Source organism: Gymnoscopelus braueri, assembly GCF_963280865.1.
Source record: "Gymnoscopelus braueri genome assembly, chromosome: 22".
Classification (NCBI taxonomy): Eukaryota; Metazoa; Chordata; class Actinopteri; order Myctophiformes; family Myctophidae; genus Gymnoscopelus; species Gymnoscopelus braueri.
In genome coordinates, this window is record NC_137624.1 from 1,306,244 (window position 1) to 1,378,332 (window position 72,089).

The 72,089-nt window shown below is 41.7% G+C and overlaps 3 protein-coding genes across 3 annotated transcripts in view; all 3 read right to left on the minus strand.

Annotated features, from left to right (window-relative positions):
* Positions 1–6,966, minus strand: part of LOC308077835 (homeobox protein orthopedia B-like) — a gene marked incomplete at both ends in the record, with an annotated part of 8,105 nt that extends 1,139 nt beyond the window's left edge. The window contains 2 exons of the mRNA XM_080418803.1: positions 5,779–6,233; positions 6,891–6,966. Of these exons, the coding sequence (XP_080274929.1) occupies positions 5,779–6,233; positions 6,891–6,966 (531 nt within the window). The remainder of the gene's footprint in view (positions 1–5,778; positions 6,234–6,890) is intronic.
* An 11,166-nt stretch (positions 6,967–18,132) lies between these two features.
* tbca (tubulin cofactor a) lies at positions 18,133–37,105 on the minus strand. Its single transcript, XM_080418994.1, has 4 exons — positions 36,913–37,105; positions 24,919–25,024; positions 20,669–20,755; positions 18,133–18,909 (listed from the first exon to the last, which is right to left on the minus strand). Exons 1-4 carry the CDS (start codon positions 36,966–36,968, stop codon positions 18,829–18,831), a joined length of 330 nt encoding a protein of 109 aa, XP_080275120.1. The 5' UTR covers positions 36,969–37,105; the 3' UTR covers positions 18,133–18,828.
* Positions 37,106–39,173: 2,068 nt separating this feature from the next.
* Positions 39,174–39,665, minus strand: LOC308078282 (mitochondrial fission 1 protein-like; the record flags this gene model as incomplete). The annotated part of the gene is made up of 1 exon (XM_080419403.1): positions 39,174–39,665. The coding sequence occupies one exon, from the start codon at positions 39,663–39,665 to the stop codon at positions 39,174–39,176; it is 492 nt and encodes a 163-aa protein (XP_080275529.1).
* Positions 39,666–72,089: the final 32,424 nt, after the last annotated feature.

Consider the following 72,089-nt stretch of genomic DNA (forward strand, 5'->3'; position numbering starts at 1 on the left):
GGACCAATGATATGCACTATAGTGGCAGCTTTTGTAGCTTGGTAAAAGGTGAATGGGGGTGGGGCAGCCAATGTATCTATTGTTGTTGGAGGAGCTGAGTTCTTTTTTTTCTCGCCATTTTACAGCAGCTATAGCCTGCAAGAGCTCCATTGACTGGGGCCAAGGCCCGAGTGGCCCAACGGACACTACGCTTCTGGGCCCGTTGACAGCTTCAACATTCTATATGGCCCAGTGGTTCTCAACCTTTTCAGGCCGTGACCCCCCCAAATAATCATATTTGAACTGGGGACCCCCCCATTTTGTTTGACTCCGTTCCACAGATAAATATTGTGAAAATAGCAGATCTACAATACAAGCTCACAACGCCTTTGTGAGCTTGTAGATCGGCTATTTTCTTAAGTTATTTGACAATTTGGCCAATGTTTTATAGTATAGTTTGTTGATTACTTTTGTAATTGTCTTTTTATTAAAAAGGTCTTAAAAGTCCCCCCCCCCCAAAAAAAAAATTCATGTGGGGAGCGCCACTGGTAAGTACCCAAATGACTACTTTACAGTGGCGGTGAGCGTGCACGTGCACGTGACGTCATTAAAATGTCGTTCCCCTGAAAATAAAATCACCATATGCCACTGCCTATAGGCTATATGTTGCAATGTTTACAAACAATTGCGCAAAGGTTGCACATGTGTTCAGGACAGCTGTGGTATTCTATTTTATTTTTTACATGGAATGATTGTTTTATTTTATTTTATTTTATTTTATTTTATTTTATTTTATTTTATTTTATTTTATTTTATTTTATTTTATTTTATTTTATTTTATTTTATTTTATTTTATTTTATTTTATTTTATTTTATTTTATTTTATTTTTATTACTAGGCTACTCTCGAAATATTTCACCAGCAAATTCGGCCGCTATATTGTTACTATTGGCCTAAAAATGTATATTCGTGTAGGCCTATACTGTATTCAATATGCAACCATAATAATGTTACGCTATAGCCTACCATTATATTGTACATCTGATTTTAGTGAGCACACTATAGTAAATATGCAACCATAATAATGTTACGCTATAGCCTACCATTATATTGTACATCTGATTTTAGTGAGCACACTATAGTACATTCCTTGAGAATTCTATAATTCATATAACCTAGAATGCTCCTTTTAGTCGATTAGAATGTGTTTGAGATAACTGTTTTTTTTTTTTTTTTTCCTGCTATAGACCTAATGCCAGCCTGAAATCTTATCCAACCAAAAAATAATGCAAACTGTAACGGCGATGAAATATGTCTTGTTTTCCTATAAAAGACCTGAGAGCTGCAGCAGTTCAAAGCGTCCGACATTAAGACATAATCGTCGCTGGCAGGTGGAAACCTCGTATGTCCAAAAAATTGCCTTTTTTTAAATAACATTTTAAAAACAAAAGGTGAAAATATTGGAAATAGCTTATAGATATGCTATTTTCACTACTTTTGCACGACAGCCTTGTATGATGAAGTAGGGCAGTGGTTCTCAACCAGTGGTCCGGCGACCACCAGTGGTCCTTGGGGGGGTACCAGGGGTACTCGGTGCGGCACTTTGAGCTTGTATTGTAGATCTGCTATTTTGGGGGGGGGAAACTTGAAAATGTGTGCAAATCTTTGAATATATTAAAGCGAACATTAACACAAATCTTTGCTTCTGGGGGTCCCTGGAACAAAACATTTTCAGATGGGGGTCCACGGCCGGAAAAAGATTGAAAACCACTGAAGTAGGGCATTTACGAAAAAAAAACATAAGAATTTGAAACATGGAGATACGAGATTTCTGCCCGACAGCCACATGTATCATTTTTGCAGATCTGCTATTTTCACTACTTTTGTGTGACACTCTTGCATGATGAAGTATAGGGCATTCATTTACGAATAAAACACTTGAAACATGGAGATATGAGGTTTCTGCCCAACACAGCCACACACATACCTGCATGCATTGATTCTCAGCCTCTCTCCTCTGGCAGCCTTATCATCATCATTATGGATGAGCATCATTCCACTATAATTCTAATTTTATGTAAATAGTAGGAGCTATAACAATGATTATGGCGACCATTATTTCACGACCGAGCGACTCCAATGTCTTTCCCATTGCGGCTTTAATAAGGCATAGAGGTGATAACTGTGAATATGGCTGATATCATCTCCTCATACATAGGCTTAGAACAACACCCCTGTGCATACATCATTATAAAACCCATTATAATACCAGCCGCCTAAAACATCTCTATATATATATACATTTATAAATGTAGACCAGTGGTTTTCAACCTTTTTCATGCCAAGGACCCCTAAATTGATATACATTTGGCCGCGGATCCCCATCTGAAAATGTTTTGTGTTAAAAATGTTGGCTTTAAAAATATATATATATATATTCAAAGATGTGCTGTGCCGTGCTATGAGCTTGTAGATCTGCTATTTTTGAATAGCCAAAGCTAAGTGGTCCTTGGGTAGTCCCCCCAAGGACCGCTGGTGGTCCCCGGACCACTGGTTGAGAACCACTGCTTTAGACTAGGCCTACTGACTAGGCCTACTGTACTTTTTTTTTCGTCGGTTATCATTAAGGTTGCACATGTTTTCAGGACAGCTGCGGTATTTTTCATTTCATTTTGACATGGAATGATTTTATTTTATTGTGTTTTATTTTATTTTAATTTAAATAAAATAAAAAAGCCTAAAATACGTATAGGCGTATATACATCTAATGGATCTAGACATTTGTAGGTGTATGTACAGTTTTATGTCTGTACATTTGTAGATCTGTAGAATGTATATATTTGGGCCAAATAATTTGGCCCATAAAGAACAGCCTATAATACCCGTTCACCGTTGATTCGAGGCTTTTAGAGCAAGGTGCAATTTTTTTCGATGTTCATAATGAAGCCATATAAAGGACATGATTGCACGCGGGATAATAAAGATCCAATCATAATAATAATTCCATATAGCATGTGGAGATGGTATAGGCTGCTATATCCATTACGCACAGGGAACGCCCGACGCAGCATAGCCGCATAATAGACTTGACCCCCATCACACCAAAACATAGCCGATCTACAAGCTCACAACGCATCGTTGCTATGCGTTGTGAGCTTGTACATTGGCTATTTTTTGGCGAAGAGATTTGGTGTGGACTGGGGAAAAACTGATCCAAGTATTAGAGCCAATTCAGGTCCACAATGGAATTGAATTGAATTTGAAAAGCTTCCTATATCGTCCAAAACTCGAACAGTCCCCTTGAGCAAGGCACAGAAGTGAACCCCCGACTGGTCCAGGGCAGGGTGGATGTTAGTTTATAGAAGACCCCCCCCCCCATCCGACATCCACACTCCCACAGGTCCTTATATCTGTAAATACGAATGTGTTCTTTGAGTCTTAACTTCGTCTACGAATTGAATACCAAGGACCCCAATGGAAACAAGACCGCAAGGACTTCTTTTGGACGGACCTTTTAGACAAAGTATTATAAATGTAATTGTGCTGTTTACATGTTTTGCCTAATAAGATATTCAATCAATGATTCAAACTCTTGAGCTGCCTTGATTAGACTTGAGCCCTATAAAAATAGTGAATACATTATTAGTAATAATAATAATAATAGGCTAATAATAAATAAATAAATTGTAATGTATTTGATATAGGCCTACCATTCCTATGCTGCATATAGTATAGTATATGGTATTATAGCAAATACATTACAATAATATAATCATAATAATCATAATAATCATAATTACTATGTTTGAACATTTGAAAACATGCCCCAAATTTGGTGATGCCATTCAGATCTAATTTAGCCCTCAATATTATCTGTAAATTATTCATGGCCAACTCGAGATATATGGCTATAATACAAATATATTCCTTGCGTAGTGTATGTAGTCTACATGTATTGAGAGTTGATCATTTAGAGTTTGTATTAAAGCAGGTAGACGGAATGAATGTTAATGTTAATTAGCATATAGTGATACGTTTTGTAATTGTATTGATGCACGCATTGCAGTTGGATTTCTATTAAAATTCCAGAACAATTAAGCTACGATTTTCGTTGTATAATTGTTACATTAATAGTGAAAAGGGATTCAGACCACTGGATCGTTCAATCGCGCTCTCTAGAATCGCCGACGTTATTTAAATCTGCAATTCTGCAGATCAAAACAGGATTTGATCACCTAGAATTTAAATATTACAAATAATACAGTAAGAGCTATGGGTTAAATAAATAAAATAAGAAGACACGTAATCATAGTTCCATTTTTATCAAGCTACAAATATACTACTCATATATATGATGTTTTGCATATTATTGTAGTATATTATTGTTTGTCTTTAAAACGTAAAGAGATTAATGTCTCGATGAATTTAATACACAGGAACTCAATGGAATGGAATGGCCCTTTTTTCGGGTTATCCTTTTGGCATCCTTTTGTATAAATCTGTAGGCCTACCACTGTAGCGTTTTAGCAAACTGTTAATACAGTATTTGTTCAATCAATCAATCAATCAATCAATCAATAAACCAATCAATCAAAAATCGAAGTTTAGGCAAATAGAATGTCTTTTCCCCAGGCTAGGTCCGCGGCCACATGTATATCAATTTAGGGGTCCTTGGCATGAAAAAGGTTGAAGACCACTGGTTTAGAATAGCAGAGTTTTGAGGAAATCTCAACCCAAACCCTGGTTCAAGCTATAGCCCTTCAACGTGCCATTATGACGCAAGAAAATTAGGCATCAACCTCATCAAACAATAGGCCTCTATAGGCTGATAAATCAATTCAAAGCACTAAACTATCATTTATTTTACGCTCCAATTGTTTTGACAAATCCTATTAAAAATAAATCAACGGCAATAAAAAATAAAATATTAACCCATTAAGGCCCTTCATTTAAGGGAGAGCATCAGTGGAACAGTGTCATGTTAGATGTCTGCGTTGCCTATTCAAAAATAGCAGATATACAAGCTTCGTGCTAGATCTGCTATTTTTAACATTTTTTTTATTCATCTTGAACGTGTGATACTGATTTAGAAGGCATTTGTAGAATTGGCCTCAAGTCTTAAAGGAGCAGTTCACCTAAAACATGACTTATTTTCTATCAATTACACACCATGCAAGCTTTGAATTCATGGCGATTTTCCTGTTTTTGTTGCATTCCTGAGACAATAATCTGATGGCTGGCAGAGTCGACTCGATCTTCTATTGACCGATGACCTGGTGGTCATCAAATTATTGAGGAATGCGACAGAAACAAAACAATCTCCACGAATTCAAGGCTTCATGATGTAATTGATAGAAAATAAGTACATTTTTGGGGGAACTACTCCTTTAATAACTCACCCGGCGTTTGACTTCTTTGGTGAGAATGCGTTGCTTAATGGTATAAAACAGTGGTTCTCAACCAGTGGTCCGGAGACCACCAGTTAACATAGCGTCACAATAATGTTTACCTCTTCGCTTTGGCTATTTTTTAGAAAAATCTGGAAAATGTGTGCAAATCTTATATATTTTAAAGCGAAATGTTCGCTTTAAAAGCACAAATCTTTGCTTTAACACAAATCTTTGCTTCTGGGGGGTCCCAGGAACAAAAAAAAAATCAGATGGGGGTCCGCGGCCAAATGTGTGTCAATTTAGGGGTCCTTGGCATGGAAAAAGGTTGAAAACCCACTGGTATAAAACAAACAAAACAATGAAAAACCAAGTTCAAATCCAGCTTGTCACCAATCATCCATAACCATACCTGCACTCTGGACTCGGTCAGGCCGACCCGCAGCGCCAGCTCCTCCCGCATGAAGATGTCAGGATAGTGGGTCTTAGCGAAGCTGCGCTCCAGCTCGTTGAGCTGCGCGGGCGTGAAGCGCGTCCTGTGCCGCTTCTGTTTGGACGTCTGCTGCCCTCCTCCACCACCTCCAGTCTGGTTGTTAGGGTTGTTATTATTATTGTTGTTATGATTATTATTATTGTTGTTGTTGGTGTTATTCTGCTGTTTCTCCTGATCCTTGCTGTTGTTGGCTCCAGGGTTGTTGGCTCCAGTGTTCAGATCGTCCACCATGGTGGCTCCCTCCACCGCCCCGACCCCGTCGGGCCCCCCGCCCCCCGGGCCCAGCTCCGCACCGTGGCCGGAGTCCGGTGCTCCCAGACGGCATTTTAAAACCTCCCGGTGGCCTAGAAGCTCCGCGGCCGCATCTTTCATCCCTGCAGCCAGAGATAAGCAAAAACGGGTCTGTGAGATGTGAAATCGGATAATCGTTCCTGTATTTAATATGCCTTTTGGATTGGGATGGGGGTTAGGGGGGGGGGGATAAAAACAATTAATAGCATTGTTACAACAGTTATGCTTCTTCTCACTTCTTTGCGAATATGCATTTTTTATTTTACTGTTATTCTGAATTATTTGCTTTCATTTGTCATTGTTTTTTAAATTTGCCTTATTCAAAACAAACATTTCAAATCAAATCAAATCAAATCAATGTTTGATTGCAGTGGAAAATAGTTTCATGACTTTTGTCATAAATTACAAATAGCCTGTCTAGCTATATGATCCAAATGAACATGCGTAAAATTAAACAAGTATGTGAATTTAAATTACACTGTAGATGAATGCCGTTATTACAAGTAAAAAAATACAAACACAGCATGCAGTTGTGTAATCTGCCCCCTTAAACATACTTAATTCAATTCGATCACATCGACATTTCAAAGAAACGTGCTAAATCAAATTACTGCACTAATATAATAATAATAATTACTTTTCCAATGAATTAGTTTCATTTCGGCCACATTAAAGATAATCTAAGCAACAAATTGTCAATTCTCTGTGCTTGATTTAAGGATTTAAATGCCTTGGCTTACAGTAGAGTTGAAGAGCGGAGTTTGGTGACGAGAACTCACCGAGCCGAGCGTCCAGGAGGTCGGCGTGCGAGAGCATAGCGCACCGCTCCTCCAGGGCAGAAAGAAAACCCCAGAAAATAAATAATAAAATAAATAAAAAATCTCTATAACTTTTTAACCTATTTAAGAAATATATATAGATCCTAAATGAAAGCAAATTCGGTTTGTGGTTAAAAAAGGAGGTTCCCTTGCATTATAATGTACTTTACAGGGACGGTGGGAGGTGCTTGTGGGGAAGCCAAACGATGCCTCTTCAAACGAGAGCCAATCAGAGCTGGACGCTGGGAGGAGAGGTGACCCAGCCAATCAACTGTCACGTCCCCACAAAAAAAGCCTTTTCATTCCTCCTCGTTCACATTAATTGGCTTTGATTTCTTCTCTAAATTACAGCCGATAAAATAACACGATTTAATGTGTGTGGAAAAAGCTTCGACACATTGAAAAGGAGGAGAGAGAGAGAGAGAGAGAGAAATATTTGTTTAATTGCGCGTTTTGTGCCCCTTTGTAGCTTTGATGAGTTTTTAAGCAGAGGTTAGGGCTGCTCACATCAACAGCTAATAAAGTGAGTGAGTGTCTGTGTGTCAATGATAAAATACACTGACTCGTAGAGAGGCAAAGCTTTGGTGAAAAAAAGGATCCTTATAGTTCATTGGACCAGCACTTTGTAATTTCATAGCAATTGTTGGTGTCAATATGCTGTCGGGCAGAAACCTCGTATCTCCATATTTCAACTTTGTTATGTTTTTTTGTTGCACAACAGTGTCAAACATCTAGCAGCCGATCTATAAGGTCACAACGCGTCAAAATGCAGTGCTTTGTGAGCTTGTAGATCTGCAATTGTTTGTGCTATTTTCCCATTTTGTTTAAATGAAATTGAAAGTGGTCTGAGGATTTTTATAAATATTGAACCAATGAAAAGTATAAACAAGAAATTGTGACTAAATAATAACTAGTTAACTACATTGGATCCATTGGATCAAATGCTTATTTTTTTCCTTTTTTTTCAATTCCTGAAAAGTAACAGTTTTGGACATACAAGGTTTCCACCCGTGATATTTCAGTGCCACTGTGTGTCGACCTCTGTCCAGCATGTCCACTGACTGAAGTCAACCTCCTCTAACATCACTAATTTCCCACTCAGCCAAATAATAAAGTTTATATATTTCTGTACTAGAGTAATTTTCAACACCATTAGGCTTTTTATGTAATTAGTGCCAAATCTATACGCTTCTTATTGCGATTATTAGAGTCAAATCAGTATAAATTAGAGGTGATTTAATAGCATTTAAACCCGACTGTCGGGAAGGGCGGGACTTGTTGTAAATGATATGTGATAAATTAAGTGGATAATTTGGCGCGGAAAGTGGAAAAGCGCGCACTGTGTTGAACATGAACACAATATGATGGAGTCTAAGGGTGCGTTCGGATATTGCACACCGGAGCGCACTCGCCTATTAGTTTGTATTGGCCAGTGCGCTCAGTGCTGTATTTCCGAACGCACCCAGTAGGTCCTTGCACACTGGTGCGTCTTTTCGTTGCGTTTTATTTTTTTTCATTGTTTTTTCAATTTTTTTCATTGTTGTAAAAAAAACGCAACGAAAAGACGCACCAGTGTGCAAGGACCTTTACTGCGGGAAAAAAACAGCCGGGAAAAACACTATTAAACACTTTGATCTGATCAATTCTTCCATAATATAAGGGCCTACTGTTCTTTTTTTTTCTTTCATAATCTTTCCTAATTAAGTGAATTCATCTCCACTCAAAGCCGGTTATAATAAACGCAGCCCTGTTGCCATCAAATAAACCACAATCACACTCAATTATAGACATTTTATTGTAATTGTCACGCAAACCATGGATCCCTCCAAAACCCAGTCTTACATAACAAGTAGAAGAAAGGAAAAGAGACAGATGTGGGACATTATGAGAAAGCAGAACAAGTAGAAGAAAGGAAAAAGACAGATGTGGGACATTATGAGAAAGCAGACAGTGTTGATCAGACAGTGAATAGTGTCTTTGGAGACACATAAAGGATCCGTCCAGGCGTGAACAACATGGATCCAGTTTGGGGGTCCAAGGGGGGGTCTTTCGTTCTTTCTTTCTTTCTCTCTGACCGGTGGGCTTTTATCTGCTGGTAATGAGACAGGCCACGGGGCTGGACGGGACGGTGGGACGGCCTGACGGGGCTGGACGGTGTGACGGTGCTGGACAGTGTGATGATACGATACGAGGACAGAAGAACATGATGGTATCCTGGGCACTGGGACAGTGTTGCCATGTCGGCTTATTATAAGCGACTTGTTTTTCTGTAAAGTTGCTTGTAAATATTGGTAGTTGCGTTTTTTTGGGGGGCTTGTTTCTAAAGTGTATTGTTTATTTGGGCTTGTTTCTAAAGTGTAGTTGCTTATTTGGGCTTGTTTCCTAATGTTGTTTAAACCAGTGGTTCTCAAACAAGGAAACCCTGACAAATTAATATGTATTTGTCTGCAGACCCCCCCCCCCCCCATCTGAAAATATTGTATGCCTTGGACCCCCATACAAGATTTAAAATGTTTCAAAAATATATATTTATTATAATATATATTTTTCAAAATGTCTTCAAGATTTGTTTTGAAAATAGCCGATCTACAAGCTCACAACGTGTCGCATTGTGACACATTGTGAGATTGTAGATCGGCTATTTTCAAATAGCCGATGTAGTATAGGTTTTAAAGTGCTCATGTAGCCTACTCGCTTCTTTTTGGGCTTGTTTTCATAGACCTGGCTGATTATTTCTCTCACAAAACCTGGCAACAGTGACAGTGACATTGTGATGGGACCAGAGCACACCAGGCAGTGATCGAGGCTAGGACCAGGGGTGTCATTTGGGGTAACTTCCAAGGGGTGACCCCCCTATAGCTTTCACATTTAACCTCAAACTTTATTTTTTTTAATTCATATTTCCCCCACTTCTTGTTGATTTTTTTTTTGCAGATTAAACTCATTTTAAATCAACATTATTTATTGTATTCTTGTCTGCAAACATACATTCATGAATCAATTTGAAAACAGCATGGCCCCCTTATTTTGGGCATGGCGAAATTTAGTTTAAAGAATATTATATTTATATATATATTTATATGTAATATTTTGTTTTGAAAAATATATTTTTCTAAAAGTTCTTCACCCCTCTTTCCCCCCTAAAAACTATCCGATCTACAAGCTCACAACGCATTGCGTCGTGATGCATGCATTGTGAGCTTGTAGATCAGCTATTTTTTTCGCCCCAAAAAAAAGAAAAGGAGAAAAAAAGGGGGGGGGAAGACGCCTCTATGTACGTTGGTACCAGACAGCGGGGCTCGGAAAGACTTCACGCCGCTTTCCAGGCACTCGGATTCGGATCAGATCCAGCTCGTCTCCACGGTGAGAAGAAGCGTCAATGAAGCGGACTTGGAAATAATTGCTTTCCTCTCTCTGTCACTTCCTAAATCTCTCTCTTTTTTTTACTTCCTAAATCTCAAAGAAGCTGGACTTTTATTTTTTTAAACACACACTGGATCCCAGTGAAGGATTAATTGAAGAGGTTAGTATTTCTTTCCTCTATATATAATTGAGAAAGTTACAACCTACGTAGGCTGATTAAACATAAAGACGCCCATACTGACTGTTATAGAGTAGCCTATCTAATGTGAGTTCTTTTATCAGTGTCATTTAAACCACTATTTCTCAAACAGTGTGGGTCGGGACCCATTTGTGCGTCACGGTCACTTTTTTTGTGGGTTACGAGTAAATAAATATCCCTTTCTTTTGTTCCTATGCATTATTTTTATTTCAAAATATTTTCAAAAACAATTCGTTGTTTTTTTAAACTTAAAAATCTAAGAAATTCCATAAATTAGAAAAACAAATGTTTAGAGAAGTAGTGAAAATAGCCGATGATTGCCGATCAATCATCAACAAACCATACTATAAAAAATGGTCAAACATTGGCCAAATTGTCAAATTATATAAGAAAGAGGCAAACATTTTGAAAATAGACGATCTACAAGCTCCCAATGCCTAGCTTTGCTTGTAGATCTGCTATTTTCCTCCTGCGGGGAGACATCAAATGTCTCTTTTGGGACTCGAGCTAAAACGATTGCTTATAGTAAACCATAACGGTCGTTTAAAAATGAGCATTGTTAGTTTTTCCACTCTCCACATTTAAAGGGATGATTGATGTGAAGCTTCGTTTTACGATCTGTTCAGAGCCCCGATGCTTTTCTAGCTGAACAAACACCCAGCAGAGGGTCATGATTTAACCCCAACGACCACCAGATATCATCCGTATTATCTTTTCAGAGATCAGTGCTTTTATAGCATGAACAAACACACTGTGAATAACTACCCCGCTCTCCCCGCTACAGCCGAGGGTCATCATTTTGGTGGTACTCAAGTTGAGAACCACCTGGGGGTCCCGACCCACAGGTTGAGAATCTCAACCTGTGGGTCGGGACCCCCAGGGGGGTCAAATGATATGAGATAGAGGCAAAAAGTTTGAAAATAACAGGTCTACAAGCTCACAATGCCTCCCTTTGCGAGGCGTTGTGATCTGCTAGATCTGCTATTTTCACAATATTCATCTGTGGAACCGGGGGGTTCCAGTTCAAATATGATTATGTTGGGGGTTCAGGGCCTGAAAAGGGCCTGAAAAGGTTGAGAACCACTGATTTAACCCAAAACAACCACCAGATATCATAATGTCATAAAAAATTTTTTGATTTATAACTAAAGGCTGTTAGATCTCCATGTAATATTTGCATAGCATATGCAACATTTATAGCATATTAAATATGTACATAGCATATGAATGAGAAAACATAGATGATTTATTTTTTCATGGTATAGCCTATAGTGGTTCTCAACCTTTTCAGGCCGCGACCCCCCCAAAAAAAGAATCATATTTGAACTGGGACCCCCCCCCCCTCTACAAGATCTGCTCACGTTGTGAGGCGTTGCCAATGTTTGCCAATGTTTGACCAGTTTTTATAGTATAGTTTGCTGATTACTTTTGATGCAGTAATGGTCTTTTTCTTTTCTTACTTTTTTGGGGGGTTTGTCTTAAAAGTCATTAAATTGACACTTCACTGTCATCTACTATCTACCCCCCAAAAATCATGTAGGGATCCCATACATGATTGAGAACCCCTGGCCTATTACAGGCCACTACATCTTAAATAGTTCCAGTGAAGATCATTTATTTACCTTTAGTTGGTTCTTATTTGAACCTAAACGACCATTTCTGACACATTTCTGCATGAAGGCTCCTTCTTCATTTTGTAGACAAAAACTTTAGGTCTATTTTATACAATTACAACCTATTAGAAATATAGCAAAATACACACACGTTCAATTTGTGCCTATAGTTCTTAATAATAATAATAATAATAATAATAATAATAATAATAATAATAATAATAATAATAATAATAATAATAACAATAATATATGCTATTACATGACAGGGTTTGTTAACTCATAATACATCCCTACTGTAGCTATTATTACTTGAAGACACTTTTATATTATTATGTATTTAATTCTGAAGCACATCTCATAAATACATAGTCTGCAAATACTTTGTATTTGATGTGTGTGTTTGGTGTTGACTTGTTGTAATTAGAGTATAACATTAAATTAATGCTCTCCTGTGATTCCCTCACACACACGCACGCACGCACGCACCTCAACCTGATCCAGGAATAAAATAAAATAGACAAAATAGACAACGTGCTTAATGCTGTGCAACTTACTGTAAAGTAGACATTTGAATGCAGAGTGACTTTTCATAAAACACAAATACATAAATAATAATTTACTAATGCCATTGTGGGTGATATGGGAGACACACACACTTCCAGCAGGCCATTTAAGGTCATACTGTATGTTTTAATTCTGCACACAGCTAGAATCATCAGTGTTAATTGATCCATTTACACCCTAAAAGGACCACAATGGAAATAGACTCTCGAGCTTTAAAAAAATATATTTTGTTATCCTTGTATCAGATATGTACAGATATATGGCCATTAACCAAACCCTATAGCATCTGTATTGTGGGGAAAGCTTTCGCTGAAAATAGCAGATCGACAAGCTCACAATGCGATGCAACGTGTCGCATTGTGAGCTTGTCGATCGGCTATTTTCAGCGAAAGCTTTCCCAACAATAACAGAAAACTGAAAAGACACTAGTATTGAGCCCTGAGGGACTCCGGTTACCCATATGGGGCTTAAGTAGTTAATTGTGCATCTTTGTCAAATAAAAACACCAATCAATCATTTGTATCCCTACACTCCCACTCTTCTTCTTCTTCTTCTTCTTCTTCTTCTTCTTCTTCTTCTTCTTCTTCTTCTTTCATTCCCATCAGGGTCACCACAGTGCTGCTTCTGTTTACTCCCAGAGTTATAGAGTAAGGTGATATTTTTTGTTCTATACAGTGGTTGCATGACATTCAGATTTACAAAACATTAAAGTCTTTATCATGGTCCTTCAAACGTGCATTAAAAGCTGAAAAATCCACTCCAGTGAGCCATGGCAGGTTTCTTTTCTCTCTGTGTCCCCCCCCCCCCCAAAGGAGAAAGAGGGGAGGGGCAGTGCGGGTGCGGGGAGGAGAGGGGATTAATGGACTGTGACATCAAAGTCCAGGGGCCAATCCCAGCACCTAATTATTCAGAAAACCCCAGACCACAGAAAATCCACTGAATGTTCAAAGTTCCGGTTTTTTGGGGTGTAATTGAGGTCATAAAACAAAAACAAACAGAAAAAATGAAAATGAATGTCGTGAAATCTTTACAACAAAAAATGTTTTGTCAAAAGGTTAAAGCTCTACATTCTGATCGTAATCATTGTTCAGTAACAGAGGTCTTGCCGTCTCTCCAGTTCTATAATAAACAGAGAATACATTTTCAGGTAAATATGAAATAAATGCCTAAACATGTAGCTAAGATATAAGGTTAGGGCTAGCAACCGCTAATTCAAGTGGTGTTTTCTCTACTTCAGTTTTAACTTGACTTCAGTTCTACAAGGTGTAGTTTCAAAACTATTCACTCAATCTTTTTTTTTTTTTTTTTCTTTAAATTTTTATCCCATGATTTTGTAACCCTATTTTTTACACCCAGTGCCAATTGTCTATGTAATCCTGGGCACTACCTTCCCTCTGCCAACCTAGGGAGGCCAGGGCCGAGCTCATGCCTCCTTCAATGCATGAGAGCCAACTGACCTTCTTGTCACCTGACAGGGGTATTCACTCAATCTTATTAACCAAGATATCATTATTTTGCGAAAATAAAAAGTCATCTAGCAAGAGACAAATTTTGTCACATTTTGTAGAATCGGCCTCAGGCCTGAATGGGTTAAATGTGAGTGCACGTTGCCATTCACTGTCCATCAAACAGGATGTATTTTTTTGCTGACCTTGCAGCCAGGGTCCATTTTTTTTACTCCCAAACCCAGCAGAACAGAACTGAGCCTGTTTGCATTTTCATTCAAATAGAGAATTGTAAAGCGGAGAGAGAGAAGACAAATCGATCTCCCATCTGCACAAAGGTTTAGTTCAATAAATTACATTCTCTCTCTTTTTCCCCCTGCAGGTGATGGAGACGGTGGGAGGATTCGTCGCTGTCGCGCGGAAACCTTGAACCACGCGTGAACCAGCATACCAAGTTTGCAAGAATAGCTCCATTAAGAACCTCTCACTCCGCTATACAGCTCCGACCGAGATGAGGTTCTATGTCGAGGTCTCCCAGAATCGGTTGAACGGCTGCAAAGGCTCCGCTGTTTACCCTTTTATCTACATCGTATCCAAAAACTAATGGTAGATTCCAAAGCGCACAGATGTTTAAGGTTTGGTTGGGCACAAAATATTTTAGGTTCAACCAAATGTATGGAGTGTCTTTGTCAACTTATCTTCTTGTTTTCTTAATAGTTGATGTGTTTCACATTTAATTTGCCACTTTAATGGATTACCCATAATGTTAACACAGCAGAGGGTAGACGGCAGACAGACAAGTTGTCGCATTTCAGTGACATCACTGTCTTTACGAGCACCGAGTGCCGACTATGAATTCTCATCCAAATCCCAACTGACTTTGTTCATGTCTATATTTTGAACATCTCATAGGCTTATATACATTTTCTACCTACCGTGGAGCTCCAACGGTACATGAAAAATTAAAACGTGTGGGTTTACTGCTGTTGTATTAACTTGCCTGAATGTAAGTTGGGGAAATAACCCAACTAAATGGAGGAGTGACATATCCCGACATTTTCAACTACTTAGTGAATTCTCCAGGATAGTATTAATATACAAATAGTCTTGCAAGATGCTGTTTGGATAATCGTCCAAAATAAATAGCCTATAAAAATGATACATGAGAGACACAAACGTATCTGGGTATTGAAAACCTCAAGGGATGCATCCGTGACGTATATACCATGCGACCACTTAAACTTTATATTTCAGATGCTAGAACTTTTGACACTCTGATGGAGTAAATTATAGTATATTGTGGGTAGTATATAGAGATGACAGATATGGGACATTAAAAAGGATAAATTAAACAAATGGGACAGTTTCTCAGAACACAAAAAAATCGCTACAGCCTCAGTAGTTAACCAGTGAAATTACGGTATTTTACAATGCCTCTCATAGAGATTGCATTGAGAGCTGCAGTTCATCGTTCTAACGGACCTCGAGTAGCGGCGCTGTCTCAAAAGTGGCTGTGAAATTTGTAGTCCCCGTGTCAGCCCGTGTGTCTCTATAGGCTACTCAATTAAAGAGTAAAATGTAGGCTAATGTCCACCAGGGGTGATGTGCGTGACAGCAGTGCTGTGCGTGTCGCCTGGTGTCCGGCAGGTTGAAGTCACGTCCCCACATCTCACACCTCAATTATCATCACAATCCCTCTGTGTGTGTGTGTGTGTGTGTGTGTGTGTGTGTGTGTGTGTGTGTGTGTGTGTGTGTGTGTGTGTGTGTGTGTGTGTGTGTGTGTGTGTGTGTGTGCATGCATGCGTGTGCTTGTATCCCACAAGTATAGTAGAATTAGAGAAGTAGACATTGTGAGGAAGAGAAATGCTTGTTTTATGGTTAAGAGAGATTTTTAGAGTTAGGTTTACAATTAGAAAAAGATTCAGGTTAGGGTTAGGATTAAACATTCAGAGGCTATAGGTTTAGGCCGGTCGGGGTTAGAGATTCCCCTATTTTAAACTTAGTTGTGCGGTGATGTCACACACGAAAAATAGCTGATGTACAAGCTCACAACACGTCGCAGCGCGACGCGTTGTGAGCTTAGATCTGCTATTTTTTGACTATTCTCAGCAATTTTCAATGCTGTCCTGAAATGTTGATATCCTCACAAGTATAGTAATACAAACCTGTGTGTGTGTGTGTGTGTGTATGGACTCCATTTAGTTCATGATTTATCCCAAAGAAATATCAGTTTGTAAAAAAACATTGTGTGTCACACCTCAATTATCACCTCTACATGCCCTGTGTGGTGTGTGTGTGTGTGTGTGTGTGTGTGTGTGTGTGTGTGCTTGTATCCCATTCAATGCATTGAAAGCATCCGAATCAGGTGGAAGTAGACATTTTGAGGAAGAGAAATGCTTGTTTTATGGTAAAGAGAGATTTTTAGAGTTTAGGTTTACAACTAGAAAAAGATTCAGCCGTTTCCAATGCTGTCCTAAAACGTTGATGTCCTCAAACGTATAGTAATGCAAACCTGTGTGTGTGTGTGTGTGTGTGTGTGTGTGTGTGTGTGTGTGTGTGTGTGTGGGTGTACGTGTGGACTCCGTTTAGTTCATGATTTATCCCAAAGAAATATCATGTTTGTAAAAAAAATCAAATCATCAGCGTTGTGTGTCAACTAGACAGAGCAGGCTGGGTGTCACACCGCTAACTAACGCCTCATTAAGGCGCTAATGGGACTTTTAGACAGAACCCCATAATTACCCAAATGTGTCAAATAAAGACCCGGGCTCTAATGGAAGCTTAATGTGTCTCCATGGTTAAATAAAGACCATGCAGAGGCCTTAATGTAGAAGCTTATGTGTCTGTAGCCGATGTGTCTGTAGCCGAACTACAAGCTCACAACGTGTCGCGATGCGACTCGTTGTGAGCTTGTAGATCGGCTATTTTCAAATAGCCTAGGTATAAAATAGGGCTTAAGTGGTTCATGTATGTTTTATAATGTAATAATGTATATCTGCAAAGTAACTAGTGAGTTTTCTAATAATTGTAGTGGAGTAAAAGTACAATATTTGCCTCCGAGATGTAGTGGAGTAAAAGTATAGACAATTGGAAATTCTCCAGTGAAGTAAAAGTACCTCAAAATTGTACTTAAGGTAGGGTAAGTGATTTTCTTTGGTTAAAATAAGTGTTAAATAGCTCTATATTCTGATAGTACTCATTGCTATAGAGTGTCTGATCAGTAACAGGAGTCTCCATGTCTCTCCTGCTCTTTATAAAACAGAAAATGCATTTTCGTTTCAGTTTCATTTCCAATTTTATCCAATAAGGATAGAGAACTCAGTCAGGATACAGATTAAACAAGTGAAATAGGAAGTGATGACACTAAGAAATGAGCAGGCAAAATGGGAACTGGAACACTATAACAAATAAGCTGATAAATGGGTACTCTCTTCTAATTGGCTGAAATATTGACACCTACCAAAAAAAATATTTTCTGTTTATTAAAGAGCTGGAGAGACGGGGAGACTCCTGTTACTGAACAAACACTCTATAGCAATGATTACTATCAGAATATAGTGCTTTAACCTTTTAACAAAATACTTTTTGTTTTAACCAAAAAATATCACTTACCCTACCTTTAAGTACAGTACTTGAGTAAATGTACTTAGTTACATTAAACCACTGGCAACACAGATACAAAGCGACTGACAAACAGACAGACAAATATGCTGATGAAAAAACTATAAAATCGTTGGTCACAATTATTTGTGTGACAATTAATCATCAAGTAGAGTGTCATCATAATGGCGACAGCACTACCTATGAATGCAGTTCAGTTGGTTTGCGTATTCAAACCGGGAACGCATCTGTGTAACCACTTAAACCATTATTTTATACTTTGGCAAATACAAATACATATCATTTTGGGTGGTTCACATTAAAAAGATTGAGCATCACTGACATAGAAACATAGGTATTTCAGAAAAACGTTTTTTTAGATGACATTTTTAGAATCGGCTTCAGGTCTTAATGGGTTAAACAAACAAAAAAAGGTCTTCCTGTAAGAAACAATGTTTATTGTTTATTGTGACACATACAGTACACTGGTTCTCAAAGTGGGGTCCGGGGACCCCCAGGGATCCTTGAGGGGGTTAAAGGGGGTCCCCAGCTAAATAAGTTAATATATCATAAAAATCTATTTAACCACTTTAATCCTATATATACTTCGGATATTTGAAAATAGCCATTTAAAAAACAAAGAACAAACGTGAAATAATTCGATACATTTAGAATATCTTAATAAATCTTGCATGGGGGGGTCCCTGGCACAAAATATGTTCAGATGGGGGGTCCGCGGCCAAACACATTAATTTGGTGGTCCGTGACATGAAAGCATTTTGAGAAGCACTGAAACTAGTGTCCATCTATGAACAGAATTCATTTGCTTTGCATATCAACCCAACACAAAACCATTTTACTGTAAGAAACAATATCTATTGTGACGCTTGTAAGACATACGGTAGAGAGAAAGCATGTTAAGCCCCGGGTGCAGGTAGTAAAATATGGAAATAAATACATGAGAAGGAGCTTGTCTGTGTCTGTGTGTGTGTGTGTGTGTGTGTGTGTGTGTGTGTGTCTGCTGACTGAAGGAATGGACATTTGAAAAGCACATTTCACAGCCAGGCTGACGCTCAGCCTTCAAGCTTCACCGAGTCCAATACTCCCCGAGCCTCCTTGTACTCTCCTGCTTCAGCCAAATCCTCCTCCGTTTCCTGGATGACACACACACACACACACACACACACACACACACACACACACACACACACACACACACACACACACACACACACACACACACACACACACACACAGGTTTGTATTACTAAACCTGTGAGGATACCAACATTTTAGAGCGCCGATTTTATCAGCGGCATTTTTAATGGTAAGCCGAAAGCAAAAAAATAGCAGATCTACAAGCTCACGACGCGTCGCGCTGCGACGGCTATTTTACCGTGCGCGACACAAGCGCGCAATTAAGTATGAATCAGGCATGACTTTTTTTTTTTACTTACATTTTTATCCCACGATTTTGCAACCCCATGTTTTTCACCCAGTGCCAATTGTCTAAGTATTCCTGGGCGCTACACTCCCTCTGCCAGCCTAGGGAGAGCCCAGAACCGAGCTCATGCCTCCTTCAATGCATGAGAGCTAACAAGCCTCCCCCCTGTCGTAGTGCGTGGAAGGAACACGTTATTCCAACCAGTTCCTTTACCCTCCATCAGGCGCCCCGGCTGACCAGGCCACCATGCCCCTCAAGCATGACTCTTATCTCTAATCCCTAAATCTAACTTCTAAATGCCTTATCCTAACACTAACCCCCAACACATACAGGTTTGTATTACATCAACATTTTAAGATAGATATATATATATTTTTTAATTCTTTGCCATTTTTTTACCCCCAGCGTTAAGCCCAATAATACTGTAGCTGATCTACAAGCCCACACCGCGTTCTGTGACCGGAGCTCTTACGACTGTTCAGAGTATGGGAAGGAATTGCGGACTCCCCATTGGCTTAAAAGGAGGAGGAAGTCCAAAGGATCCTATGCAGTTATTATTTAGTCACAAGCCTCTTGTTAATACTTTTTATTGGTTCAATATTTAAAGAAACCCCACAGATCGAATTACCCACTTTCAACCTGGGGTCAGTATTTTGGATATGTCATAAAAAATAGCGAAACTAGTCGATCTAATAGCATACAGTGCATGACATCCCGATGCCTTGTGAGCTTGTAGATCAGCAATTTTTTTGCTATGTTTTACTTTGGAGTATAATATCGTTGCTGTCGGTTCTGCTGTCAAAAGGACTGAAAATATATCAAAACCACTATTTAGAACCAATAGAAGCAGTTGAATAATCAAGTAGCAATGTTTTGGGGGGATTTATTTTTCTTATCTATATCAACAAATTGACATTGACAAACATTCTAATAGAATTTAGAAACCACTTAATCCTGTATTATACTTTGTTGTACAATGGTGGTATACAAAAATAGCTAATATAGACAATCTACAAGCTCACATCACAACGCACCATGATGCACAGCGGTGTGATCTTGTGTTGTGGATCTGCTATTTTCACTAAAGTTTAAAATAATCGCAATATTGATTCAATGTCATATCACACAGCCCTACCTTTAACCATGCATAAATAACCATGTTATCTATACCATTAAACCTGCAAGGTGACAATACATGTATTTACACCTGTAAACCAGTGATGTGTCCATAAAGTTATTTTACACCTGTACACCTGTGATGTGTCAATAAAGTTACTTACACCTGTAAACCTGTGATGTGTCAATAAAGTTATTTACACCTGTAAACCAGTGATGTGTCCATAAAGTTATTTTACACCTGTACACCTGTGATGTGTCAGTAAAGTTACTTACACCTGTAAACCTGTGATGTGTCAATAAAGTTATTTACACCTGTAAACCTGTGATGTGTCAATAAAGTCCGATCTTACCAGTATCTGCAGCAGTTCTGTGTGAGCCGTCACCAGCCTGCGATGACAGTCTGGGACCATCATCCTGCACTCCTGTAGTACCTCAATCTGAAAAATACATCATCAGAACTGTCAATACTAGGGATGGGACCATGTGAAAATTATGTCACGACAAATGTGGCCAAAACAATTGCGATTATCAATATTATCACGATAAAACTCCAACCACTTGCACCCAAGCATCCATATTCTAGGAGAAACGTTAGTCAAAACAAAAATGGAGAGGTTTGGGATAGAGTGAAAAAAAGGGCGTACCAAGTACACTCTTTACAGGTCTGTTTAACTAAGTATAGAGGGTTTAAGTGGTACCGGTTATGCAGCTCAACAATTGATCCACGGGTATGCTGGAGGACATTTTCCACAATTAATAAAAAATGGCTGTGATACGATTACTGTGAGCGTTTTTTAAACACAATAAACGATTACCATCCCTAATCATTACTTTTATGAATATTATCAATACTATCAATACCATCATCCTGCACTCCCTGTAAGAGGAGACAGGGGGGTGACTGAGCAGCAGGGGTTCAGGCAAATTCATCTTCCACCAGCAAAACTACCATAGACCTCTTCTGTGCTTTATGCCTGTAGCCCTGCTGTACACATCTCGACACCGCTCGACCTCTGGGGGTCCCGGGACCCCCAGAGGTCCTTGTCCCCCAAGGGGTAGCATCACAATAATTCTAACCACTTTAACCATATTTTATACTTTGGCTATTCATAAATAGCAGATATACAAGCTCGTAGCTTGTAGATCTGCTATTTTTTTTAAAAATCATGATTTTTATTTAGTAAATCTTTGTATATAGATTATTTTTTTTATTCAAATCTTTGCTTCTGGAGGCCCCTGGCACAAAAACGTTTGAGAACCACTGCTATAGCCTACGAACTCTGGAGTTGTTTATGTTTTGCTCTTGCTCTAAATGAAGGTTGTATGCAAGAAGGTGTACAGGGTACAAACAACAGCCGATCTACAAGCTCATGGCGCGTCATGAGCTTGCAGATCGGCTGTTTTCTGTGCAGAGCAGATTATAATTCAGGCTTCGGTGCTCCTGGAGTGAAAATGCTACAGCCTGGGAATGTTTGACTGCCACGGCCGTCTAAAGAGCATGAGGAGTCAACTAGAATGCTGACACAGACTTCCTAACCTACAGCACACCTTTACTGAGCTGAACACTACAGCATGGACATACGGTACCTGTATCATCTGTATTACGCACACACGCACGCACACACACACACACACACACACACACACACACACACACACACACACACACACACACACACACACACACACACACACACACACACACACACAACGTTTGTATTACTGTACTTGTGAGGTCATCAACATTTTAGGAGGTCATTGAAAATGTCTGAAAATTGTCCCCAATTTTTTTTTGAACATCATCTACAAGTTCACAACGTAAACTTGCAGATCATCATTTTTTTGTGTGTGCGTGTGTATGTATTTTAACCATAAAAACAACCATATCTCTTGTGAAGAACAGGGAGAAAGTCCTCACAATGCCTATCCTACATATAAATTACCAAACCTCTGTGGACAGGATCTGTCTATTCTTTGTCCTGCCTGGTTCTCCTCAATGGCTGGAACAATTGATCTGAAGTTGCACACTCCCATTGACCATTAGCATATGCACCAAACAGCGACGCCCGTTTTAAACTTTCCCAAAATGTACACTGTTTATTAGCGTTTTTATGTTAAGATTCCGTCACCATGGTTACAGCCCCGCAAGCTATGGGATGACTGCTGCACAACACTACGACTGCGCATGTGCTCAGTTTACTGCTGCTGGCCACAGACTGGGCAGGGACTACACTGGCCGTGTGTGTGTGTGTTCGCGACGGGTCGCCGCACGCGTGTGTGTGTGTGTTCGCGATGGGTGGGTCGCGCGCGCACACGGCGGCCATGTGTGTGTGTCTGTGTGTGTTCGAGACGGGTGGGTCGCGCGTGTGTGAGTGTTCGCGAGCGTGTGTGTGTGTTGGAACTGTTATGGGTGTTCTCTGTGGCTCCGCGCCACGGTGACGCGCGTGCGTGTGTGTTGGAAGTGTTGCAGGTACCAAGTACAAAGTCACTTTCCATCCCTGATATACTGTCTGTGCACAGCGCATAACTCAAACTGCACATACTTTGGGTGCTCATATCCCCCGACGGGTATGGTCTAGTTTCTCTAATTCTACAATATTTGTGGGGACATTAGGCCCTCACAAGTATAGTACTGCACACACACACACACACACACACACACACACGCAGGTTGTCATGTCAGACTACAGCAGGCACCTATAGCAGGGTGTCGGTTGGTGTCCCTCAGCGTGTGACATTGTGTGACAAGGTGAAGCAGACCCCGGAGCAGCGGAGCAAGTCCAAACGCACAGATGTGACGGTGAACTCCACAGTGTGCTGGATATGATCCCATCACAGCTGGATAAAGATGACACTTAGGAGTCTATTGATTCCATTACAGTTCAAATGAAAGCATCTAATGCGTCCTAATCCGCACCGCCTCACACCCCTCGTCTCCAACCATAATCCCTCTGGCCTCCTAATCCCCCAGCCCTAATCCCACACTTTAACCCATTGAGACCGGGAACGCATCTGTGTCGTTTTATAGATTGCTTTGGGGCTATTCAAAAAATAGCAGATCTACAAGCTCATAGCGCTGCACCGAGTGCCGCGCTACAAGCTTGTAGATCTGCATTTTTTTTTTACATTTGTGCAAATATTTGAATATAAATATATGTTTTAAACGTAATTTGACTCAAATCTTTGCTTCACGGGGGTCCCTGGAACTAAATATTTTGAGATGGGGGTCCGTGGCCAAATACATATAATTCTGGGGGTCCTTGACATGAAAAAGTTTGAGAACCACTGATATTATAGCAACATTTAGAAGACATTTGTAGAATCCCCAGAAGCAAAGATTTGAGTTACAAATGTTTGCTTTAAAATATATATATTCAAAGATTTGCACAAACTTTCATGATTTTTCAAAAATAGCAGATCTACAAGCTCGTAGCGCAGCCGCTCTATGAGCTTGTAGATCTGCTATTTTTTAATAGCCGCAGAAATCTAAAAGTGATTCTTTCCCCGGCCTAAATGGGTTAACAGCCACCAATCCCACCGTAGCCCCAGGCTGAGCCTTTCCTCTGGGAATCAACAAACAAAACCAAGCTTTGACTCTGAAGTCTGATCAACGCCATCAAAATGGCGTCCGTGTGTGTGCGCCGTATACTGTAGGGCTACTGCTGTCCGTCACTTATCCCAGTGGTTCTCAAAGTGGGTACTTGAAGGGTGTTCCAGGGGGTCCCCAGCAAAATGACTTAATATAGAATCAACATCAGTTTAACCTCATTAACCTCAGCGTCCTAATGCTGACCATGTCATAATAGGCCAACATTCTACGAAAACAGGCAAACACTTGGTGAAAATAGTACAATAATTGTGGCTATTTAGCATAGAGGGGGGAAAAGGAGCGGACCAAGCACAGAGCCCTGGGGGAACCTAGTCAACAAAGAATATACTGTATAGCTTAAAGCTGGGCACTGCGTCAGGCACCCGGAACTGGTGGCAAGCAAAGTGTCACTTTACGTGCCAACCCAGGGGCACCAGCCAGGAAAGGAAAGAGGTACACCACCTACGTAGACACACTGTGGTGCGACAGCGGAGCTAAAAACAGGGGGTACTTGAATTCAGAAATAACATAAAAAGGGTAATGAAGCTAAAGAAAAGTCAGAGCACCAGTCCTGTAAATTAGAGCGTTGGTTCTCAAAGTGGGGTCCGGGGGCCCCCAGGGGTCCTTTCCAGGGGGTCCCCAGCTAAATGATGGATAGTTAGGAACCAAATGGACCCTTATGGGTCTGTAACTCTGAGAGTGTACAAATGGAACCAACTGGACCCTAACGGGTCCATTTGGTTCCATTTATACACTCTCAGAGTTAAATTAACATTGATTTTACAATATAATTGGGGTCCCAGATATAGAAATGCCATTAAATGGGGGTCCGTAGCCTAATGCATGTCAAACTGGGGTCCTTGAAATGAAAGTGGTTGAGGATCACTGCTAGAGCCATAAAAGTTTTCTCTTATGGAGGTCTCTGGCATATTTTTTCAAATGGGGGGCTAATAAGTGTCAATTTGGGGGTCCTTGACATGAAAAAGTCTGAGAACCACTGCATTAGAGTACCTGTTTCTTGATCACATACTCGTCTCCTGCTTCAGCTTTCAGTCGTTCTATCCTCTCTTCTTGCTGTTTGGCCTCTTTGATGTAGCTGAGCTCCTCTTTAGCTAGTGTGCGCGCGCGCACACACACACACACACACACACACACACACACACACACACACACACACACACACACACACACACACACACACACACACACACACACACACACACACACACACACACACACACACACACACACACACACACACACACACACACACTTTTGAGATCACCTTTTCAGCTGGGAACAAAACACATTTAACAAAACACTTTAAAGCTGGCGACAGACAGTATGTCTAGTCTTCTTTGGGAGATGTACAACAGTAGTTCTCAAAGTCAGGTCTGGGGACCCCCAGGGTTACTTGAGGGGGTCCCTTGAGGGGGCTCCAGGGGATCCCGGGCAAAATTACAGTAAGTCATTAATAGCATCAAAACCAGTTTAAGCACCTTAAACCCTAAATGCATCTTCAAAACAATCTTGAAAATGTTTTAAAACTTTAGGTACAACTCACGGCCAAAGCAGTGGTCCAATTCCCTCCCAACTTGCTACAAAAATCGCTCATGCAAAAGTATATAAGTACTTCTACTTTCTTTTCCACCTTCACATCTGTCTCCACTTCTACTATCTAATAATCATACAGTGCTACATATATTTCAGCTCGCAATTTACTTCCGCTTTACTCCGGGCTGATCGTAAAACTGCTAAAATTTTTAACAGCCAATCATGTGCGCGAAAAAGCTGGCAACGCAGGCTACGCCAATCATGTGCGAGAGACCTACAAGCTATGGGGCAGACGTGCTATGGGCCATACACCGTATCTTAGGAACAACGAAAGCGCTAACTCTCATTGGTCGTGTCATGCTGAGGGCAGTTTCCAGACGCCAGCATCGATTACTCGCTCTCACAGCTCGCTGCCGCCATCATAGTCAGACGCAGCAACGAGGGCTCTGTGATAGTTCTGCGAGCTGAGCTGGACAGCACAATCACCGTCATTTCTCTAATCAATCGCCCTGTCATTCATATTGTCAAGACTTTTCGGTCACTGCAGCCTTCCACTAATGTAAAGAATGTTTATGTCCACTACTGTGATAGCGTTTGTTGTATTTGAATGATTAGTGCCCAGGGGTGCTTAACATGAGCCGTTAGCATGCGGCTAACGGTAATGGACTTTTACCGTTAGCATGTAGCTAACGCTAACGTGGTTGTCGTGGCTGAAGCAGCTGTGAAATCACTTTGTCAACAATGAACGTTAGTGTGGTGAATGTTATTGCTACTCAGTTAGTCCATTGTAGAAGGTGTATTTTGTGGAGAACTATGTGTAGCTCCACAGTAACTCCAGTAACTAACGTAATGGCAGGTCCGCCCAGTGCGACGCACGTTTAGGGTGCATTAGGTAATGTAGTCATTTCAGATCATTTCAGTCCAATATAATGAACACATGACGTCGGTGGGAGAGGAGATATTGTGTGTTTTGGACAAACAGCAGCGTGGTGCTGATGTTTGTTGTGTGAAGCAGCTTAATGTCTTAATGTTTGTGTTGGAGCGCCTCAGTGCGGCTGCAGAGTTCATATGCAACCTCTTCCAGAGAGAGATAAGAGACACTAGAAACTCTGCTGGAGAAACAAAAGACACTGCATGCGTTTGCATTCCAGCCAGCACGCCAACGTAGTTCCCATATGGTTTCAAGGTGGGCTAAACCATATGGACCCCATGTCGGCAATGTCAGCGGGATCCACTTGAGTCCCAACTGGGATGCCCTTGTGGGATATAAGTGTGTTCTACCTGGGCCTTAGGTGGGCCCCACCTAGGCAATTCTATGTGGGGCCGCGGTGGGTCCTAACTGGGATGCCTATGTGGGCTATAAGTAGGTTCTACCTGGGCCTTAGGTGGGCCCCAACTAGGCAAGTTTATGTGGGACCGAGGTGGGTCCTAACTGGGTTTGCCCATGCAGGCTTTAAGTGGGTTCTACCTGGGCCCTAGGTGTACCCCCAACTTGGCAATTTATGTGGGGCTGACGTGGGTCCCATATGGTTTCAAGGTGGGCTGAACTATAAGGGCCTACAGTTGGCAATGTCAGCGGGATCCACTTGGGTCCCACTTGGGTTCTACCTGGGCCCTAAGTGGGCCCTAGCCTCGATCTCCAGGCTTTTATTTTCCTTTGCGTTTTGCTCAAAAATAAGAGGCTGGACCAGGCTGTTGACATTCCTGGCATAGGAAGTGGGAGTCAACCTTTCATTTCCCCAACCAACCAGAGTGCAGTGGGCATCGCTCCAAATGTTGTGCCGTCAGGGCTCTCAATACTGCACATTGGGGGAGGAGGAGGGGCGCAGGGCGGGCGCACAGATCGGTGAACCAATGATCGCTGCCAAGTGGGCGCTACGTGGGCGCGGGCGCTAGAGGTGAGGCCCGCGCAGCGGGCCGAACTTCTAGTGTATACAACTAGAGGTTCGGGCCGCTGCGTGGCCCTCCCGTCTCGCCGCTGCGTGGGGCCCTAGTAGCCTGGGCCGCACATCGGAGACAGAGACAGTGTAGATGTTCATTGCAACAGCGGTGTTTGTTTCGACACGCAAAGCGAAAACGAAAGCTCCCCCTGGAAACCATGTAGCTCCACCCTGCGAAACCTAACTTGGTGAGACCCAGACACCAACAGCTTGGAGAGGCAGACACACAAACAGGCTGACGAGGCAGACAGACAGCCACGCATGCGCGCGACTCTCTATTGTATATTAGGATGTATACAAACATGTCTACCTTCTGTCACATAACACACAATAAGTTTAATGTATGAATTTATCATCGTTAGCATTTGCTCAGTGAAGGGCTTGGTGGTACCAGTGCCGTACATGTAGTACAGTCTCCACTCAGTTCATAAACTTACCTTAAATTCACATTAAATGGGTAAAGGCAGAGGACAAATTTCATATATGTACAAATATCCAGAGACAAAAAACACCCAAAGGAGTGGGGACCAAATAGTTATTATAATGAATTCTTTATTTATTATTATATATTTTTAATATAGATACTTTTGCATATTTCCATAGCGTCGATCCTTTTTAGGATTAGGATTTTTATATGTCTAGTATGGTGAACAGGTGAAGCGAGCGGGGGCCAAAGTCCAAACATGGGAGGAAAAGTGCCCTTCGTTTTGTTTGTTTCCATTTACCTAACCCATTTGTTAATCTGGTATTATTATTGGCTGTGAAATGTTTCATAGGTTTGTTTATTTGTTTGTCTGTGGGGCATATGTACGGTGTATCTTTCTGTTTACGAAAAAAAATTGACATTTTATTAATGAAATTTTAAGTTCATTGGCCAATATCATATTTTGCATTATATTCTGTCATCCCTACTTTAAATGTAACTGAACAGTGTTATTTTATTTATTTGGTATTCGCACATTTCAAATAAAAGGATACAGTCTCATTCTTGAATGGAAAAACTGTCCTTAGGATTGACCAGGTTTCCAAACACCACGTAACAGTAACAGTTATTAATGTTTTCACATAATTGTTTATTTCGGGTGGAAACCTTGTATGTATAAAATATTGGTTGAATAATATTCATAAAACCCACAGACTAATGTGACCACTTTCGCTTCCACTTAAAACATTCAAAAATAGCGGAACTACAAGCAAGCGCTCATAGAGCGCTTGCTTGTTCTATTTTGGTGTGACAAAGAAAAAAAAACATAAAAAAGGTTGAAATACGGCGATACAAGGTTTCTGCTTTGATATGCTTGTGATGGCGTCTTTCAGTTCCTACTTCACCACGACGACTTAGTCTCTGCTATCTCCATTATCACACACACACACACACACACACACACACACACACACACACACACACACACACACACACACACACACACACACACACACACACACACACACACACACACACACACACACACACACACACACACACACACACACACACACACACCTAGTCCTTTCTACAGATTAATTGATCATCAATTTGGTCCCTAATTTGAACCAAGTCAGGTGGTAAATGGGCCACTTTTAACTTGATTGTTAGTGAAAATGGAGCCTGAGTACATTGATACGTTCTGATTATTTATCAATTACGGGCCAAATGAAACCAAATCTATTAGATAGATTCTGACCCTGATTGGCATAATGAAGTTTGAAAATATCACTATTGATAATGATTCACAACTAATGTTTTTCTTTTTCTTTTTACAGGCTGTGCTCGCATGTCGGAACGAAGGCGATGTGAAATTATTTTTTCATAAAATGAATCAGTGTGTGTGTGCGTGTGCGTGTGCGCGCGCGTGTGTGTGTGTGTGTGTGTGTGTGTGTGTGTGTGTGTGTGTGTGTGTGTGTGTGTGTGTGTGTGTGTGTGTGTGTGTGTGTGTGTGTGTGTGTGTGTGTGCGTGTGTGTGTGTGTGTGCACTTGTATTACCATACTTGTGAGGGCCAATTTCTACAAGTATTGCAGAAATTGAGTAATAGACATTGAGGGGACAGCTCTCCTGGTCTTCACTAGGGCTGTCACGATTACAAATTTAAGTTGACGATTAATTGTCACTCAAATAATTGCGATCAACAATTTAATTGTGTGTTTGGCGTTGAACATTGGAACATATGAATACAAAATAAATTTCTGTTTGACTTTTAGGCTTCCGAATCAAAAATTGCACAGGCCAGATATGACAAAAGACTTCAATATACAAAGAAATTATTGACATATTTAATAATTTTATACATTTGAAAATAGCAGAAATAGCTGATCTACAAGCTCAAAGCTTGTAGATCAGCTATTTCTGCTTTTTTTAATATTTGAAAACGTTTTCACGATTATGCAAAAGTAATTGCGATTATGTAAAAAAAAATGCAATTAGATTTTGTAATAATTGTGACATTCTAGACAGCCTAGTCCTCACAAGACACAAGGTTGTTTAATGGTTAAAGAAAAAGATTTTTAGAATCAGGATTACAGTTAGGATCAGATTCCGGTGGGGGTTAGAGTTTTCCCTTTCTTATACTTAGTTGTGCGGCGATATCACGCATCGAAAAAAAGCAGATCTATAAGGATAAGCCTACAACGAGAAGCGCTGCGACCTTGTAGATCTGATATTTATCGGCCATTTTCAGCTATTTCCAATGCCGTCCAGAAATGTTGACGTCCTCACAAGTATAGTGATACAAACGTGTGTGTGTGTGTGTGTGTGTGTGTGTGTGTGTGTGTGTGTGTGTGTGTGTGTGTTCCGTCATTAATCAGTCACGTTACCGTACACCCCTCCCTCTCTGTGTGTTGCTCGCTGCCTGGCTTAATGGCACTCTGTCATATTTTACATCAATTACGGCTCATTTTAATATGTTTCCATCAAGACGCTTTTAAACAGTCGCCATATGCAAACCATGTCGTCAGCTGTCGGGCAGAAACCTTTTATCTCCATGTTTTAACTTTTTCTTTCGTAAATCAACGCACTACTTGATTATACTACAGCAGTGGTGAGCAACTTTGATGATGTAGAGGGCCACTATATTTCCACACTCACTCCAGAGGGCCACATTGCATATACTGTCGGGCAGACACCCCCGTATTTTAACTTTTTTCGTAAATGAATGCCTATTTTTGAATTGGAATCCTGAAAAGTAACATTTTTATTTAATTTCAAATGCATTTAGTTATACTTATGTTAGCTTTATGACCTTAAATACAAATACATTGGACATAAAAACGACAATAGAATTGTAATACTAGTCATTAAGCTACTAATATAGACTGAAGTAATTAAAGCGGGTGATGTTTGCACGTTTGGAATTTTAACAGCTGAAATCAATAATATATCAGTATTCTGATATTAACCTGCGGGCCGCATTAAGCGAAGACTTGGGTGGTACTAAAGTACGTACTAAAGCATCACACGAAAGCATCAAAAGTAGCAGATCCGCAAGCTCAAGCTTTTTAGGATTCAGTGAATTTGAATCCTAAAAAGTCACAGTTTTGGACATAATGACTAATGAGGTTTCCACCCGACAGAGACGATATGCAAATGCACCCCCCCTCCCCTCTACCGCTTTATGCAGAATGAGTGATGTCACTTGTTTAGAGTCAAAAGAAAGGCAGCACGAGAGGCGGAAGAAGTCACTGTCGGGTAGAAAGCTTATACTTCCATATTTCAACATCTTTTTTACATTTTTTTTTTACCATTACATTAATGGCCTACTTCAGCATACTACAGGGTTACACAAAAGTAGCAAAAATAGCCACTCTACACATTCACAACGCTTTGCATCCGCAAGCTTGTAGATCTGCTATTTTTTGCTACAGAGTACAGATGTCCTGACGTCACTCGTTCATCCCCTGGGTCGCGGAAGTAATTTAATGGAGAATAACATTGGGTCATCTTAGAATCGTCTCATATAAGAATTGTGGTCCAAAAATAAACAAACTGTCTCGGCGATATTGTCAGGGAGGTGGCTCTGTATCGTTTATGATAGTCAGTCACTCATATTTGATACAGTCTGTTTCTGGCAAAAATGTAACTAATTCGGCGGAAGTAACTTAGGTAAATTAGCGTTTTCTCACCGTCAGTTGATGCTTCATATCCATAAGAGTCAAACCGCGGGGATCATTTGTTTATTTTTGGAACACAGTTCTTATTTGACGCAATATAAACACATCTATGGGAATTCAGAATGGGGGGGAAAAAACGTGACCCAGGTAGGATGCGTAAATTACGTCAGATTTCGGTGCTCTACTGTTGCATTCTAAGTGAAAGTGAAAGTGAAACTGGGTTTTTATTAATATGGAACCAATGAAAAGTATTAACAAGAGCTTGTGACTAAATAATAACTACATTGGATCCATTGGAACATAGGTTCTTTTTCCCCCCTTTCCTGAATAGTAACGGTTTTGGACATACAAGGTTTCCGTCTGACAGCGAAGACGAGCGATGCCACTTGTTTGGAGTCAAAAAAGAAAGGGCGGCAAAGCGAGGAAGAAGAGGAGGAGACGGGGAAGAGGACGAAGGCCTGTAATAATTTGAATAAAACTGAAGGACAGTCTAATAACAAAATGTCCATTCACTCCTCCCCATGCAGTCCTGATGTTAATTTTCTTATTTCTCCCAGACTGTGGGAGCCCTGCTTTTTTTTAAATAGACCTGCCACCGACGCCTTAATGGAAAAGGCAGCTCTCTGGAAAATAGAGGGAAAAAAAGGGCATTAGAGGTAAGTCGACACACGCGTTCGGGGGCCGCCTTCCTCTCTCACACTGTATTTTTGAGCCCACAGTGGAGGGCCGTTCGGGTTCCACAGCCCCAATGACAAAGGCAAATTACTGTTGTCATTTTATTAAGGGCATCCGCCTCGCCGGGGCACAAAGCCACTGACTGGAATGGCAGGAAAGAAAGAAAGAGAAAGAGAGAGAAAGAGAAGCCCTGGATGGAAGAACAGCCTGCTTCTTTCCATACGTTCTGACAGAGAAGACCTGGAGACACAACCTAACGCTAATGGAAGACTACAAAACCACAAAGATACACAAAACCCCAAACCAAGACCGAAGACACACAAAACCAAACCAAGACCAAAGACAGTGACACACAAAACCAAACCAAGACCAAAGACAGTGACACACAAAACCAAACCAAGACCAAAGACACACAAAACCAAACGTGCAATGAGACAGACACAAAACTACGAAACTACAGCCTGTAAAATGTAACTCTAGGTCCAGTGGTTCCCAAACCCTGGGTTTGGGAACCCATTTTTGGGTCGCGGGCCCATTTGTATATGGGTCGTAAGTAAATATCCCTTTATTTTTCATTTTCATAAATGAATAAATGTTTAATATACACATTCTAAATGTTTTCAATATAATTGCATACATACATAAGTAAGTAAAGAATCAAAGAAATTCCGTAAATGAGAAAAACAGAAGAAGTAGCATTGTTGTGAGCTATTTTCACTAGTTAGTAGTTTGGGTCCCGGGAAGACATCAAATGTCTCTTTTGGGTCTCAAGCTAAAGGTTGTAGTCCATAGCAACCTATAGAATAGTCCATAACATATCGTTGCTGTCGGGCAGAAACCTGCAAACTCGTTTTTCCGCTTTTGCATTTTTTCCCCCATAAATCAGTGCTATTGAACACCCTTTACGTCTGTGTGTTGATTAAAAAAATATAGAACCAATGAAAAGTATTAAAAAGCGCTTCTGACAAAACCAGCTGACTCCATTGGATCCTCAAACGTTCTGTTTTGGACCTCCAACCTCATTGTGAGCATGGAGGTCCATTCAGCTGTTACCATTCAGCTGTTACCGACAGCAGAGATCTAGAATATAGACACATACATATAGACATATGGATAGATTGCACACTAGATTACAACAAAATAATGTTATATCAATTAATTTGGCCAGATGTCCTGGTTATGAAATAATTAGTAAAGGATACTGAGGTATACAGGTTGTTCACATGAAGCACAATGAATTGTAACTTAAGCGGATGGCAGAGTCCACACCACAACTATAAAGAGGTGAACAATAAACTGTAACTGTTATTATGATTATGGTTATGGTTATAATGCTTGATGTGAACTATGAGCCTGGTATTTCTGGGGCACCCCAGAATGGAAACGTCCTCCTGAAGTTGCCACATGTAACTAAAGTAAATTGGACTATATAAATAAACGGCATTGTATTTCACCGGGACTTACACACACAAAATACGATTTTACTTTTGCAGTTTCTTTCAACACTATGGGAAATACAGATGCACAATTTAGATGTCTTTCGTCGATGATTCGTAATGTTAACGAATGAATAATTGACAGTCCCTACGGTAAATTACCCTACATTAATAGCACCAATAAAAATGTGATGAAGAGGCAATGGGTTTCCTCAGCATTGTGGCCAGATGGCCTTGGCCACAAGATTTCACATTCTGGCGGATAGAAATGCATAACATGTGGCATGAATGGCCACCTGACTCATTAGCTAAACTGCGGTGGAGGCCCAGTTGAATTGATCCCACCAAAGTTCCTTAATGAACACTAAACGTTTTTACTGTCATAATAAAATGTATAATGATAATCATTTCAGCACCTCTCACTGGCAGCCATTGAGCAGAACACAGCCCGACTCTCCAGTAAAGAATGTACATCTACAGTTGATACTAATCTATATCATGGGTCTTCAACGGGGGTCCTCAAGGTTACTACAGGGGGGGGGGGGGCACCAAATCGTTGTGCGATAGGAAAAGGAACTATTTTTGGTTTGCACAGAACATGCACAGAAAATAGCCGATCTACAAGCTTAAAACGCTGTGACGCATTGTGAGCCTTTAGATCTGCAATTTTTGGCAAAGAGTTATGTGGCTCAATACCAGCTAAACAACATGCTATCTAAAAGAGGTGAGTGCTAGGGCAGTGGTTCTCAACCTTTTCAGGCCGTGAGCCCCCAAAATATTCATATTTGAACTGGGGACACCCCAAAATAATCATAGGTATTCGAGTTGAGGCATTACATTTAGTTTGACTCACAACGCCTTGCAACGAGCTTGTAGATCAGCTATTTTTTTCCTCTGTCTTGTATTATTTGAAAATTTAGCCAATGTTTGACTCGTTTTTATAGTTTAGTTTGCTGATTACTTTTGATGCACTAATGGTCTTTTCCTTTTCTTACTAAAAGTCAATTGTCATCTCGGGACCCCCCAACATTATGTGGGGACCACATGTTGAGAACCCCTTTGCTAGGGGGTGTTTCTCAAACTTTTTCAAGTCAAGGACCCCCAATTAATTAAGGACCCTCATCTGAAAAGACTTTGTGCTTGTGACCCCCATCCAAGAATTGTGTTGAAAATGTTTGTTGGAAGATGTGTCGAAAATAGCAGATCTACAAGCCCTCAACAATGCCCTCACGGTGCTAGTAGATCGGCTATTTTCACTATATTTGAAATAGGGCTTAAGTGTTTAATTCATAATTAAATTTTGTAAGCGTGAGTGCCAAGAGTCTCTTCCTAGAAATGTAGTGGAGTCAAAAGTAAAAAGAAAATAATGGTAGATCGGCTATTTTCAAATGGTCGAAATGTATACAGAGCTGAAGTGGTTAATGTATGTTTTGCAATAAGTACCAAAAACTATAAAGTAACTAGAAACTAATTTGTCAAATAATTGTAGTGGAGTAAAAGTATAATATTTCCATCTGAGATGTAGTGGAGTGGAAGTAAAAGTACGGATAATTGGAAATACTTAAGTACAGTACTTAAAGGGATATTTCACTTTCAAAAAAACTTTTGGTCATTTTATCATCTACTCAGGCTTTTGTGAACCCCCAGACAGTTTTTAAGTTGCTCGATTCAGTATTTAGATATTTGATATTCATTTTATCAGACACGCCCCCTTCCTATACAAACCCATTGTAACTTCAAACTCCATTTTAACCATGTTAGATTCATCAAAAACACCCGTCCTTGGTTCTGGTGACTCATACCACCCCCCTAATACGTGAGGGGGCCGTGTTTTTTCAATTACTTTTTTCATTTATTTGTAATTTCTTTTTTGGAAAATGAAAAAAATAAAATACAATAAAAAAATAAAATAAAATAAATGAAAAAATTAATCAGAAAAACACAGCCCCCTCACGCATTAGGAGGGCAGGGTGAGTCACCAGAACCAAGGACAGGTGTTTTTGATGAATCTAACATGGTTAAAATGGAGTTTGAAGTTACAATGGGTTTGTATAGGAAGGGGGCGTGTCTGATAAAATGAATATCAAATATCTAAATACTGAATCGAGCAACTTAAAAACTGTCTGGGGGGTTCACAAAGGCCTGAGTAGACGATAAAAAGACCAAAAGTTTTTTTGAAAGTGAAATATCCCTTTAAGTAAATGTACTGTGCTGGACGTTTAGACTGGGATCATATCGCTTTGAAGTTTGCATATCCGCTCCGATCCGGATACGGAAACAGCCCGTAGTACGTGCAGGCATGTGTGCTTGTGAATTAACCGGATACAGTAGGGCGGGCTCTAGACCAGATAAGAGCGCGAAGTAAATATCATAAAAACCAAGCAACACGAGTTTTTAGCTGAACGTTTGAGGAACATTTCTATCTCCATTTAATGTTTGTCTTCCTCAGTAGAACTGAAGTTACTAAACTGTTTTAATTACAGCTTGGATGCTAACTAAGCATTAGCACGCTAAAACAGCATACAGTCCTCACATTTCTAACAAGCTAACCGCAGTTAGCATAATATGAGCACAAGAATCATCATTCATTGTACAGTGAAAACAAACATCATTCGAGAATGGCCGATCTACAAGCTCACAACTTGTGGATCGGCTATTTTCGAGAAAGCTAAGACAGCTTGCAGTCCTCACACAAGTTATTTCTAAAAAAGCTAGTTAGCATAGGAACAGTAGCCCTGAAACATAACTGTCATATCATGAGTCATGGATGAACGTCAACCTAGTGTTTGCACTTTCTCCCTTTTTGGTCCGTACATCTACATAAACGTTCCGATTTCAAATATAAAGTGCTTACGCCATGGCCACGTATGTTAAAATTATTTACGGACCCTCAGAAGTACCCTTATCTTCCGTATTGTTCAATACAAAGCATTATAATCCAATCGGTGGCCATTTTCTCATAGTTATAATGTGTCAGAGTGCAATACACCTCCCAACCGATAGGGTCGCGTAGTTGAAAGCCAATGGAGAAAATACGGAGAAATGGCCAGCGATCGGATTAAAATGCTTTTCATTGAACAATACGGAACATACAGGTTCTTCTGAAGGCCCGTACATCATTTTAACATCTGTGGCCATGGAGTAAGCACGTTATATTTGAAATCTGAACGTTTATGTAGATGTACGGACCAAAAGGGGAGAAAGTGTAAGCACTATGTTGAAGTTCATCCATGACGGTCGTGACAGTCATGGCTTAGTAACCTAGCATATGTCAACTTTTTAAGTAAAAACTCACCGCTTCACCACGCCGGTTTTTATCTTGATCTGTCTGATTCTGGGATCTGCAGCCATGGTGATTTTCTTTTAATTAATGATATATTAATGAATGTTATTGCTGCTGGAGTTGATGTGCAACTAAGCAATGTGAAGCTGCTAGCAACTAGTGTGTGTGGATGAATGATACTAGAGCCTGTGTGTGTGTGTGTGTGTGTGTGTGTGTGTGTGGGTGTGTGTGTGTGGCCAGCAGTGATGCAGTCACCATGGTAACCTAATCAACAATCATTTCATTAAATCAATAATCAGTCATCCAAAAAAGAAAGAAAATGTGCACGGTTGAAAGGGCTTTTTTTTTAAAAATTGGTGACTTAAAACATTAGTTCTCAAAGTGGGGTCCAGGGACCCCCAGAGGGGGGGTTTCAGGGGGTCCGTAGCTAAATAAGATCATATCAGATTCATCACAATCTTCATACATGAACAAAATCTTGAAAAATGTAAACAATTTGGAATATTTTTTGAAACATTTAAATCTTGTATGGGGGTCCCTGGCATAACATCATTTTCAGATGGGGGTTTGCAGCCAAATACATAATTGATTTGGGGGAACTTGACATCAGCAAGTTTGAGAACCACTGATTTAAAATAATATGCCCATGAATATGTCAAAGATAATTAGCTGTGCCATATTGTTACAAATAGCATTAATCAATACAGTATACAAATAATGAGTAACTTGGTGGCTCTCCTTTGTGTTTCAGATGGCACAGGTGTGTGGATGAGTTGAGTTGTAACGTGTTCTTTTTGTCTAATTTGTTGTTAATTGTATGAATGTATTTATTATTGTTCTGTATGTCTCTGCCACCTACCCCCCACTCTCCCTACCAAATTTGTTTTTAGTTAAATATAATAGACCAGGGTTGATCAGGGTATATATATATATATATATATATATATATATATATATATATATATATATATATATATTACCCTCTCTTTATAAATTTGGAGTAGCCAATTATTTTTTACCCCTTTTTCCCCCAATTTAGTCGTTATGCCAATTGATTCCTCCCCACACACATTTCTGCGAGGAGCCCCCACCAGGAGGACGAAGAGCCTTCACCCTACTCCTCCCGCCCAACACTCCCTGCTGACAGGTGCATCCGTGGTGGTGGGCAGAGACTTTACCACTGCGCCACCCGAGCGCCAGGGTTGATGTATATTGTAAAATTGTCTTTGTGTATTCACAACCTCACGCGCACCGTCCGGGCACTGTCACTCCGTATTTGGCCATGACAGACATCACCATCAGTATGATGTCATGGATCCACATGGGAGCCACGCCCTTATTGGACCACGCCTTGTTTTGTTGTTTTTTCCATCTCTGTCAGGCCAAAGAACGGCAGGGAGATTATGTTTTCACCCCTGTGTGTGTGTGTGCCTGTTGTTTGTTTGTGTCTGTCTGGAGCTAAACACACCGAACAGCGCAGCACATTCTCACACCTGCAACATCAAACGGGTTAGATTAATTGATTGAATAGCCTAACCTAAGCTTATTAACAGTACAGGTATGCAACTGAGTCAGCTGAAGTGGACTCCGCACCACTCGGCACGGCCATTCGCCCAGAACAGTTATGAAGTGGTGTGACCATGTTAAACATCTGATGGATGGTCAGATGTTGCTCCCAAGCTGCGACATATGTGACATACATGACAGGGAGAATGTGTAGATTAGTGTTCTCAAAATGGGGTCCGGGGAACCCCAGAGGTCCTTGAGGGGGGTTCAGGGGGTCCCCAGCAAAATTACTTAACCCATTTTGTGCGGGAACCCCCATTTGTAACTATACCTTTCAGGACGGGAACCCCTTTTGGGGTTCTTATTGCTATGTACAGTATATAGCAACATACATTTATAGCAATTTTTGAATAAATATTTGAAGTTTTTCAGAAAACTTAGGTCAGGATTTAGAAGGCGTTTTTAGAATCGGCCAAATGTCTAAATGGGTTAATAAATAGCATCAGCATCAGTGTTACCATTTTAACCCAATACATTGCCTATTTGAAAATAGCCGATCTACAAGCTCTAGCTATTTTCAAAAGAATCTTGAAAAAACGTGACAAATTTTGAATATTTCTGAACCATTTTAATAACACAATTATTTTATTTGGGTTCTGCCACAAAATATTCTCAGGGGTTCCACAGACAAACACATATTAATTGGGGGTCCTTGACATGAAAACGTTTGGTCCCCAGGCCCGACGTCGAGAACCAGTGTACCGTGTTCATCGTTCATTAGATATTCCTAATGCTCCCTTTGACGTCGCCCACCCGATGAGGCCTGCCAGCCCGACCACGGCCAGGCAAATCCCTCCCACGATCGCCATGCCCACCAAGCCGTCCTTCTTCAGCGCCTCGTCTATGAGCCTCTCCATGTCCGCGGCCTGCCGGTTCTCCGGCTCGCTCCTCAGCAACGTTCCGATGAACCTCAGGGCCTTCTCGTATTCCTTCAGTCTGTAGTTGGCCACCGACAGGTAGAACAGCAGGTCTCTGTTGTTGTTGTTTGACCCGTCCGTCGTTCCTCCACTCTGCATCAGCTCAGCCAACAGAACGATGCCCTTCTTGATGTCATCCGAGTACTTGCTCCTGATCAGACACGACGCGTATTCAAACGTGGTCTCTTTGGACGCGACACCTTTCAGCGCCTCGCCGTTGTATTTCCGCTCCAACCGTAAAAGATCTTCTGGCGCGACCACCTCACTCACAACGGCTTCCATGCTTTTTTAAACCGTGGCGAGGCGTTTTGTATTAACCGTTGTGTTTTATATGGACTATCACAAGTTGGCCTACACAAGCTTAATTCCAGAGTTCTTGGAGGCCACACGTGCAGTGCATGGCGAGTCTATATAAGTTTGAGACTATTATAATGTCAGTCAGCTATGATGTCAGTACTGTGACGTCAAAGATGACCATATGACGGCATAACCTGCCCATACACATACCGAAAGCGATGAATATGTCAGCCAGTGTATTGCTTCATTCACAGTACTGGGTAGGGATGGGTATTGGCAACAATCTCACGATACGTTACGTATCACGATACTTGGGTCACGATACGATTATATTGCGATACGCATCACGATACTTGGGTCGTATCACGATATTGGGATATATTGCGATATATTGCGATATATTGTGATATATTGCGATATATTGCGATATATTGCGATATATACATATATCACAACTACATATTGTTTATATATACACTACATATTGAGTAGCTGCAGATCTCTGATAGGTTCTTTGAATGTTTTTCATAAAGCCTGTATCTGAAAATCGCGATACAGTATACAGTATCGCGATACAGTATCGCGAAATAAAATATCGCGATATATCGTGATATCGATAATATTGCCCATCCCTAGTACTGGGGTCAATTTAAAGGGTATTTACAGGATAAGATTAAGGTGTATCATAAGGGTGCGGTAGGGTAGATTACTAGTCATAATGGAATAAGTAGTGCTTTCTATCAATAGAAGTTGTTCTAGTCAAGTTATTTTATTTTACACCTTATACTGTGGATCTATAGGTTCATCCAAAGTTTGTCAATGTTTCACATGAAAAATGACAGTACAATTATTTTTCCATTTTCCAGTATCTTCTGACCTACACATTTGTCTCTATTACTATAGTAATAATTATACGAGGCTTATTCACGGCCCCATGGTCTATGTGTTGAAGTGTCCCTGTGCAAGACACAACTGCTCCCGGGTTAAATACAGAGAACACATTTCACTGTACAGTATGTGCAAATTTATTTTTATTTTAAAAATTTTATTTAACCTTTATTTAACCAGTAAAATCACATTGAGACCATAGTCTCTTTTACGATTGTGCACTGGCCAAGAGAAGAGGCAAATAAATGTTACACAGCTCTGCCAGTAACAACAAATACAGGACATGACATATATATAAGCAAGGTATGAAGCAAGCATGACATAACATATAACATCCGTAATACCAAATACCTACTACCAGGGAGGCTCAGAGAGAGTCTAAATAGCTAACCAATAACAGACTAATAAAAAGACTAATAAGAACAATTTATCATGAAACTACTAAGCTAATATAAAACTAAGATCACAGCGTTTGCTACACGTCAAAGCAGGAGCAATGGCTGGAGAGTGTGCCCATGGCAATCCTCTTAAAAGTCACTAGGGGGATCAAAGAAGCCAGTTTTAATCTGGTCTGTAGATCATTCCACGACCAGGGCCCAAAAAACGCAAGGCTTTTTCCCCCTGCCTCAGATTTGATATTGGATACGACGTAGCGCATCCAAGCGTTTGATCTGAGGTTAAGCGAATTTTGGACCAGTTTAAATTTTGAACAAATGTAAGATATATAAGAGACAGGGCCAGGGCCAGGAGGGGGGGGCAGGTGCTGCCAGGGCTCCAGCCGAACAGCGGCCGGGGAGACCCGGACGGCAGGCGAAGAGCCGGGGGGGGGGGGGGGTCAAGGCGGAAGAGCAGAGGCCCGGACAGCGACGACCGGGGTACGGGACACAAGCGGACCTGCCGAGACCGCCAACCAAAACAGAAGGACCGGACGCCGCACCTGGAAACTGGCGGCGCCCCTTCCAGGTCCGGACGTCTCGGCAGGCCGCCCGCCGTTCGTCGCCGCTGACCCGGGCCGAAGGAGGAGCTGCAGACAGGACAGGTAAGAAAGAGAGACAGAGGGAAAAACCAAGGGCAAAAACGGTGAGCAAACAGAACCACAGCGGCACGAACAAACTAAGAACACAGTAGCAACAAACAACAAAACAGAAACTTAACTTCTACTTAGGACGCGGGGGTCTCACAGGACAGTTATTAATATGATGGTCGCCGACGCCACAATAGAAGCAGAGACCAAGCCGGATCCGCCGCTGCTTCTAGGTCTCGTGCCCCGGCGGGCCCTCTCCCACAGGAGAAGGAGCAGGGGGGGAAGCAGGAACTGGACGGCGACACCTCGCTCCGGACGGTGACTGACGGCACGCCACCTCAGTAGACGGAGACCTCTGGCGATGCGCCCCAGGACGGCGAAAGAAGTGAAGATCGGTGGACGAGGCCCTTCGGTGACGGTCCCCCTCCCTCTCGCGGGAGAGACCATGGCAACTCCCCGACGACGACCTCCATCGACAGTGATCCCCCGACGACGACCTCCATCGCCGGGTTCACGCTCTCTCGCGGGAGGAAGAGCGGCGCCCCCCCCCCCCCCCCCCCCCCCGAGGCGACCCCCGGCGGTGGGTTCTCCCGCGGGTCGGAGGACAGGTTCGGGCCCTCACCCGCGGGTCCGTTGATGAGGAGGTCGATGCCTCGGGCAGCAGGCTGGGACCCGAGTCCGATGCTCCGGAGGAGCCGCCCCACGCGCCGGGAGTTCCCACCTCCACGGCGTGGCGGCGGATTGTCTCCACCACCGTGTGCGCGCAGACGGGCAACTCCCCCGCCTGGAGCATTCGCTCCCCACATGGGCTCAGGGGTAGAGTGGCCGGGTAGAGTGAACTGGAAACCGCAAGGTTCCCAGTTCGATCCTGGGCTGGGGCGCTCCCCCAGAGTTAGTGTTGAAGTGTCCTTGAGCAAGACGCTGAACCCCAAATTGCTCCCGATGAGCAGGTTGGTGCCTTGCATGGTTTCCTCCGCCATCGGTGTATGAATGTGTGTGTGAATGGGTGAATGGCACAATCAATGTAAAGCGCTTTGGATAAAATACGTTGCAGGGTGTCGAGAATGGCGTCCAAACAGCCCAAGACATACTGGCCATCCGCCGAATCTCCCGTCGCAGACTCGTGCCCCGCTGGATCCATAGATGGCGTTATGATACTGTCACGATACGAACTCGACGGGACAGGTAGGATCCAAACGCAGGGCACGACACAGGAATGATGGTAATAAGAGTTGAACACAGGCAATCCTCACGCAGGAGGTAAACAGGAATAAAAACAAGGAAACGCACGGCATGACAGACAGGTCGCACCGAGACACAGATTATCATAACGCAAAGAAGCACCGGCTGGAAAGTCTTAAATAGCAACCAAGGTAAAGTCAAAACCAGAGACACTGGTTCTGCCGAACCAGCTCAAGGAAGAGGACAACAAGGCATTGGGAGTTGGGTACCTCGTCTGTGAGGATAAGCTCTTCGTCATGGTGTCTATCAACTTCTCTAGAAGGAAGAAGAAGATGAGGACTGAAGTTGACCTGACCGAAGAGGACGTCGTGGAGAGAACGCCAAACCCCTTGACACGCCGTATGCTACTTAGCCAGGTTGCTGGGCTATATGATCCGCTTGGCCTCGCTACCCCACTTAAGCAGAAAGGAGTGATTCTCGTGCGGAAGGCCTTCCAGGAAGCCGGCAAGATGACAAAGGACACCTGGGACGAGCCACTATCCGATGAACTCAGAGGAAAAGCAGTAGAGCTGTTCAGAGAGTACACACGGCTAAGCGGCATCACATTTCACAGGAGCATCACGCCCCCCGGCTGGACGGGCAAACCATGGGGGATTACATTTTCGGATGGAAGCTGTGATTCCTATGGTGCCGTGCTATATATGCGGTGGGAGACTTCTGATGGTGTACGCATCCGGCTGGTGGAGTCAAAGGCCAAGCTGACCCCCCTTGACCAGAGAGGTGACCCTGTCAAAGCGGAAATCTGTGGAGCTGTATTCGCCTCCCGTCTAAAAGGCTCCATGCTTAAGCACGGAAGGTTAGTCAGACGGTGCTAGGCTCAATCCAGGGACAGCTATGGGTTTCAAACATTTTTTGCTAACCGGGTTGGGGAAATCCAAAAGGCTGGTCCCGTAAATGACTGGTGGTGGATACCTGGACCACTCAACGTTGCCGACTTAATCACAAGGAGCTGCTGCTCCCCGTAACTGCTGAAAGAAGACTCTGTGTGTTTCCCGAAACAACTTTAAACAGGCTTGTGGTTCACAAAGATACTTCTGAACTCTTACTGTGCCGCGGCCGAGTCCAAACCATGGCCGAAGGACGGCCCGGAGTGCCCTTGATACCTTACAGGGAGTGGGTCGGCATCCTTCTGGCTGAAGAGGCCCACCGGGCCAACCATGAAGGAGTGGCTGGAACCCTCCTGCGAATGAGGAACAAAGCATGGGTAGTGCAAGGACCAAGGGTTGCTCGAAATGTGATTGACTCCTGCATGCACTGTCGTAAGAGCAGGGCAAAGATGTGCCGGCAAGTAATGAGCGACCTCCCTCCTGAGCGCACAATGCCAGCTGCACCATTTGAGTACACGACCTTGGATCTTTTCGGCCCTTACACCATTAACACTTGCATGACTAAGCTATCAATATGACCGATTTTGAGAATTTAAAGTGGATTATCTTCTCTCATGAAGCTCTGAGAAAGTTCCCCTTTCATGACTTTTCCTAAATATTTGTTTCAAATCATCTCCGTTTTTTTTTTCTTCTGAAACGTATTATAAATATGAAATATATACCATATATACCATCCCAGCCGTTATATTTCGGCTAAATTGACCGCTCTCCCCCTCTCTCCCCCAGGCAAGAGCAGTTGACACCTCTAGACCCCCCGCAGAGCGGCCCGTAGACGAGCTGTGCAGCGAGTCTATGCGAGTCAATGTTGCCATGTCTGCTTATTATAAGCGACTTTGGGCTTGTTTTTCACGTCTTTCTATTATTATTATTATTATTATAATTATATATATATAATTACATTATAATGGTAATAATAATATAGCTGCCCACGTGTTTTGTGCACAGTTTGCACACTGGGTTGTTTACAAGTTACTATAGTTCGCTTGCTGCTACTAGATTTATAGCAGCATTACTTGACGGTCATATTATGACAGTCATGACGAAACTTCAACCTGTTTTTTGCACTTTCTCCATTTACAGCCCGTATATCTACATAAAAGTTTGGATTTAAAATATGAAGTTCTTATTCCGTGGCCACGGATGTTACAATTTACTTCGGGTGGGTATAAGTACCCGTAACTTCTGTATTGTTCAATAAAAAGCATTTTAATCCGATTGGCGATCATTTGCTCATAGAGTTATAGTGTATCAGAGTGCAATTACACCTCCCAACCGATAGGGTCACGTAGTTGAAAGCATGGAGAAAATACGGAGAAATACGGATTAAAATGTTTTTTTTTGGACAATACGGAGATTATGGGTACTTATGGGTTACCCGAATTTTTCTTTATATTTGAAATATGAACGTTTATGTAGATGTACGAGTTGTAAATGGAGAAATGCAAACACCAGGTGTACGTTCTGCCATGACGCTTGGCGGCGAGCTAACAATGCTAGCTCCTAGCCTCGTTACTCCACTGTTGTTTTGGCCACATCTTCAGTGAAATACTTCCATACGAACGTCGAGCGGCCTGTTGTTTAGCTGGGGCTGCCCTCACCTACTGTAGCTGCTGTGTTCGCTACAATGTTATATTGTTTATACAACTAGATTCTGTCCCGAAAAAGACTAACGCAATACTGGCCGCTTCCTAGTCCTGGTCCAGAGCGTTAGTGAGATTATTTGTATTTACTCCACTGCGCCCTCTACAGATCTGGACAATTTGAACTTACCATTAACCAAATAGAGGGCACTGTGGAGTAAATACAAATAATTTCCGTCTCGCGGACATATTTTATTTTCTGCCCAAAAAGTGTATTTTACAGAGTAGGTGGGGTGCTGAGAGGCTTCCCACCTCCGAGAATAGACTTTCAACAACACAAAACAGCCTTTGTTTCGGTGAGTAGCGAAATGGTTTTGTTTATTTTCACTACTCTCTCCGCCCCCACAAGACCGACAGAAACACACAGAAACACTGCTGTGTTTGTAATGTAATTTAAACCACTTAATGATTCTAAAACGGATATCTGTTGGGATCGAAAGCTTCCTCAACATTCGAACTGTGTTAATATGGAAAAAAACGAAAATCAGCCAAAAAAAAAAAAAGTTATTTAGCTAGTTTCTACTGTTTTTCAACTCGCGAGTTGATGCCCGAAACACCAGGCCTGCTCACATATAGGAGTCAGACAGAGATACACACTAGCCTACTGCTTCATGTCTCACTTTTCTCAGGGCACAACGTATGCAGTAACATTTTCATAGACCTGCCTGCTTATTTCTCTCTCAAAATTTGGCAACCCATTTCACTGTCTGTTTCACTGAAGAGTTTAATGTGACGCTACAGATTGCGCTGTTTTATACGCTTTTTTTTAATAAAGATTTTACATACAGAATCTGCAGTTACCATTACATTTTATAATACTATTTTATATATATATATACTACATTACTATTTTATAATGTTTCTGCCTGCAGCAGAGTGCAATTGAGATAATGGATATTTAGAAGACAATGGAACCCCCCACTGTTTGGGGGAGAAAGTGTGAACTAGTCTGGAGCCCAGAGGGGAGACAGTGGCCAATAGGATAGCCTGATTTGGGGATCAAAATGATCGTTTTTCAGGCTTGGTGGAGGAGTATGAAACCTCAGTCATGCGAGTGTTAAAGATGCAGTGAAGAGGAGAACTAGCAGGAAAGCCTGGGGTATAGTCTTCTGCTGTATGGCTTCGAGGGCAGTACACGCTGACTTAGTGGAAGACCTCAACAGAAAGTTTCCTGAAGGCTTTCCAGCGATTCACTGCTCTAAGGGGCCATCCTAGGAAACTCTAGTCTGACCAGGGGACTAACTTTGTGGGAGCTAAGCCGATGCTTGAGGAACTTTACAAGTACCTAGCACAGATCGACAAGGAGCAAGTACAAAAGACAGCTGCAGAGACTGGGACCGATTGGACATGGGTGTTCCACCCAGCAGACTCTCCTCACCGGAATGGTGCGGCAGAAGCAGCCGTCCGGATAATGAAGAGAGCGATGAGTAGTATAGGAGAAGAAGGTAACCTGACGGCTCTAGAGTTCCAGACTCTTCTGTACCTGGCTGCCAACCTATCTTATGCAAACCCCTTCGTCCGTCTAAGAGCGATCCAGATCAAGGTGGACAAGTTCTTGAGACGGTGGAGTCAGCTAGCGGGTCCAGGACTTTACATCCGGCAGAGGTGGCACGCACCTGCAAGGGCCGTCGCCCTAGGAGATCTTGTCTGGCTGGCAGACCAGAACGCACTGAGAGGCCGATTCAGACTGGGTCGGGTTATAGAGGTGTGTCCTGACAAGAAAGGGGTTGTCCGAGACGTGAAGGTGAGGACGTGTCATAGCCTTCCCGTCTTCGCTGGTCTGTCCAAGCGTGACCAACAAGGTGCGAGTGGCCCCTCCACCATCCTCCACAGGGATGTTAGGAGGCTGGTGGTTCTTTTACCAGTGGAGGAACAATAAATGATGAAAAGATTTCCCCACTACCAACCTCCCCGGAGGCTGGCGGTTGTTCCATACAGCCAGTTCCATGCCGGTGCGACTCGGTGCGGCTGCGGCTGGGCATGGCCGAGGTGCAAGCAAGTCTTAGGGCGGGCTTGTACGTCGGTTTATGGTTAGCTGGCAGGGGTGCTTACAGTAGTTGCATTCGTGTGGTCTGAGCTTGAAGGATGTTATGCGCATTGAGGACGTCGAGAGCATAGTTTTGCCTTTTACGGACAATGTTTGACTGACTAGTGTTTACAGTGCATAAACATTTCTCCCTTTTTGCCAGACCCAGGGGGTCGGGCCTACATGAGGCTTTGTCGGTCTCCCTCTCCAAACGTTTTCGTCCATACATGGGCATAAAAGAGGTCTATCTTCTGTTCGGTCCCCCTCTCCAAACGTTTTCGTCCATACATGGGCATAAAAGAGGTCTGTCTTCTGTTCGGTCCCCCTCTCCAAACGTTTTCGTCCATACATGGGCATAAAAGAGGTCTGTCTTCTGTCCTCTTTTTGATTGGCCAAGCTTAGTGTGACGTAGTGCTCTGATCTTTCAACCACTAGGGGTCTGGCAGTACCAGGTCTCCTGGTTCCCTTGTTTACTAAAGACTTTGAATGTGCTTATGTAGGTTTTGGTGTGGTTTTCTTAGGACTTGAGGCCAGAATAACCAAGTGGGAGGTGTAGAACTTTCCAGTACACTTCCAAGTATTATTATTACAATTGTTGTATGAATATTACCTGCTTATGTAGGGTTCTAGCGCCACCCAATGGGTGTTAGTATTGAGCGCAGGACTGCGTGATTTATGGGTAATGCGACGTCACTTCCGGTTTTCGCAGAGTTTATTTTATTTACTTTCTTTATTTAGGCGGATTAGTGTGTGTATCTGCATGAGGAAAGTGTTGTCTAAGTTTATATGTTTACTGTTTAATTTTAGGGAGGGATAAATGAGTAGTTTAACATAAAATACAGCCGTTATAATGTGGACTGCGCATGCGTCAGTGTGACCACTTCCGGTTTAGTTCCTGTGTTGTGGTTACTGCGACATTCATTTGCAAGCAGCCGACCGACCAACGGTGTGTATAAACATGAGCGTGTTTACACAACGTTTTATTATTTATTTCTGATATGTTATAGTTTTTGTATATTATATTTCATGTCAGTAATTGTTGTTGTGTTGTTTTCTGTGTTTGTTTGCAGGTTTACAACCTAACAAATAGAGTGTAGAGTTTAGATGTGTGAGTGAGTTGTGTGTTTTAGACAACGTCAATAAATCTTAAAAAGCACTTGTTTGAGTCGTGTCCGCTAAGTTGGTTGCTTGACAACCCTGTGCGAGGGAGATCTACCATACATAGAAGGTGTGATTGGTAGATAAACGTACAAGAACCTTGAGCAGTACTTGAGGATCCACGGTGTCGAAGGCCTTGCTCAAATCAATGAATAAGGCAGCACAAAAAGATTTGTTACCCAAGGCTGCCCTGATGTCATCAATAACATTAAGGCACGCCGTTATAATACTATGTTTTTCTCTAAAACCTGACTGCATGGGGTTTAAAATCAAGTGTGAATCAAGGAAAATGTTACCTGTTTTGATACTTGACCTTCTAGGATCTTTGCCAAGGCAGAGAGGTTAAGAGATAGGCCTATAGTTGTTTACGTCGCAAGGGTTGCCAGCCTTGAGAAGAGGGGAAACATTGTTTCCACGCTTCAGGTAAACTTTGAGTGGATAGAGAGATGTTGAACATATCAGTAACAGGTTGGGCATTGACAGCCGATGATAATTTTAAGAAGAAAGGGTCAAGGCCATCTGTGCCAGCAGACTTTTTAGGGTCTAGGGTGGACAGGGCATGCACAATATCCAATACCAGGATGGGAGAGAAGTCAAAATTTAAATCCGAAACAACAGCTGAGCCAGCGTTTTCCTGGGCGTCTTGCTGAGGAGCATTGGCGTTTTGGTCATCAAAAATGTGTCCCGCCCTTTTAAAATGCAAATTAAAAGCATTAGACATTGATTTTTTGTCGGAAATGAAGGAATCGCCAACCCGAATCTTAGGCGGGGGGCCTGCTGCTCCTTTCTGTTGAAGGGTTTTGACTACTCTCCACTCTCCAGAAATTTCTACTCTACAGAAAAGTGATTACTGGAGGTATCAGTAGTGAGAGATAAATAATGTTCCGATCTCAACTTCCTAGTGAGGACCGTACATATATTTCTCAACACACGAAACAGAAGCCAATCATGAGCTGACTTTCTTGCAAGTGACCATTGCCTATTTCTTACATTACAAATATTCAGTGACACATACCACAAAGGACTGCAGACCTAATAATAAAAATAAAAATTAATACTAATATTATAACAGTGCTGTCAGTGTGTTTATAAAACAGAGCTGAGCAGGCACATTCAACCAGCATTCGCAATAATCTTCAACCCTACAGCCCCTCCCATTCACTCAGATCAGCTTACACAGGGAAGCTCTCTGGACCTTCCCTAAAACACCCTGGACAACGATCCGCACGTCCCAGACTCTTCTCCCTCCTGGCTCCCAAACTGTGGAACAAACTCCCCAGTCAGAACTGCAGACTCACTCCCAATTCTCCGCCATAATCTGAAGACTCACCTCTTCAGACTCCACCTCACCTCCTATAGCACTCACCTGTTCAGACTCCACCTCACTCCCTAGCACTCACCTGTTCAGACTCCACCTTATACTCCCTAGCACTCACCTCTTCAGACTCCACCTCACTCCCTAGCACTCACCTGTTCAGACTCCACCTCACTCCCTAGCACTCACCTGTTCAGACTCCACCTCACTCCCTAGCACTCACCTGTTCAGACTCCACCTCACTCCCTAGCACTCACCTGTTCAGACTCCACCTCACTCCCTAGCACTCACCTGTTCAGAGTCCACCTCACTCCCTAGCACTCATCTGTTCAGATTCCACTTAACTCCCTAGCACTTCACTCTCCCTGTAAACTTTCCTGCCACCTTCTGCCTCGATTGATGCTCGCGACTGAATAAAATATGGTTACCATGCATGTCTTGGTCACTCGTTCTCATGTTTTTGTTTGTTTTTCTTGACCAATATTATGTAATTGGATAGCATATTATTTAAACAGATGCTAGGTTCATTGTTTACATGTTAATTGCGTATAGTATATTGCTTAGACAGGTATCCTAGTTTTTGAGGCACTACTGTCTCTCTGCATTCTATGTACAGTGTATTATTATTTACCTTGCTTATTGTAAGTAATTCTTATTATGGTAATAAGTCACACTGGACACTCAGACTGTTTTCTAAATACCTAAATTGTCCGTATTGTGCCAATACGCAACCTCACTGTCACCTTCCTGCGACCCCACTTGGGGTCACGACCCATAGTTTGAGATTCTCTGATGCAGAGGGAAAAATGAGGGGGCCAAGGATAGAGCCCCAAGGGACACCGGTCGGGTCTCTACTGGACATATATAGGGTTTAAGTACATAACTCAAGGTCACCTTGATATTGACAGTCAGAGAGCAAATTGATGTTAGGCCTAATAATAATTGATGAAGAAAGAACAGCTCTAATATAGTAAATAATATTCTAATGAGTTCTTGTTAACTTATCGTCACTGTCAGGTGGAAACCTTGTCCAAAACGTTTGCTTTTCAGAAAATGTAAAAAAAAGAAGAAAAGAAGAAGCTGTGTTCCAATGGATCCAATGTAGTTATTATTTAGTCACAAGCTCATGTTAAAGGAGAATTTCGCCCCACATTATTCTTACCTTTTATTATGATGTTATGATATCCTAGGACGAGTGGTACAGTACAGAAATTTCATAACTCCATAATGGATCTGCCACAGTTGCCGCGCTTTCACGACACTTCCGGCGCCCGACCGGAAGTGTCGTGAAAGCGCGCGGCTTATGGTCGAGCGCATTCAAGAACAACAAGTTGCATAATGCTCTCTCACTCTAAACATCAGATCTCTCCAGAAAAAGAAAAAAGAAAAGCTCTTAAATACGCGATTTAAAGCAAGAACCATAGGCGCGTGTTTTTCACTGTGGCGGCTCCGTTATGGAGTTATGGAATTTCTGTACGGTACCACTCGTCCTAGGATATCATAGCGTCATAATAAAGGTAAGAACGTGTGGCAAAAATTTCCTTTAATACTTTTCATTGGTTCAATATCTACAGTGTATCACTTAAAAAAGAAATCTCAGGAAAAAACATAATCCCAGGAAAAATTGCCAATCAACAAGCTCAGAACGTGTGCGTTGTGAGCTTGTACATGTACATAGTCTATTTTTGCTACGTTTGTGTGACACTGTAGCATGATGAAGATGATGATGTGCCTGGATGGATAGCCTTTCCCAGCTGAGGTCGAGTTAAGATGACCCCGCCCTAACCCATCCTTAACCTTCTATCATTTTTAATCTTGCACTTTTATTTTTAGTCTTTTTTTTTCTTAATAAAGTTGGTTGCTTTTCTTTCATCTAAAGCAAAATTGGGTACTTAGAAAAGCATGCACTATAAATCTGAGCTATTGTTATTATTATTATTATTATTATTATTATTATTATTATTATTATGTATGGCATGTATTTACAAAAATAAATAAATATAGAAATACAAGGTTTCTGCCCGACAGCAGCACTACACCATGAAGACCAACGAGCTTCAAATGAGATTCATTGTCTATGCCCGCGGAACGACCTAATGATGTCAAAGTTTAGCTGTGCCATGCGTTAATGCCCTCATTATTCCCTAAAATTACCCCAACAGTGAAACATACGACCTTGTCTAATGCGGTTTATAGTATTAGACTAGATCAATGGTGCTTATTGAAGTCTATTTTCAAATTGGTACCAAAAAAGAGAAATCTCATATTCTGTGTGTACTATGAGCCTGTAGCCTTTGTTGTTGCATTTCGTTGCTGTCGGGCAGAAACCTTGTATCTCCATATTTCAACTTTATATGCTTTCTTTTGTAAATGAATGCACTACTTCATGTAGTGTCACCCAAAAATAGCAAGAATACTCTACAAGCTCACAACGTGTCACATGATGCAACGAGTTGTTAGCTATTTTCGCTCATTTTTATTATTTTCTTTTAAGTGAAAGTGTGTGTGTGTGGGTTGTATAAATATTGAACCAATAAAAAGTATTAACAAGAGCTTGTGACCAAATCCATTGGAACACCAGGCTCTTTTTTTTGCCATTTCCTGAAAAGCAAAGTTTTTTGGACTTACAAGGTTTTCACGCGACACAGCGATGATTTGAATCGAGGGAACATCCAAGTCTCTTCCCCCCTCTAGCTTCATTTGCCGTTGATTATTGGTATTTTCCGAGTTTTCTAAACTAATAAGTGGCACTATCAAGCATTTGGAAGCGCAGTTGAGAGTACAGACGGGCCTGCTCGCCGCCTAATTGATATTGAGCGGGCGGCTGGTAGGCGCGGACAGGGGAGCTGCTGGCTAATTTGCGGTTTAATCAGCGTTTGTAATGAGAGGCGCTGATTAGCGGCGGGGCCTGGAAAATAAAAGAGAGTTACAAGGAACGTCTGTCAGAGTCCGGCGATAATTTAGGACTAATTGTAATGATTAGAGCAAACTGGATGACTTTGGAGTTCTCTAATGTGTGAGTGTGCGCGCGCGTGTGTGTGTGTGTGTGTGTGTGTGTGTGTGTGTGTGTGTGTGTGTGTGTGTGTGTGTGTGTGTGTGTGTGTGTGTGTGTGTGTGTGTGTGTGTGTGTGTGTGTGTGCATGTGTGTGCGTGTGCGTGTGCGTGTGCGTGTGCGTGTGTGTGTGTGTGTGTGTGTGCGACTGTGCGTGCGAGCGAGCGCTCGCTGCTCGTAACTACTTGAAAGGAAGAGCTAGGGTGTATTTTTGTCATATTAGAAGGCAAACAGCGAACTACAGGCCTCTGACTATTTCTAGGGATGGAGGGAGAGAGAGAAAGAGAGAGGGGGGGATAAAGGGATGGAGGGAGAGAGAGTGTGTGTGTGTGTGTGTGTGTGTGTGTGTGTGTGTGTGTGTGTGTGTGTGTGTGTGTGTGCGCGCTCGTGCGTGCGTGCGTGCGTGTGTGTGGCTGTGCAGGTAGTATCTGCCTTCGTATTAGGGCTGCACGATATATTGAAAATTGATAGTCATTGCAATATCAACATGCACAATAAACGTATCGCAAAAGACTCACATAGCTGTTTTCTGTTTTTTAATCATTTCAACAATCCAGGTAACAGACGTTTTTGTTTAGATTAGAATAAAACATTTTAAGGGCAGCAGTGAGAAACGGTATATTGCTAAGTTATTCATTGTCAATAGCAGCTGTAGCCAGGTGCAATGTTTTCACTAAAACCATGTTATTGGAGTGGATAAATAATCCATTTCATTCTTCTTTTTTCCAGTGTGTGCATACAGTAAGCTGGATTCTATGTTAGCAGCATGCCTGAGGCAGAAAGACAAAGACATTCAAACCGTATAACGTATAACAGTATTTAGTTACTTATCGCGAGTCATTTCGTCATCGCAACATTCAACAATGTTATCCCATAATCACGTGGTTTCCTAATATCGTGCATCCCTACTTTGCACGGACGACGGGCCTGTGGTTCGGTTGGTTCGGTGTGCATGGGAGAACAAGGCTGAATCACAGAGATTTGATTATGAAACAAAGCAGCTAATTTATCAGACGAAGAAGAAAAAAAGAAAAACCCTGCTTGATGGACTGTGGTGAGTGTGAGTGTGAGTATGTGTGTGTGTGTGTGTGTGTGTGTGTGTGTGTGTGTGTGTGTGTGTGTGTGTGTGTGCGTGTGTGTGTGTGTGTGTGTGTGTGTGTGTGTGTGTGTGTGTGTGTGGGGGGGGGGGGGGTACGTGCCTCCTCTCCTCCTCTCGCCTCCTCGGCCACTGGTGGAATAGTAAATGTGAAATTAGAGGGAAATGTGTGCATGAACGCAGTCGACCAATTAGTGAGAGGAGGGGCACACAGCTCTATTGGCTCTCTGGCTCTATTGAGCCAGAGAGACCACCTGCTCTCCCCCCCACCCACCACCCCCCCCAACCTATCTCTGCGTGTGTGCGCGCGCGCGCGTGTGTGTGTGTGTGCGTCTCTCTCTCTCTCTCTCTCTCATTTTCTCTATTTTTCCTCTAGGCTCCCCCAGGTCTCTCCCTTTCTGGTGCTATATTCCCGGTGATTTATTTTGATCTGGAAAAATACATTTTCCCACTCTGTTTTGTTACCCAAAAGAAAGACGTTCTGAACGTCCTGTGCCTAATTTACGTTGTGCGACTTAAAGGGATAATTCACCCCAAAAAAAGCTTTTTTTCTATCAATTAGTCACCCCATTGAGACTTGAATTCATGGATATTTTTTAGTTTTTGTCGCATTCCTAAGCCAATAATTTGATGACCAGCGGACCGGTAGGCAGCGCTTCCGGTAGGTGATATAAAGGAGACTCTTTGTGTCTCCTACCGGAACCACTGCCGGTCATCAAATTATTGGCTTAGGAATGCGACCAAAACAAAACAAAAAATATCCATGAATTCTCCATGGGGTGACTAATCGATAGAAAAAAAGTCATTTTGGCGGTGAACTATCCCTTTAAGGGCCTTTCATGTGAATAATTTAACTGCAACTATATTTTGTTCGAACTGCTTGTGTCACAAGTCCACACAGAACGCAAATACGGTATTTCCGGCGCGATAAATTGTTACGCGGAGCGTGGTCGATTTTTCACTGCGAATAAAGGCCTCACTCAACCTGCAAGCCAATGAATGAGGCATCGACTATATGTCAGTGATTCTCAACCTGCAGGCCGGGGACCACTGGTGGTCCGGGAGGGTATTGCAAGTGGGGCCCCAAAATAATTGGCCAAACGCTGAGATTTTCATGATAATATGACATTAAAAACTATTTCATAGTCTTTTCTTTTCTTTAAAACCTTGGAAAAAAGGCTCACACATAGGAGCTTAAAGTATACGCGATCCATTGATCCGAGAAGGAAAACACAATCAATTAGTTGATCATTAAAATAAACAGTGCTAAAGTACCTGCCCATTGTGACTGTGAGTTCAAATCCATCGTGGTGCATCCGGCTTTATCGAACGTTCTCAACCAGTGGTCCGGGGACTACCAGTGGCCCTTGAGGGGGTTCCGGGTGGTCCCCAGCTAAATGATGCAGAGTTGGCAACCAAATGGACCCCTATAGGTCTTTAACTCTTAAGGGTGTAAAATTAAACCAAATGGACCCTTACGGGTCCATTTGGTTTCATTTTACGCTCTCAAGAGTTAAATTATCGTTAAACATCTGCATTTACTTAATTAAAGAATTGTTATTTTGATCAACGTTTGCCTGTTATCTCTCCATGGTACCAACATCAATACAGCATGGAATTGAGGACAAAATCGTATCCAACGATAACAAAATATTCTAAGTCTTGGGTCTGAGATTCTAAATCTCATCAAATTGTGGTTCTTGGCTCAAATGGTGGTCCGTGGCTCAAATGGTGGTCTGTGGCTCAAATTCCCAATAAATAATGGACCTTGATATGAAACGGGTTGAAAACCACTGGTCTTTACGAACACAATTGGCCTGTGTTCATGGGAGGGAAGCTGGGCAGGGAGGGTGTCTCTGCAGGTATTCCTACGGGCTGGGGGGCGGCCCCTGTCAGCAGGGAGTGTTGGGCGGGAGGAGTAGGACAAAGGCTCTACGTCCTCCCAGTGGGGGCTCCTCACTGGCAGGTGAGCCAGTAGAATACAACAGCAGTGACAACACACATAAATGTGTGCGGGGAGGAATCGATTGGCATAACGACAAAATTGGGGAGAAAAAAAACGATATATAGTGACCTTCTCCTGCTCGTCCCCTGGTGCGATCCGGGCAGACGGTGCTGGACAGGCCAAACAACAAACCCCCCCCCCCCACGATCGATTCTTTAGCACGAGCTTATCCAGCCCTCTAGACGTGGTATTTTAATGTCACAGAGTCAGGCCCCAAATTGATAGTGATAAATATTTGCCGGAAGATTAGGTGAGGGGAGTGTGTGGAGGGTGGTAACCTGCCTCTGTGTGGAGGATTAGCCTCATCCATCCTCTGTCAATGACTGTCTTGTTGAGAAAATCACTGAGTAAACATGGCTGACGGGGGGGGGGGGGGGCTGATTACTCATACAAATAGACTGCAAACTCCTCCTGGTTCTCCGGAGATGTGTTCCCTCCTCCTCTCCTCTCCTCTTGCCTCCCCTCCCCTCCCCTCAACTCCCCTCCCTTTCCATCCCCTCCACATCTCTCCTCTCCTCTCCTCTCCTCTCCTCTCCTCTCCTCTCCTCTCCTCTCCTCTCCTCTCCTCTCCTCTCCTCTCCTCTCCTCTCCTCCCCTGCCCTCTCATCCTCTCCTCTCCTCTCCTCTCCTCTCCTCTCCTCTCCTCTCCTCTCCTCCCCTCTCCTCTCCTCTCCCCTCTCCTCCACATTGACAGCACCAGTATTCTCCAGGGCTTCCTGTGTCCTGCTGTTCACACTTTGTCCTCCATCCATCACTGCTCCATTGTGTCCTGGATGTTCTATAGAGTCACTTAATATCCCCCCCCCCCTTCCTCTCTATTCACTCCCTAAATGATTCACCATAAGGTGAGATTCGGCGGCATATACATGTAGCCTTGGAGGCTAGACGGGTTGGCCGCTTGTCTTTGTGTGTTTGTGAATTTGTTTTAGAGAGAGAGATAGAGAGGGGAGGGAGGAGAAACCTTCTTTCTGTCGACGCAAGGATCACAGAATGCCTGTTACTTTCCTTCATGACATGAAGTGAAGAACAAGTATATTCAGTTTCATTCTGTTTAAATTTTGACAGAAAATGCCATTTAGTTTTTGTCATATTTTAGTCATCTGAAATGTTTTATGTTTCTTGATTTAGTCGCCAAAAATGTATTTTGGCGGGCCTTGATGGCGTAGCAATGCCTGATAAATACTTTAAAAAATAGCCGATCTACAGCGTCTGCGACGCGTTGTGAGCTTGTAGATCGGCTATTTTCGGAGCACAGCACCTGCGCGCAACCAAGCATAAAATCACTTGTCTTAGTTCTACTGGATCTCTTCTACACAGCCCTCCCTGACATTTTAGTCCAGGTTTTATTTGTTGATAAAATGTTCTATGTATTTAGTCAAAGTTTTAGTCATCGTAGGTTTGTTTTTATTCCATTTTTGTTTAGTTTTCGTCAGTGAAATGAGGTAGTCGATGAAGATTTTTCGTCATTGATTTAGTCGACAAAATGAACACTGCGTACATTTGAACGGTCGAAGAGGGTATAGTATAACCATAGTATATAGGTTAGACACAGGCGCATGTATAGCTGAATTGTGTTCTGTTACATCTATTGTTATTCTATTAAATTTGCAATACAGATTCATAATTATTGTGAGCTTATACAAAAAAACATACACGCATTTGTAGATTTGCTATTTTCACCATAATACTGTACAATGAAGTAATAAGTGGTTAATCAGATGAATCAATTTAATTGAGTGTAAAAATGTCTATTAGAATTATTTTGTGTCAATTTGTTGATATATATACATATATAAGACATTTAAAAGAATTATCACACAAAAAAACTGCGTAACCTACATGTGCAATATTAAGTCGTTTAGAGGTTCAAAATGTTGGTTTTGATATATTTTGGGTTAATTGCCCATAGCCCTAAATACCCATCTATTTAGAAAATCTAATTTATAACTGAGCTAACGCTAATGGCCCTCACCTTCATTGTGCAAAACAGCAGCACCATAAACATGAAGTGGGTTAAACGCCTCTTTGGGGAGGAGCTAGGTTATTGTTCAGTGGAATAGCCTTTTAGAGGCCTTTAACCTCCAGGTAAAATTGAGACGTCACGTTCTCTCTCCACAACGCCGTCCAGGCTTTTATGAAGCTCCATCATGTGACAAATAGGCCCCCTCCCCCCGCCACGCATGGCTGGCCGCCTTCATTCCGCACTTGGCTTGTTTACATAGCGGCCCAGGAACCATTTCCACGGATTAAACAAATCACTGCCCGGGAGGGGACATCCATAATCCACTAACGGGTCACCAGCAAGACAGTTATTAATGCCTGTGTCTTGTAATGGAGGGAGGAATACATGTCCGTGTCCAAATGTGACCTTCCCCACAATGCAGAGCTGCCGCCACATCAGAAACCTCTTATCTCCATTTTAAAAAAACTTTGTTTTAATGTTTTTTTTTATTTAGTCTTTCGTGAATTCATGCCCTACTTTGTCACAATAGCAAAAAATAGCAGATGTATAGGCATACAAGCTCAAATGTGTCGCAATTGCGCTGTGTTTTGAGCTTGTAGTTCGGATATTTTTGTTATTATTATTATTGTCTCCGCAAGGATGTTTTGCACCCTCTTCTGTCTGTCCGTCCGTCCGTCATTCTGTCTGTGAGCAGCTAATCTCCGGTACCGTTGACTTGATGGCAGTGAAACTGTGCACACACGCTCCCTGGATGCCAGAGCAGAACATCTGCCCCAAATTTTTCACATGGGCCTGTTATAGCGCCACCAGGAGGCTGATTTGTGCAATTCACATTTTTGGACATGCAGTACTCCTACAGATTTATATCAGTACGCAGTATCTCTATAGTCATTAAACGAAACCTGTCATTCAGATTTTTCATATTCCATCCTGATTGGCTAAGATTGGCTTCCAAACTTTGCAGGATTGCTCCGTTTTGAACTAAATGCTTCAAATCATGAACACAGCGTCCGATTTCCATGAAATTTTGCACTCACATTCCCTCTAAGTCAAAGAACAAATGCCACTTGAAAATGTTCAAATCATGGTGGTGCTATAACAGGCCGATTCGTGTTTTTACCTATAACTGCACCGATCTGTGTACAACTTTGTATGTGCACTCTCTATAGAGGCCAAGGAAAACCCTTTGCCCTGCATTTTTCAAATCTGCCTTTTATAGCGCCACAAGGAGGCCGACTTATGTAGAACTTTTTTTTGTTATATTACTCCTTCAGATTTTATCAAAATTTCACGCAAATCGGTACACATGATCGCTATAGTCATGTGATCAAGATGGATCTGTTTGATTTTTCATATTCCATCCTGATTGGCTAAGATTGACATATAAAGTTTACAGGAGTGGCTTTGAACAAAATGCCCCAAATCATGAACACAGTGTCCGATTGCGGTGAAACTTTGCACGCGCATTCTCACTAGGTTGAGGAACAAATGCCAACCTTTTAAAATTGCCCTGTTACAGCGCCACCAGGGGCCCAATTTGTTTTAATATTACCCCCACAAATTTTGTTCAAACATCACGCAAATCGGTATACATTATTATTTTCACATTTTCATATTCCTTCTTAATTTGCGAATTCCGAACATTGCTGGCCCACAATATCGTACCTGACCTGGCGGAGAACTGTGCTCCGGGGAGCACTTTTTGTAGTTATTATTATTATTAAGTGAAAGTGAAAGTTGTTAAGTGTGTGTTGTGGGATAATTATAAATATTGAACCAATGAGAAGTATTGACAACAGTTTGTGACTGAATCATAACCACATTGGATCCGTTGGAACACAAGGTTATATTTTTGGCCATTTCCTGAAATGTAACCATTTTGGACGTACAAGGTTTCCACCCGACAGCAACATCATTATAGACTACAGCAAGCAGAGAGAAGGAAGGAAGATTAGAGGCCGTGTAGGGAAATGTTTGTTTGTTTGTTTGTTTGTTTGTTTATTTACTTGTTTATGTATTTGTTTATTTACTTGTTTATTTACTTGTTTATTTATTTAGATTGATTTGATGTAGCATGTTGTTTAGACTGATGCTAGGTTCATTGCTTACCTGGCATCCTATAGTTTCAAATGTGCAGAATGTTATTTAGATTGACTATAGTTCTGCTTATTACGATTTCACACTTGTAAGTCTCTCTGGATGAGTGTCTGCTAAATGCCTCCATTATAAATTACACATCCATCCATCCATCCATCCATTCAATGTACAACAAATTACAATTTAGGCATTTGGCAGATGCTCTTATCCAGAGTGACTTACAAGCAAGGGAAACACATACATAGAATGCAGAGACACAATGTCTCAAGAAACTAAGAATCTAGCATTTGTCTAAACAATTTACTATCAAAGTAATAATCTGTATATTTAAACTATCCACATGTTTCCTAGGGCATTGTGGGCATCACTTCCTGTCGATTTGATCCCTGATCAAATCGACAGGAAGTGATGCCCACAATGCCCTAGGAAACGTGTGGATAGGATATATTGAACAATGAACCTCGCATCTGACTGAATAACATGCTATCTGAATTCCATTCTTAACATTGTGCAAGAAAAACTAATCTTTTGAAAATAGCAGATCTACAAGCTCACAATGCGTCGCATCGGAAATTGGAAGTGAGTGGCAGTTCTGACTAAAATGTATTAATTAATTCAACCACTTTCAATCTGCCATCTCTATTTTGGCCATGCCAAAAAGTGAAACATTGTAAAACATGTAAAAGCATATACAGCAAAAAAATAAAGCCGATTGGCACGCTCACAACGTGTCGCAATGAAACGCGTTGTGAGCTAGTCTATCGGCTATTTTCACTATCCGTCGTATTTCAAAGTATATACTATATAGGGCTTGAGTGGATAAGTTATGATCCTTTCCATAAATTGATCATTCAAAAATATATTGGGCTCAACATGAAATAACGGCCCAATAAAACCATTATGTCAGGACAAGCAGAAGGGCAGAATAAAAGTGTGCTCATGAACTTGCAGTATCGAGGCCATCACCTTTTATCAGCCTTTATGACAGTTAGGAAGCGTTTTATGACACCAACAATGATGATGCAAGACATTTGTTATAACGTTTTCATGTTATGGACCCCCAATTTCGTGCTGGCTGCAAACCCCCATCTGAAAATATTTTGTGACAGGTACCTTCCATATCTGTGTTGTTAAAATGTTCAAAATTGTTCACTTTTTCCCCCCAGATTTGTTTTTCAAAATACAAGCTTGTATATCTATTCTCAAAGCCGATGGGTTAACGTGGTTAAACTGTATTTGATGCAGTATTAAAGGACGACTTCACCCATTTTCAACCTACCGTATATTCATATAATAGGTCCTCACTAATGCTAATATGATAATATGATTTTAAAAAATCTACTCGGTCTGTGTCTCAGAAAACCCCCTACCAGTGACATCATAGTAAGGCAGGTTTTTCACAAGAACAATATTCCATTATAGCATGCTAACTTTCCAGGAATAGAAAGCCTGCCGTGTATATTAGCTTGGATTCCCCATCGATGATGTCACTGGTAGGCGGGTTTCTGAACTGTCCACAGCCCTCCTCTGAGACACAGACCGAATAGACAAAAACGGCACCATATTTTCTGACCCCCTGGAACCCCCTCAAGGGCCCCTGGCGGTCCCCAGACCCCAGTTTGAAGCACCACTGTGTTATACGAAATAGATAGATCACCAAAGATGAGGAAAATATTGTGTTGATCCCACAGCAGTGTGCTTCATCATTCACATTAGAGACATATGAATTGTTCACATTTTGACAACAAGCACTCAATTCATTTTATTAGCCTCTGTGAGTTAAATTAGTCCTCCTTGGAAAAAGAACAAGTTGCAGTGGCTTTTTCAGTAACTCCCTGAATAAAATGCAATTTGTGCTGGAATTTGTTGTATCTGTCACAAATATTCACAATTAGAGACAGTAATTATTTGATAGTTTCTGCAATTACCAGTTAAACGACTAGATTTGGAACTGTGCGGTGCTGTAATTGGCCTAAATGTGATATTTTGCATATTTGCATAATGAGGAAATTGGTAGAAAATTGTGTTCAGTCATTTGTGAAGAATGCTATGAATTTTATGAATTTGAAAGGTCTGTTGCAGACAGTGTGTGACTTTCAGTGGTGGACAAAGTATATACTCAAGTAAATACTCAAGTATTCAAAAGTACAAATTACGAAGTACATTGTCTTTTTTAATATCAGTGCATTGCTGTATTGGAAATTAGAACATTTCCAAAAATGTTGAGAGCTTGTAGATCTGCGAAATGGTGCAGTGGAGTCAAAAGTACAATATTTCTATTTGAAATGTAACAGAGTGGAAGTCAAGTAAAGTGGACAGCGACCAAATTACTTGAGTACTGTACTTAAAGACGGGGTGCCGTGATTTTCAGTGATCCCCCCCCCCCCCCCATAAAACATAATCATCAGGTATTATGGTTATACTAGGAGGAAGATCTTTTTCAAAAAAGTGTACAGAAATTGTTAAAATTATGTTTTTATGTGGACACACCTCCAGTTCATTAAGTATACCTGGTTCTCACCTTAGCACCTCCTCCACCACCTTAGCACCACCCACCTGTCCTAGTCCCTCCTCCTCCTCATGCCCACACCTGTTATGATAATGAGGGGGAGGGTATGTTTTTACTATGTCACTAAAGCGCTGTTTCTCTATTGGCACGTTTGACCCTCAAGGTTTCAGCCTCCAGGTAGAAACTCAAAATATTCAGAAAAGACATAAAACACCATAAAAACACCACCAGGGGGCTTAATGAAGTTCTATCAACCTCATAGACACATGAAAAACAGAAAAAGTGCAAAACCATGGCACCACCTCTTTAAGTACGTTTTTGGAGTATTTGTTCTTTGTTTTTGCAAGCACATGCCTTTCACTCCGCTACATTTTAAATACAAATATTGTTACTTTTGACTCCGCTACTCTTGGGACCCAAACTTACAAAAATATATTATCCACCGCCTAAAATTTTCGACAGTTTCTGAAAATGTAATTTGTAATCTTTACTTTAGAATACTTATAGAGTATTATATTGTGTCCACCATTGCCAAATGGAAACAAACAACCTTGTATGACAATCACATTGTTTGTTTTGGTTGTGAGGATCATTCACATTAATCACTATCTGACATGAACCACATTACACATACACACACACGCGCGCACACACACGCACGCACACACACACACACACACACACACACACACACACACACACACACACACACACACACACACACACACACACACACACACACACACACACACACACACACACACACACACACACACACACACACACACACACACACACACACCACATTCCCCAGTAGCTCATAGCTTATAGACAGTAATGGTGCATTCATACACTGTAATGATGCACACACACACACACACACACACACACACACACACACACACACACACACACACACACACACACACACACACACACACACACACACACACACACACACACACACACACACACACACACCACATTCCCCAGTTGCTCATAAAGCTTATAGACAGTAATGGTGCATTCATACACTGTAATGATGCACACACACACACACACACACACACACACACACACACACACACACACACACACACACACACACACACACACACACACACACACACACACACACACACACACACACACACACACACACACGGTATAATGATGCAGTCATTTCATGCTTTATTTCACTGTAATGATGATAGCTCCACATTTACATGCTATCCTACCTGCATGGTATTATGGGTACTTTATACAACAGAGACGTGCTATATTGTGGAATACTACAACAACAACAACAACAACAACAATAAGCATAATAACAATAAGTGTTATAATAATAATAATAATAATAATAATAATAATAATGATAATAATAATGATAATAATAATAATATTGATAATAAAACAATCCACATTTACAGTCAAACCTCTGAGATGTATTACAGCGCTGTAAATGCATCGTATCGCGATGCATTGTGAGCTTGTAGATCAGCTATTTTCAAATAGCCGATCATCATCATCATCATCAGCCATATAAATAGGGTGGAAGTGTTTTCAATGGTTTTCATGCTGTATTAAATCATTTTGCTGGGAATCCCCTGGAAACCCTCAAGGACCCCTTGGGGTCCCTGGACCCCCCTTTCCACTGCAGCTTAAGCACCACACCACACCACACCACACCACACCACACCACACCACACCACACCACACTGCATCAAAATATCTACCGTTTCCATTACACAAAAGTACCCCCTCTCAAATCCACAGGTATGAGTAGCAGACTCCGGTCATTGCACTCATTTGTAATGTAAACATAGATGGAGGTCATTGCTTTTTGTCTAACAATGTAATGTAAATGAGTGGCCAACTGTCCTGTATACAAATGCAAATCACCTGTGCACATGCGGGTGAACCATTTGGTTCGGTATGAACCAAATGTATCCTTATAACTGTGATTATAATACAATATCAATTATAATGTATTACAACTATGCTAATTATAATACACTAAAATGGATTATAACTGATTATAATACAATATCAATTATTATAATTTATTACAACTATGATAATTATAACACACTATAATAGATTGCAACTGTGTTGCAACTGTAATACACTATAAAGTAGTATAATGTTTTACAACTATGATAATTATAACACACTATAATAGATTACAACTGTGATCATAATACACTATAAAGTAGTATCATGTTTTACAACTATGATAATCATAATACACTATAATAGATTTTAACTGTAATCTATAAAGTATTATAATGTTTTACAACTATATATAAAATAAAATAAAAAGTCGGTGAGTGATCAGTCATTATGAAGTGTTTGGCCCCGTTTGGCCTAGCTCAGACCTACCCAGGACTGGGTACTTTTTAGGCACCAGTTTAGTACCACTTACACACCACTCTACCCACTTCATTGTAGTGGAAACCGAGGCACAAGTGGACGGTGTGGTGTGGGGTAGGGTGAGGCCATGCATATGGAAAGCCGCTGAGAACCGCTGATGGAGAGGGCCACAAGGACCACATTGTGTACCTGCACTCTCACCAGTATAGTACGCTGTAAACCCCATCTAGACCATAATAGTCACACATGAAATAAGAAAGGGATATTAACAATTATTATCAAGTGTAAATATTTGTATTTAATTTAAAATGCATTTAGTAATACTTATATTAACTTTATTAACTTAAATACAAATACATTGGACATAAAAACTTCAACACAATTTAATACAATGAACTGTAGTAATTAAAACGGGTCATGTAAACTTTAATGTTTGGAATTGGAACAGCTGAAATAAATAATGATAATTATCAGTATTTAGATATTGACCTGCGGGCCGCTTTAGTTGAAGGTTGGGGCCGCATGTGGCCCCCGGGCCACCAGGTGTTCAGGTACAGTATAAGCTAACTAGAGGGAGCAGGGAGGCGTGGTTTACAGGAGGTGTTTGGGGAGGCGGGTTTACAGGGGAGGTGTTTGGGGAGGGAGGCATGGTTTACAGGGAGGCAGGGTCTACAGAGAAGGTGTTTAGTGAGGGAGGCAGGGGGGAGGTGTTTAGGGCGGAAGGCAGGGTTTGCATGGGAGGTGTTTAGGTAGGGAGGCAGGGTTTACAGGGGAGGTGCTTAGGGAGGGAGGCAGGGTTTACAGGGGAGGTGCTTAGGGAGGGAGGCAGGGTTTACAGGGGAGGTGCTTAGGGATCGAGGAAGGCAGGGTTTACAGGGGAGGTGCTTAGGGAGGGAGGGAGGCAGGGTTTACAGGGGAGGTGTTTAGGTAGGGAGGGAGGCAGGGTTTACAGGGGAGGTGTTTAGGTAGGGAGGGAGGCAGGGTTTACAGGGGAGGTGTTTAGGGAGGGAGGCAGGGTTTACAGGGGAGGTGTTTAGTGAGGGAGGCAGGGTTTACAGGGGAGGTGTTTAGGGAGGGAGGCAGGGTTTACAGGGGAGGTGTTTAGGGAGGGAGGCAGGGTTTACATGGAGGCAGGGTTTACAGGGGAGGTGTTTAGGTAGGGAGGGAGGCAGGGTTTACAGGGGAGGTGTTTAGGGAGGGAGGCAGGGTTTACAGGGGAGGTGTTTAGTGAGGGAGGCAGGGTTTACAGGGGAGGTGTTTAGGGAGGGAGGCAGGGTTTACAGGGGAGGTGTTTAGGGAGGGAGGCAGGGTTTACATGGAGGCAGGGTTTACAGGGGAGGTGTTTAGGGAGGGGCTGCAGCAGCCAAACCCCGTAAAAAAAAACACTCCGTCGCACGAAAAAAGGAAAGACAAAAAAAAAAGAAGCTCCACTGGCGTAAATATGTTCCTCACCACAGAAATGTGCGTCACCGGCTCTATCCAAACACAGAGGATGGACGCACAAACACACAAACACACAATCACACGAGGAGGAGGAGGAGGAGGAGGAGGGGTAAAAACAACAAGAGTGCAGTGCGTATTTTACTGTGGGAGTTAATGGGAATAAAATACCTGGGTGGATGAGTGCAGATGTGCTTGATACAAATAGTCATTTTCCTATTTGCTGGCTCATTGAGCATGATGAATGATGGGAGTCAGGGAGGCAGCGTGATGAATGGCAGCACCTCCTGTGCTCCTGCAGGCTGCCTCCATGGCCTATTGATTCTGCTGCCTTTATTACTGCTGGAAACCCCCAGCTGGATGGCTGCTCCCTGTCTCTCTACTGAGAGGAGTGAACACCCAGCTGTATATGACTGCTCCCTGTCTCTCTACTGAGAGGAGTGAACACCCAGCTGTATATGACTGCTCCCTGTCTCTCTGCTGAGAGGAGTGAACACCCAGCTGTATGTGACTGCTCCCTGTCTGCTAAAGCCAGCTGGATGCTCCCTGTCTCTACAGGAGGAGGGGGGAGGAGGAGGAGGGGATACGGGTCTTCTTCCTACTGTAACACGTAGGGATTGTAGATTGTTGTCATCGTGATATCGCAAAAATAACTCCTCTCCGCCAGTAGTCTAGGACCTGGCTAAGATATGTATGCACTTAATTTAGGAGAGATTATCTCAACTGTTCTTGGCTAATATGACCCCAAGGAACAACTTAGGAACTATGAGAAATTCTCTATCCGGGGCGAAATACTCGGAAATGACCACGCCCCTTTTAAAATGAACGCTACTTCAAAGATGGCTCTATCTTCTAAACCGTTTGAGCTACAGATTTTCTGAGGTGCTCAAAATGTTCACAATACTCATGTTTAGTGAAAAATAGATAAGTGTAAAATGTAAAATTTTATATTTTATTACAGAACAGCTAAAAACGGTCAACTTATTACAGTCCAGGGCCATAAGAATATATTTGCGTGAATCAATCTAAAAGCACCAAATGTGTCCCAGATATAACCCTGGGCATGCTCTGATGATGTAGCAAGGGTGCCCGAGCCAGCAACCTTCGGGATCATCATAGTGGCCAAATCCAATATGGCCGCCACCTGAAAAAGGTTTTGGCTATGTTTGAACCAGATGAGCTACAAATGCAAACGTGGTGTCTAAATCATGTTTTTTGACAATTAGAAACATGTTGGAATGCTTATCTTCATGATTTAATTTATCTAGGCCATATTTGTAATAAGCAAATCAGAGTGCTCTAGATGGCTTCAATCAATAATATGAGCATTCTAATGTGTTTTTAATGTTCAAAAAGTATAAAATAGACACCAAGTTTGCAAAAATGAAGAAGATTAAGGGAAGTAAAACTATTGTCAGATAGTCGCCATCTTTGAAATATGCAAAATAGAGGTCCAGCCACACCCAGTCATAAAGATAAGCATTCCAACATGTTTCTAATTGTCAAAAAACATGATTCAGACACCAAGTTTGCATTCATAGCTCTTCTGGTTCAAAAGTTATAGACAAAACCTTTTTCAGGTGGCGGCCATATTGGATTTGGCCACTATGATGACCTGTAGGGTTGCTGGCTCGGGCACGGGTTTCAAACATGAGTATTCTGAACATTTTGAGCACCTCAGAAAATCTGTAACTCCAACGGTTTAGAAGATGTTGGAATTTTAAAAAGGGCGTGGTCATTTTCAGGTATTTCGCCCCGGATAGAGAATTTCTCATAGTTCCTAAGTTGTTCCCTGTGGTCATATTAGCCTAAAACAGTTGAGATAATCTCTCCTAAATTAAGTGCATACATATCTTAGCCAGGTCCTAGACTACAGGCCGGGTTGCCCACCCAGGCCCGTGGAATGTGGAAGGAAGTCGTAGCCAGTGACGGAATCTGAACAAATCTGACTGATACATCTTGATCACAAGACCCCAGAGATAATGTGTGCAGATTGGTGTGAGTTTTGGACAAAATCCGTAGCAGTAGCAGAAATAGTTTTTTTGAATAAAATGCTAAATGGTAAAAATCTCATCTGGCACAATGGCTGGGGCCTGCATGGGGAGTTGCGTCATGATCCAAGGAATCCAGGGGAAAAAATATGTTGATTTTACAACTTGAACTACGGTTCAAGAGTTTTAGGCCAAAATGTGAAATGCGCTGTTATAGTGCCAATTGTGAGGCCAATTTAAAAAACATTTGGGGCCGAAGTTCTTCCTTGGCCTACTGAGTGTGCGTGTAAAGTTTCACGCCAATCGTACGCTGCGTTCATGATTTGTGGCATTCTATGCTAAATGGGCCCCTCCCGCAAAGCTAATCGTAGCCTGTCGGAATGGAATCTGACAAATCTGACAGTTACATGTTGATCACGTGACCACAGAGATAATGTGCGCCAATTAGCGAGAGTATTAGACGAAATCTGTAGGAGTAGTAACAAAAAGTGTGTTTTGAATAAAACACAAAATGGCGGAAAATATTGTCTGGCGGAAACAGGCATGGCTTATACGGGGTGTTACGTCATGAGCCAAGGAATTGAGGGGGAGAAAGTTTGTCTGTAGGACCTACGGTTCAAGAGTTAAAGCCAATTTTATTTTTTTATTTTATTTGAACAGCAGCGGAGTAGGAGTGAAACAGCCTCTACTTTGTAATGACTCTATCGCTGATCATTTGGTTATTTAGCGAAACGTCTAACTGGTTGGTTGAGCTATAGCCTTGCCATTTAGCTTAGCACCAAACTTAAAGTTATACAATGCAGAATCCCAAATAACGATTTTTAGCAACCTCTGCTGGTCACTACCGTCACTGCATACAATTTCCGTAATCCTCGATTACCCAGAATTCCATTCGTTTTCACCGGAAGCCGGAAGCGTTTCAAAAAGCGATCTTTTAATTGTTTTATACTATCTACGGATCGTTTCTCTTAGCCAGTGGAGCATTAGTTACCATGAGCTGTGCTTTCTTTTTCTGTTCTTTTTCGATCTTCTAATCCTACATTCTCTTAACATCAGCGTGAGGTTCCTTTTTGATATTACCGCGGTAGTTCCTGGCCAAACAGGAAACCGTTGCGGTAGTTCCTGGGGACGTCGGCCACGACGTCATGACGTTGGCCAGGAACGTCATTTCCCCGGGAAAGTCCCCCCAGTCCACTTTCAATAGAAAATATATAAATAAAAGGCTTCCGGGGGTGAAATTCATGGAGTGGGTGTTGTGAAACTTTTGCCACTCACAAAAGATATACAATTTAACTTTAGTTTTGTTGAAAACGTTACCTAGTATTACTTTAACTGTAGTCAACAGTGCTGCCAGCTCTGTACCAAGAGACACAAGCTAAAGTTGCTCAAAGCCTTAAACAAGCTGAGTGCATGCAGAGTGCACCATAGCATCCCTTTTTTGAGCATGTCATAATAAATTAATATTTACATAATTTCTTTCAATTATTTATTTTAAATGTTGTGATAACTATTGTATCGTGAGTTTTTGGTATCATTACATCCATAGTAATGTCCGATTTATGCTCCGTCATACAGTAGTGCCAGCCTCAAGCCGTCGTGGTTGAGAACTGGTCGATTTTTTCGTAGCTATTTTCGACACGCGACAAAGGGAGTCTTATTTTTTTATTCGACCTCCAGTTTCTTCTATTCCTAAAGTACACAAACCACTCATTATGACACATTATGAGCTTGTAGATCACCTGCTACCGGCATGCAACATAGTCATACAGCGGAGTATAAACCACGCTCAATGGTGTAAAGTAACTAAGTACATTTACTCAAGTACTGTACTTATGTACAATTCTTAGGTATTTTTACTTTACTGGAGTATTTCCAATTTTCAATACCTTTACTTCTACTCCACTACGTACTGTACGTACATCTCAGAGGCAAATATTGTACTTTGACTCCACTACAATTATGTGTAAACTTTAGTTTCTAGTTACTTTTCAGATTATTATCATAAAACCAACATTAACCACTTTAGCCCTATTTTACACATAGGCTATTTGAAAATAGCCGATCTACAAGCTCGTAGATGTCTGGGGGGGGGGGGGGGGTCACACGCTTTCACACATGCATATGCTCGCACATACACGCGCGGTCGCCGATTGAAATAACTTCTTAAATATGTAGGCCTATGCATTTTGAACCCACAATATATATCACATTTTATTCTCTTTACTTATAATAATGGGGATAGTATAGTGTTGTCATCTGCACAGTATAAAATGCATTTACCTTGCAGAGCTGTGTAAATTGAGTTCATTCATGAATCCATCAGCCTCTGTTATCCAAACATTCATATCTGTGGACTGCTTCAGAAAATCGGACAGCTATGCCTCCTTTAAAAGTAGCCTATACATTGAACCATCAGTGATTTCCTGTGACCAATCACAAAGCTCAGCTTTTTCGTCCAGCCATTTACGAAAGTACGCTTTTGACGTCCGGTCGGCCTTATGCTGTTTGTTGAAGAACGCTTAGTTTTCAAAGTTGCTACACTTAAAATGTCAAATAACACAATCAATTAATGAGAACTCATAGTCATATTGTATATTGTGTAACTATTGAGATATTTGGCATCTATTTGTTATTATGGAGACATGAAATGTTGTCCATCTATTTGTTATTATCCATTATCAAATTGATAACCAAATGTATAGATGTATAGAATTTTTATATTTTAATTTATAATGGATTTATTAATTTTTTTACATTAAACAAATGTTAATAACTGGATTACATTGTATCACACCAAATTGCACTGAATTGAATCGCACTAAATCGAATCACACTGAATCGTTCCATATTAAAACATTCATCCCTGAATCGTATCGTAGCCGTAAGAGATGCAAGTATCGTGCAAATAAGAGATGCACACCGAAAATGAATCCATGTTTGAGCAAGGTCTCTGCCCGATCCGAGGGCCCTTGACTTCCATGATAAAATTTAAGTTAAATATTTTTTAAAGATATACGTATTCACAATATATATATATATATATATATATATATATATGTCCAAAACTGTTACTTCAGGAAATGGAGAAAAAAAGAGCCTGTGTTCCAATGGATCCAATGTAGCCACAAGCCTCTTGTTAATACTTTTCATTGGTTCAATATGTATCAGAATCAGAATCAGAATCAGAATAAATACAATATTTAAAACCCACAACACACTTTCACTTCAACTTAAAAAAGCAAAAATAGCAAAAGCAGCTGGTCTATTGCTATTTTTGTTACTTTTGTGTGACACTGAAGTATATGACGAGGTAGGGACATTAATTGACGATGATACAAAACAGGCTTAAATATTGGAGATGCGAGTTTCCACCTGACAGCAACAACATGCTGTACCATATGTACTGGAAAAGTGAAAGGTAAAATAGTTGTCTTTGTCATAAGCAGGGCCATGTGAGTGACAGCATGCTATTCTGTGTGTGAGTGCAGAATAAAACACAGGTAGAGTGTGTGCCTGCGTGTGTGTGCGTGTGTGTGCGTGTGTGTGTGTGTGTGTGTGTGTGTGTGTGTGTGTGTGTGTGTGTGTGTGTGTGTGTGTGTGTGTGTGTGTGTGTGTGCGTGCGAGTGTGTATGTGTGTGTGTGTGTGTGGTGAATAAAACATTGTAACCTCGGCCAGCGGTCCCAAAGCGTCCATCAAAAC

Excerpts from the sequence above, each read along its gene's own strand:
- tbca (XM_080418994.1), bottom strand. The coding sequence starts at position 36,968 with ATGGCTGCAGATCCCAGAATCAGACAGATCAAGATAAAAACCGGCGTG. Across the intron at positions 25,025-36,912 it reads AAAACCGGCGTGGTGAAGCG|ACTAGCTAAAGAGGAGCTCA; the intron begins GTGAGTTTTTAC and ends GCGCGCGCGCAC. Across the intron at positions 18,910-20,668 it reads CAGAACTGCTGCAGATACTG|GAAACGGAGGAGGATTTGGC; the intron begins GTAAGATCGGAC and ends TGTGTCATCCAG.